This window comes from Mesoplodon mirus (assembly GCF_964341445.2).
Source record: "Mesoplodon mirus genome assembly, chromosome: 3".
Classification (NCBI taxonomy): domain Eukaryota; kingdom Metazoa; phylum Chordata; class Mammalia; order Artiodactyla; family Ziphiidae; genus Mesoplodon; species Mesoplodon mirus.
The window spans coordinates 151,130,495-151,202,583 of record NC_138978.1 but is presented as its reverse complement, the minus strand read 5'-3'; the positions used below and the strand labels follow the sequence as shown (position 1 = coordinate 151,202,583).

General features: G+C 44.7%; 2 protein-coding genes across 3 annotated transcripts in view; both read right to left on the bottom strand.

Moving 5' to 3' along the window:
- Positions 1-23,459: 23,459 nt before the first annotated feature.
- LEMD1 (LEM domain containing 1) lies at positions 23,460-50,077 on the bottom strand (the record flags this gene model as incomplete). Its single annotated transcript, XM_082615507.1, is given in 4 exon segments — positions 23,460-23,587; positions 49,066-49,188; positions 49,996-50,011; positions 50,015-50,077. Coding segments are annotated over 4 exon segments (330 nt in total).
- Positions 50,078-69,654: 19,577 nt separating this feature from the next.
- The window catches only part of BLACAT1 (BLACAT1 overlapping LEMD1 locus), a gene marked incomplete at its 3' end in the record, with an annotated part of 8,907 nt that continues 6,472 nt past the window's right edge, over positions 69,655-72,089 (bottom strand). The window contains exon 2 of one of the 2 annotated variants that reach the window (XM_082614742.1): positions 69,655-69,794. In XM_082614742.1, the coding sequence (XP_082470868.1) occupies positions 69,655-69,756 (102 nt within the window). In that variant the 5' untranslated portion in view covers positions 69,757-69,794. Of the gene's footprint in view, positions 69,795-70,477; positions 70,794-72,089 lie in introns of those variants that run through there. The other variant, XR_014293480.1, reaches the window with a different exon arrangement.

The window sequence follows — 72,089 nt, the reverse complement described above, 5'->3', positions numbered from 1 at the left end:
TTTTAAATCGTTGGAAAAAAATCCAAAGAAAAATATTTTGTGATATGTGAAAATTATGTGAAATTCACATTTCATCATCTATAAATAAGGTTATATTGGAACACAGCCATGCTCATTCACTCATTCGTTTATGTGTTGTCTGTGGCTGCTTTCCCACTACAATGGTGGAGTGGAATAGTTGCAACAGAGAGCGTATGGCCCGAAAAGTGTGAAATATTTCCTACCTGGCCCTTTACAGAAAAAGTTTGTGCCCCTTCCCACCACTTACGCTACTTTAAAGGGAAATAGAGGTATACCACCTTTTTCTTGACAGCCTGCTTCTCTGTTACCTTGACGTGTTAAGTTTGCATAGCAATATCTTATGACAATGGAAGGAAACTAACATTTGCTGGGCACCTACTGTATACCTGGCACATTTTCTCTGTTTATCACATAATCTTTACAGCAATCTTGAGAGGAACAAGCACTAATGGCTGCTTACATTATGAAGGCTTGGAGGCTCAGAGGAATTCGGAAACTCGGTTCTGTCTGAAAAATATCTTCTTCCAAAGCCAATATCTTCTCCAGGCCACCATGATGCTAAGATGACTTCCAGCAGCCCAGTGTGAGGACCCGCCCAAATGGCTGCTGATTTGGGCATCCCCACAAACAGTAGGCTTGAGACTCAGGCTCCAGCGACACAAACCCCACCTCAGGCTCCCTTAGCCTCAGGGCCTGGGTGTGGGCAGTGCGTGTGGGCAGTGTGGGCCACAGGCAGCAGGTCAACAAAACAATGTCAGCACCACCTCCCTCCACCTGCTTCCTCATCTCTTGCTATCTACTTTCATCACTTATTAGCTTTCCTTCGGGAAGATTCAATTTGCATTTAAATAGAAAATCTCCAGAATGGCTCAGATATAACAGTTAAGGTGCTAATTACAAATTCATTTCTCTTTAAATATTAAAGCATTTCAGTTCGTCTCAGGGGTGATGGAAGGCAGCAGGAATGCATGGTATTTGTAAGTAATGAACATTGAGCTGTTTATTGCAAAGCCCTTACAACTCCCCACCAGCAGAGGGCAGAGAGGAGGTGTTCTCAAGACCCATGGAGGGTGTGTGTGTCTCAGGAGCCTAAAATCAATGAAAAAGAAACATCCAGGGGCTTCCCTTGTGGTGCAGTGGTTAAGAATCTGCTTGCCAACGCAGGAGGGGCACGGGTTCGAGCCCTGGTACGCAAAGATCTCACATGCTGCGGAGCGACTAAGCCCGTGCACCACAACTACTGAGCCTGTGCTCTAAACCCTGCAAGCCACAACTACTGAGCCTGCATAACACAACTACTGAAGCCCTGCGTGCCCTAGAGCCCGTGCTCTGCAACAAGAGAAGCCACTGCAATGAGAAGCCTGCACACAGCAATGAAGAGTAGGCCCTGCTCACCGCAACTAGAGAAAGCCCCAGCGCAGCAACGAAGACCCAACACAGCCAAAAATAAATAAAATAAATTAATAGTTTTTAAAAAAGAACATTGATTTAAAAATAAATAAAATAAATGTCCAATAGCGATAATCCTTGAAAGAAACTAGAAGATGGCCAGCAGGATGGAAGCTGCTAGTACGGGGCAGAGGGACATCCTCAGGTTGCCAGTTCCCTGAATTGCTTATAAGGGTCTCAGGGCAGGGTCTGTGCCTCTCTTATATACCACTCTCTCCCATCACCAAGCCTAAAGCCTGGCATGCAGTGGAGACTCCAGGAATACTTGTTGAATTAATGAATGAATAAGTTAACCAATCAGTCAGTTATGGGAGAGATCATTCATTCAACTACTGTTATGAGTCAGGTGTTATGCTAGATGATTTTCATGTCTCCTTGTTAAATGATTTATTCCTCTGCATTTCCCCCAGAGCTGTGCAGATGATACACTAATTCTTCTTTATCTTGAAGAATAGTACTTTGTACTTTACATATTGATTTATACTTTCACATTCATATGCCATGGTTAATAATTATAACAAAATTGAGAAGTGTACCAAGTTTTATTATTCCCAGTTTACAGGTGAGAAAACAAACCCAGAGGAGGAGAAGACATGAGCCTCAGAGCACCCAATTCAACTGGAAGCTCAGCCAGGACCTGAACCTTGGTCTTGGGGTTCCCAGCCTGGATCTCTTTCAAGTGTCACACTCTCCCTCCTCCCGGGGCTGGGCTAGTTGCTCCGGTATTCACAGTGTCACACCCCAAACTTGGCCCTTGTCCTCAAGATGCTGGGGCCCAAAGTCCAGCTCAGCCTCTCGGCCAGCCTCGGTGCCTGGTCTCCAGCCAAAGTGCTCTAGAGCTGACACCCAATAGAACTCTCATTTCTTAGTGCCGCACCATGGCTTGGTGCTCTCTGCTACATTTATGCATCCCTGCTTGTTGAGATCCTATTCCCTCTTCAGTGCTCAAACTCAATGCCACCTCCTCCAGGAGCCTTGCATGATCCTGGCAGGCAAGAACGACCTTCTCATGTTTCCTAGAACTTTATCTGTAACTGTGTGAGCACTTACAACTGCTTCCCATGATAATAACCACCACTGCTATTCAGAGAACTATTCCAAATTCTTTACATATTTTATATAATTTAAATTTCAAATGAGTTTAATAATAATAGTTAACAAATACATGGTGATTATTAATGTCATGAATGGATCTAAGTTTTATATATATATGTGTGTATAATTTAGCCTATAAGGTAGGCACTATTATCCCCATTTTGCAGATGAGGAAACTGAGACTTAGAGAGGTTAAGTGACCTGCTCAAGGTCACAGAGCCAGAATAGGGTGTGAAATCAAGATTGTCTGACCCCAGAGTCCACATACCATTTGTGTAGAGGTTCTATCTGTCTCACCAGGTGGTAAGCAGTTTGAAGGTGGGAACCGCTGTTGTGTGTCATTCTTGCAATTCCTTTGAAGCCAAGCACAGCAATTTGTACATAGTTCATACTCAATAAGTTGAGCTTAATTCAGACCAGAACTAGAAGTTCTGGATGTTGGCTGTATGTTGGTCAGTCTGTGCCCAAGACAGTGATCTTGGAAGTTAATTAGGTTAGAACCAGCTGGGAAGGAAACTTTAACTGCAAAACCAGAGTGGCCGAGCTGAGGAAGAAAGGCACTTAGAGACCCTCACCCTTCCCAATCCCATGCCAGTCTGTCTCTAACACTGCTACCTGTCTCCCCAGCAGCAGACACTGAGAATGCCAAGGTGACACTCTGCATACATGGATTGAAATAAAACTTACCTGACCAGGGGAAAAGGACATCAAGTGATCATCTGCCAAAGGCAAAGGAGGAGAGGGGGCTGGAGAGGACCCGGTAGGGGTTGGCTCGAGGTTCCTCCTAGGAGCAGGCTGGGGGCAGGGACTACAGTGTCCCCAGGATCCCAAGGGCTTCCTCCAGGATTACGAGTCCCCTGCTGCTGCCTCTGGCTGATGAACTGGGATGCAGCCAGGCCCTATGCAGGGGGCCCCATCCTGAATGCACGGAAGCTTGGGGGTCTCTGAGCTCAGGAGGTGTGATCCCCCCACCAAGAGGAACTCAGCCTGCTTGCAGAGCCCTGGCGGCTTTGCCTGCCTCTGTCTCTACCGAGCCTCAGCTGTGAGGGCCTGCTCTGTAGGGAGAGAGGGTGAGGGGGTGGACATGTTCACACACACACACAATAACTGCCATGGAAACTAACCAACAAAAAGATTTAGGGAGCCGGACTCCGCTGCCAGATGGGAGAGAAAGGAGGGAAGAGAGAAAGGGGCCGTCCTTAGCCTCATTGCCAGGGCTTTTATGCAAAGAGCAAAGGTCTACCTCAGCCCTTATCCAACCATTGCCAGTTTCCCTGTTCTGGAGTGCTGGGACTGTGAGTAAAAGGCAGAGGCGTGGGTTGACCTTTCGGTATTAGAGTCCCACATAGCCACCCCACACCTTTGTCCTTCTGTGCATAGAGTGGGCATCAGCGTTCAGAGAGGGAGAGCAGCTCCCTCGAAAAGCTCGGCACTGCTAGCAGAGCTAGGCACATTCTACCAGTCCACGCCCAACATTTTAGAGCAATTTGGATCACTTTGCTTGAGGAGATGGCTCACAGAAATTTCTTAGATGAAAAGTGCAGGGTTTCAAGGGGTAACCAAACAAGGCTGCATTTTAAGACCCATCTCCTCTGTCCATGAGGTTAGAGCAGACTGTCCAGAGCTTAAAGAAAGCCAGTGGGGGGAATGGCAGAGATGTGGTACGTGTGGCTTCTCCATTCTATGACTCTGAGTTCTGTTTTGGGGGGATTGTCTCTCTGGAGTAAAAGAAAATCTAACTAGGGGAAATTTTTTTATTCTCTGAGGTAAGACCGTCAACTGAGCACCAGAAATCCCACTCCAGTTATTCAGCTGTGAGACTTTGGACAAGTTTCTTCATCTGTAAAATGGGACTAATGGGATTGTGGAGAGGATTAAGTGAGGTAATATGTGTGTAAAGTACATGGAACAGTGCCCAGCCCTTGGTGTTTACCATTCTTATTGCTGCTGTTATTAATCTTTCTGGTCCTCTGTTTCTGCAGCTATAAAAGTGAGCCACGGGGCTTCCCTGGTGGCACAGTGGTTGAGAGTCTGCCTGCTGATGCAGGGGACACGGGTTCGTGCCCCAGTCCGGGAAGATCCCACATGCTGCGGAGCGGCTGGGCCCGTGAGCCATGGCCGCTGAGCCTGCGCGTCCGGAGCCTGTGCTCCGCAACGGGAGAGGTCACAACAGTGAGAGGCCCGCGTACCAAAAAAAAAAAAAGAAAGAAAGAAAAAGTGAGCCAATAACATCAATCTATCTCACGGGGATTAAATGTGAGGGTTATGAGATTATACTTTATGGTGTGGTGGTTATCAGGGTGTATGCATTTGTCAAAACCCATCAAACTGTGGATTTTATTGTATGTAAATGACACTCTGATTTTTATATGTTTATATAAACAAGTATATCAGTAATAAGTGTCTAGAACATAGGAGATATTCTTATTCCCTGACCTCTCCCCACAAAGACAGGAAAGAGAGAGTGAGTGCTAGAAGTAAAAGAGGGGGATTACACAGGAAGGAGGTGTTCGTACACAGGCCACATTGATTTTGCAGGTAGTGGGTCACCTATGAAGACTCAGCTATTCTGGATATTTCCTGAGGCTTGAACGTCAATCTCTCGGTTACAGTGGCAACACCTGGGTAACCGACTTTCCTTTATTAACCCAGCTCCTAATTTCATAACCTGGTGTAAGAAAGTGAACTGCACTCCAGTTTGCTTTATACATCTGCTCCAGGGGCCATCCCACCACCACTGCCTCTGCCCTTTGTCTCCCAAACTCCCTCCTGAGCTGCACCTGAGCCCCTGAGCAGAGTGGCATGGTGACTATTGGCTGCAGGCTGTCACACCTAATGAAGCATTGGCCCGGGGAGACAGCTGTCCATTAAAGCAGCCCAAGAATGAACTGTCTGCCACATTAGAAGCCCCTGAGAGGGATTGCTGCAGCCCAATTAAAGAGGAATTGTGTGTGTATATGCATGTGTGAGCACACGGGCACATGTATAAAGGGACTGGAGGGGGTGGAAAGTAGAATATAATTAAGAATCAAGTAAAACTGATCCCTGGGGACAGATGATAGACCGCAAGCAAAGAGCTTGCCTGAACTACAGCTGCTCGGAGGATGCTGGAGATGGAAGCCGTGCTGCCAAACGGCCCCAGACCAAAGGGGAGCTTCCTTGTTTGTTTGTCCTATGGAGTGATGTGTATAAATAAGTACATCCCATAATCCATAATCTGAGAATAACTTTAAACTCAATCTGTGGCTATCCATTCTGAGCAAATGTTTGGGGATACTGGCTCTTCTTCCTTCCCTGTATTGTTTGGGGATACAAGACTGAGTGAGAGACAAATGCAAAGATGATGATACGGTGAAGATGTTTCAAATGTGAAATCCTTTCAGGACTACTTCCCTCATCTCTCCAAAGCTGCTCACATCTAGGGACAGGGAAGAGAAGGGGATGAGTTGGGATTGTGACAACTAAGATAGCCATTAACAAGATCATAGCCCTACATTGCCGTTCTGAATGTGAAATCCTAGTGACGAGAGGGTCTAATGTTCAGCCCGGAACCTTTCCAATGATGAAAATGAGCAACGGCTCTTTTGGCAGTGGTCTGATGAACTAAAGAAAGCGTGTTCCAGTTGAAATTAGCAGGCTGGGGTCCAGGTTAAAGAGCAAATGAAGGAAGGTAGCCCAGAACCAGCTGGGGTTCTGGGATACAGATAAGTCACAAAGCTGGGTTTATCTGCAGGTGTCAGGATTGATCAGCCCAGGGTCTATTTCCAAGGCTCTTCTCAACTTAGCCACCCTCCTCTTCCCAAAAAGAGGAGGCCCAAACTGGAATATAAAAAGGTGCTGGATCTGAAATCCTGCCTGATTTAAGCTCTGCTCACAAAGGAGGCCAGAGAGGACAGGGAAGGGTGGAAATCAAGTAAGTAAATGTCAGCTCTGCAGCTGGGAAGAAGCCATTAGCCAGGCAGAACCTCCAATAAGAAGCCATTGAATTAGAGCAGTAAAATAGGGGGCCTGACATCAGAGGGCACTGCAGGGAAGCACAGTCTAAGTGGGCAGGAAGGAGCGCCAGGCGGCTGTCGATAGAGGATTACTTGAGATTTGCAAATGGCAGGAGCAGATGCCTTCCAAATGACAGGCCCCCAGTCCAGACACCCTTCACAAAATACCCACACGATTCCTTTGTCCTTCCCCAAATCCTGTCTCAGGGAGCCCAGCCATCTCATGGGCTATTTTGAAAAATATTTCTCCCTTCTGCCTGAACCCAGAGACAAAATGGGCAGCTCTCAGCCACTCTGGGATTAGTCAGAACAGACAAAGAAGGGGAGTAAATCCCTTGGCAAATAGTGCCCGGGGGATTTCATTTTTCCTCTTTTCAGTGCAAACCTACTCAGACAGATGCTGGAATACATCTGTCTGCCTGTGTACGCAAGAAAAGAGAACTTTGTTCACATGGAGACGTTTTCCTTTAACGCTGTAATTATTTTATTTTGTAACCAGTGGTTTGCCAATTCTGTCTTTTTTTTTTCTTTTTCATAAACTCTCATGTCCTTGTCCAGAGAAGAAAAAGATGAACATTTCTCCCCTTTATCCTAAATTGGAAGATTTCAGTAAAGTCTCTTAAAAGCCCCATATGCCAGTGATGCCCAGATTCCAGGATTTAAAAGGGGAAATCTACTCTGAAAATGAAAATAGAAAGTAGCTCTGATTTAGGACAATCGAGTCTCATTTTTTTCATTTAACAAATAGCTATGGGGCACCTTTGAGTGCAAAGCATGAGGTGGCATACCAGGCCTGGTTTGTGGGCTCAGGAAGCTTCCAGGCTCCAGGGGGAATAAGGCACAGGACATACATGTCCAGAGTAGAAGGAAGCATGTAAGTGACACATGATCAGTGTGCTCTTTGCACTTTGGGAGTGGAGAGGAAGAAGAAAGCATAACTCTCTAAGGGTGCCAGAGAAGTCTTCTGGAGCAAGGAGGTGTTTGAGCCCGTCCTTCAAATGGGTGGCAGATTTTGGCAAAGTAGAGTGGAGGGCATTCAAGCAGAGACACAGTAGATCCACGTTTGCAGACTGGGGTGTGGTTGATAAACCACACATCGGGGATGGACAGATAAGATGCAGAAAGCCCAGTTAAATTTGAATATTTAGGATTACTTATTCTAGAAAATTTTGGTCATTTATCTGAAATTCTGATTTAACTGGGTATCCTGTATTTTTATTTGCTAAATCTGGTAACCCTATGACAGGAGCAAATGACCACTCTCATACGTTAAGTCCCTGCAATATTCCAGATGCTTAAATGTATTATTTGTAACCCGCTGCAACTACCTCTGTAAAGTGAGTATCAGCACTCCCATTTCAAAGGTGAGAAAACTAAGGCTTCTAGGGTTTAAGCAACTTGTGGCTCTAGTCAAGCAGTTAACACGTGGCAGTGACAGGATTTCACCCTAGGTCTGACTAGCTCCAAAGATGCCTTGGAGTACTGAAAGGTCAGGTGAAAGGAAGACTGGTAGAGCCAGAGACAGACCTTGCTTGAATGCCAGGCTAAGGAGTTAGGCTTCTCAGAAGGCAATGGAGAGTCCTTGAAGGTTTTTGAGCCAGGGGTGAAATGATCAGAGCAGTGTTTGGAATATTAACTTGGCAGCAGACTGTAAAACTGGTTTGGTCCAGCTGAAGTGTTTAGAGATGAGGAGCCCATGCAGCCTTCCTTTCCACAGGGATGTGTGGAGCCCCTAACAAGTGCCAGGCACTATGCTGGGCACTGAAGGCACGATGGTGAAAAGGAAAGGCACAGTCTCTGTCTTATAGCCTAATGAATTAACATGCAACTGATTTCAATAAAGGGTAATGTTTTTTTGTTTGTTTGTTTGTTTTGCGGTACGCGGGCCTCTCACTGTTGTGGCCTCTCCTGTTGCGGAGCACAGGCTCCGGACGCGCAGGCTCAGCGGCCATGGCTCACGGGCCCAGCCGCTCCGCGGCACGTGGGATCTTCCCGGACCAGGGCACGAACCTGCGTCCCCTGCATCGTCAGGCAGACTCTCAACCACGGCGCCACCAGGGAAGCCCGGGTAATGGGTTTTATAGGAGAGGAAATTGCTCTACTTAGAAGATTATCAGCACAGTCTTGGGAGTGATGAGGACCTAGGGTCATGGAAATGGGAACGTAGAGTGCTTTTTGTGAATAAGATTTTAAAATATACTCAGGACATGACCAAGTGATTTAATTCTTAATTATAAGCATAGTTGGCATGGGACAAATGCAGATCATTAAGATCCAGAGATAACTTTACCTTCCAACTACTCAGTTGCCTCATTCTTTCTACCCCCTCCTCAATGGGCTGTAGACATATTTTTGTCCATTCACACACAAAACAGTAAAGTGTAGTGGCTAAGAGTAAAAGCTTTGGACCTAAATATAAGAACTAAAACTATTCAATAAAAGATAAATTTAATAAAAGAAAAAAAACTCTTAGAAGAAAGCATAGGCACAAATCTTCTTGGCTATGGTTTCTTTCTTTTTTTTTTTCAACTTTGTTGAGATATAGTTGATATATAACATATGTAAGTTTAAGGTGTACAGGTGATTTAATACATGTATAAATTGCAAAATGATTACCACAATAAGGTTAGTTAAGACTTCCAACACCTCACATTAATTATCTTTCCTTTTGTGCGTGTGTGTGGTGATAACATTTAAAATCTACTCTTTTACCAACTATCAAGGGTATAATACAGTATTGTTAACTATGGTCAGACAATGGTTTCTTAGATATGACACCAAAAGCAGAATCAAAAGAAAAAAATCTTTTATATCAGAACTTCATTTCTTTTTTTCCCCCTAATAACATTCTATTGTATGGATGTGACACACATTTTTAAAAAAATTTAATTAATTAATTAATTATTTTATATTTGGCTGCATTGGGTCTTCATTGCTGTGCACGGGCTTTCTCTAGTTGCGGCGAGCGGGGGCTACTCTTCGTTGCAGTGCGCGGGCTTCTCATTGCGGTAGCTTCTCTCGTTGGGGAGCATGGGCTCTAGGCGCATGAGCTCAGTTGTTGTGGCTCGCAGGCTCTAGAGCGCAGGCTGGGTAGTTGTGGTGCACTGGCTTAGTTGCTCCGTGGCTTGTGGGATCTCCCCAGGCCAGGGATCGAACTGTGTCCCCTGAACTGGCAGGCGGATTCTTAACCAGTGCGCCACCAGGGAAGCGCCCAACACACATTTTTTATCCATTCATTAATTGATAAGAGTTTCTTTTTGGATTGATGAGAATGTTCTAAAATTGATTGTTGTGAGGATTACACAACTCTGGTAAAAGCCATTGAACTGTACGCTTTAAGTGGTTGGATTGTATGGTATGTTAATCGTATCTCAATAAAGCTTTTTTTTTTTTAAGTGAAGTCTTTAGCATCAGATGGATATGGGTTTGTATCCCAGTTCTCCACTTGATCTTGAATAAATCAACTTTCTGGGTCTCAATGGCTTTAGCTATAAAATCAGGGTCGTTATAATAATATAATATATATTTATTATTATATTATTATTTCACGGGGTTGCTGAAAGAATTAAGTGAGATAATGCATGTAAAATACTTAGCACAGTTCCAGGCATATAATAAGATTTTAATGTTACTTATGCCACTACGTTTAGTGGCAAATTTTGTGCGTGACCACAGACCATGCTTAATTCTAGCATCTTAATTTACACAAAAGTGTCCTCTGAAAACTTCATGGGACTGTGTACACATCTGAGGAAGTTACAACTGTGCAATTCCATACAGCGTTTCAAAATTAGGAAATATACCTCTCAATTGTTGAAACACAATCCTCAGAATTAAAAACAACAAACCCAGAAGACATCCTGAGTTAAACTAATTTTGGTTAAAGGTTTCACAGCAAAATTAGCAGGCCGTATTTATATTAACTTCACATCCTTTGAGAGGAACGCTATGAAGGTATCTTCGGTGGGTATGTGATTGACTAAAAGAGGGTATAACCAGGACCAGAAAAGCAAGGAAAAGTCCAACCACAATCTCTGTAGCCTCCACATAGGTTTATTTTTCTGTCATTTAAATGAACTGTGAAAATTAATTACCTGTCATGCCATGAAAGAATAACTGCCTGTGAACATATGGAAAGACGTTGTTAACTAGGTCGATCGGAAAACAATGTAAAAAAGTATATAGCAAAAAAGAAGTCATCTAGAATAGCAACTTTAACAATTTAAATTTCTTCTAATCTTCCTTCCCAACTTACATGGGGAAAGGCTTGCATGTGGAGAAAAGACAACCAAGAAAAGGTTCTCGATCTGGCTAAGGAAGCACTGCCTGTGTTAATAATAACTACTACTTTTTAAAAATATATATCCTCTTCTTGTCTCCTTTTATTTTCTTAAGTCAATTTTTATTTTATTTTGGAGTACAGTTGATTTACAGTGTTGTGTTAGTTTCAAGTGTACAGCAAAGTGACTCACATACATATACACATATACACACATATATATATCCATTCTTTTTCAGATTCTTTTCCCATATAGGTTATTACAGAATATTGAGTAGATTTCCCTGTGCTATACGGTAGGTCCTTGTTGATTATCTATTTTATATACAGTAGTGTGTATATGTTAATCCCAAACTTCTAATTTATGCTCCCCCCACCGTCTTTCCCCTTTGGTAACCATAAGTTTGTTTTCTATGTCTGTGAGTCTAGTAACTACTACTTTTTGAATACCTGTTATGTACAGGTATTCTCTTTGTATTATCTACCACACAAAATCCATTTTATAGATGAGAAAATGGAAGCCCAGAGTTAGTTTCCCAAGATCTAGAGGTAGTAGGTGGCAACACCAGAGCTCAAGCCCCATGAGTTGATATCATGTAGAAGTTTCTTTTACTACATCACTGGGGCCTTCACGAATCTTAAGGTCACACTCTTTCCTCTTCTCTGAGCTTAATCATTTGAAATCTTTTAACCTTCTCTGCAGTGGTCTTCACCCAAGGCAGTTCATTTCCAAACTTGGCTGCACTGATGCCTGTGTCCCTCCCCCAGAGATTCTGAGGTTGCTGGTCTGGGGGACGGCCTGGGCACCAGACAGCACTTAAAAGGTCCCCGGATGATTCTGATGGGCTGTCAGGTTGAGGACCACTGGATTTGGGGAATCTGTCTGGTAATGATTCTGAGAGGAGATGCTCCAATTTCCACTGAGCTATGGCCAGATGAGTTTTGCACAGAGGCTGCTGGGCCTTTAAGATAAGGAAGAAATATACCTCCTTACTTGGCCTAAAGGCAGCCCAGAAGGACTCTTGCTTTGTAGGCTCCTGTTAGACAGATAAGAAGACCAAACCCGGGCCCCCAGCCAGCAATCCCAGGGTCAGGCAGTGTTTAACCAGTTTAATTGTTGTGTGAACAAAATGTACCACTGCAGCACTTTGTAGAATTTGATCTCAGAGGGGCTGTCTCTCCTCCCATCCCTGCCTGATGGCCTGAGCAGTAAAGAGGGCTGATTAAGCATCTTAGCTCTCTCTCATCTGGCTCCTGTCTGACTCTCCAAGAGCAAGAAACAACTCTGCCCAGAAACAGGCCGGGAGTATCTGTGTCATTTAGGGCAACAGACAAGGAAGACATCAAAGGAGAATGACAGGAGGATGATTAGGAGCTACAGGGGACAAACACCATGTGGCTTTTCCCTTGGGTTTCTCTATTGTTTGCAAAGCCCATAGTATTAAGACACTGTGCCCATCATGGGGATTGTGGAAGAGAAAAGCAGAATTTTAACATTCAGAATTTTAGTCCTCCTATTAACATTAATTGGAAGATAAAATTCACCCTCTCCTTTCCCCTTACATTGTCCACTTATGTAATAAAACCTTTTTCAATCTCAAAATCTTTTACCTAGAAGTCTCAACTATCCAGAACAAAAATTTATGGCCTTGACTTTGTAGCAGAGGTTTAGGCCCTCACTTTGAGCCTCTTTACTTACATTTTAGTTTCAATCCTTATTAAGAGTGTATTCCAACTTGAATTTATTAGATCCCATTTATTGGTTCTGCTGGCACTAGACTAGGTGTTAGAGACTGATGATTAAGACATCGTCCTCGAGCTCCAAGAGGCCACAATCTAGTTGAAAGCTGCCCATCTACAACTTACCATGAGACGAGTCAGACAGGCCAATAAATTTAATAAAATAATAATAATAATAATAACCCAGTCAATTCTAATAAGTCTGGTTAGAGGGTTTCTCCAATCTATAGCAGATTAGTCAGAAAATTCAAATGCAGGAAAGAATTGTTCAAGATAGTTGACAGCCTGAAGGCAGAGGAAAAACAAACAAATCCAACAACTCAGAGAGCACAGCAGTCTGGGACCATGTAGTGTAGGGCAAGCTGTCTTATAGGCCTATTTAGGTGTCCCTATTTTACTAGAGAAGTAAAATATTAGTAATAATAACAGTATGATTTATTGCTAGGTGCTACACCATGTGCTTCAGTATAGATTATTTCATTAGTCCTCACAACAATGCTGAGATAGATATCACTTCCCATTCAGCAGATGAAGGAAGGCTCAGCAAGGCCAAGCAGCTTGCAAGGACCCTCAGCTGTTAGATGTGGGGTCAGAATTTGAACCCAGGTCTCTCTCTTTCCACTTCATCCCCAAAGTGATGCTCGTGGTTACAAAGTCAAAGACACATAAGATTTTGCAGAGAGAGCATCTCATTCAATGTCCTCATTTTACTGAGGAAACAAAAGGTGACGTCATTCCAAAATATGCAAAATTATACTTATATATATTTTACTGAGGCATAATTAATTTCAGGTGTACAACATAATGATCAATATTTGTGTGTATTGTGAAATGACCCCCATAATAAGTCTGTTCCTATATAGTTATAAAAAAAATTTTTTCCTGTGATGAGTGCTTTTAAAAACTACTCTCTTAACAACTTTCAAATATGCAATATAGTATTATTAACTATAGTCACATTGCCCATGACATTTATTTTATAACTGGAAGTTGTACCTTTTGACCCTCTTCACCCATTTTGCCCACCATGCACCCCCCCACACACACAGCTCTGGTAATGACCAATTGGTTCTCTATATTTAGGAACTTGGTTTTTTTGTGTTGTTTTTAAAAGTCTACATATAAGTGAGATAATACTGTATTTGTCTTTATCTGTCTGACTTATTTCACTTAGCATAATGCCTTCTAGGTCCATCCATGTTGTTGCAGATGGCAAGGTTTCATTATTTTTTACGGCTGAATAGTACTCCATTGTATATATACACCACATTTTCTTTACCCAGTCATCCACCAATGGAGATGTAGGTTGTTTCCATATCTTGGCTATTGTAAATAATGCTGCAATGAACATAGGGGTGCATGTATCTTTCCAAATTAGTGTTTTTGTTTCTTCAGATAAATACCTAGAGGTGGATTGCTGGATCATATGGTAGCTCTATTTTTAATTTTTTGAGGAATCTCCACACTGTTTTCCATAGTCGCTGCAATTATTTACATTCCCACCAATAGTGCACAAGGATTCCCTTTTCTCCACATACTTGCCAACACTTGTTATTGCTTGTCTTTTTGATAATAGCCATTTTAACAGGGGTGAAGTTATATTTCGTTGTGGTTTTGGTTTGCATTTCCCTGATGCTTAGTGATGTTGAGCATCTCTTCATGTGCTTCTTGGCCATCTGTATGTCTTCTTTGGAAAAATATCTATTCAGGCCCTCTGCCCATTTTTTAGTCATATTGGTTTTGTTTTGGTTTTTTTTTTTTGCGGTACGCAGGCCTCTCACTGCTGTGGCCTCTCCTGTTGCGGAGCACAGGCTCCGGACGCGCAGGCTCAGCAGCCATGGCTCACGGGCCCAGCTGCTCCGCAGCATGTGGGATCTTCCCGGACCGGGGCACAAACCCGTGTCCCCTGCATCGGCAGGCGGACTCTCAACCACTGCACCACCAGGGAAGCCCCTGGTTTTGTTTTTTTGCTGTTGGGTTCTATTAGTTCTTTATATATTTTGGATATTAACACCTTATCAGATATGCGATTCACAAATATTTTCTCCTGAAAAATTATATACTCAGATTCTTTGCTTAAAAAGGCAAAGAAAGGTATAACATTTCATGAAGATTCCTGTAAAATATCGTCTTCATAACCCTGTCACAGATTGGGCTTCCTAGAAGCAGAGTCTGAGGCCTGTGACTTATTGCAGAAGTGCTCTTCAGAAAACCTGCAAGGGTCTGAAACAGGATAAGGGGAAAGAGCCACATGGAACTCAAGCTCTTGTGGTCTCATCAAGCCCTGGCCTGATTCAAGGTGGATGGGTGGGAAGTGGAGCCTCTGGAACACAATTAGCATCACAGAGGTGTCTTCTCCCCACCTTGATGCCACAGGTCTGGTCTTTTGTTTTTCCAGATCAGTTGGTCTTTGGCTGTGGGCTACGCTGGGTGGGTCTGACTGGTCAGGAGAAGCAGCCCCCATCAGCTGAGGACAATGCTCAGGATGAGAGTGGTACCCATGAGCCTTTGGCAGCCAACCCACACAGCAGGGGTGGGTACACTGGGCAAGGGAAGGGGACCTGGGCAGAGCACCAAAGCAGCATCCATTCACACAGACTCCGGACAAGTTATAATCCACTGTTTATGACTCTGCTTCTCCCACTAGATCGTCATTATATCCCAGCTCCTAGTACAGGGCCTGGTACATAGTAAGCCCTTCATAAATGTCAACAAAAAGACACACCATTAGGAAGGAAATTGCCACCGTTCTCAAAGAGGCAAACTGAAGTTATCTGGAAAAAATTGCCAGCTGAATGAGGAATCACTTGGCATAAGGCCATGCTGGACCACAGGAATAGACAGGCAGAAAGACTCACTGAATACAGAGCCACAACCTTCCCATCACCAGCAGGATTTGCTGAGAATGCAGATCTGTTCATCTAAGCAATACTTCTGCTTCCCCACTTTGGGAGAGCATATCACATCAAAAAGAACCTTTTGATGGCTTTTCACAAGCGGGAGACATCTGTGCTGTCACTGAGAATTAATTGTAGAAAACCTCGCCTAAGGAAATGCCCAGATTTCTCCTTTTTTTTGCCACCAGTTTTGGTATAAGCAAGAAATAGACTGGCAGGTGATTAGCGATGTGTTCCTTACACCTCTTCAAATGGCCTACTTTTGCAAGCAATGTCCCACCTTTAAATAAAGCCGCTAGCAGACGCGGAAAACTGCCTATGTTCTTCTGCCAAGTTGCAATATCGGGCTTATAAGTGAAATACAGTACAGGCAACCTCTAGCATCTACATGACTGTTACTACTCTGATAACATAAAATCCCTTTACCCTGAGGTCTCACGTACTGTGATGTATTGATATTTTCCACAGTCGTCAAAAATCAAGAAATATGCATGATATCATCTGACTTCTGAATACGTTAATGAGAATGGACACCAGATATAGCGAGGAAGTTGATCAGTTTCAAAACAGAAATGAAGAGATGGAAGGCATCAAGTGTGATGGGAGAGTCAGGGACTATTTCACTAGGTCTCCATTAAGGAAAGTAAACAAAAAAATGATAGAGTTAGTGGAGTTTGGAGCTAGAATATGTACATAAGTGCCCCCCACATCTCTGATGGACCCTGTTAGGATCACCACAATGTTGACGCCAGTGTACCCACCTGTTACAGGTGGAGTATATGCTGCCTGTTCTGGCATATTCTGGTTGGGTTTCCATGGGCACACAGTGGAAAGTCAAGGGACTTATCCAGATACAGCTTGTCTTGGCCACAATGTGTTATTGAGGGGGAAGCGAGGAGTGGGATGCAAAGAAGAAAGGAAAGCAGATGATACAGATGGGCTATCCACACAGAGGGAGAAAATTAGAGGCCTGCAAGCAGAATCGAATTCGTCTGGCCCACAGTTTTGTGGGTTTAAAAAAATTTTTTAGATTAGTTGCCAATTTGAAGAATTCAGAGATTTCACCTAAATATCCAGAATTTTCACTCTTCTTGAAAAATCTACCCACATTCGTACATGGCCAGTCTTGGCTGGGCTGGGGAGTTGCTGCCCCCTCCAGAGTGATGTGCATCCTGCAAGTCACAGGGCTCACTCATTCATTTACACAATTTGCCTGGGCCTGTGGATGTTTGAGTTTGAGAACCCCTGCTATTGTGCACTAATGCTGTGAATAATTGCTTCGTTTCTTTCTTATTCTTTTAAATTGTGACAAAATATACATAACACAAAATGTACCACTTTAACCATTTTTAGCTGTGTGGCTCAGTGATCCTGAACACCCATACTGCTGTGCAACCATCACCACCATCCATCTCCAGAACTCCTTTTATCCTCCCAAACAGAATCTCTGTACCCATCAAACAACAACTCTCCAGTCCGCCTCCCTCCAGACACTGGCAACCATCATTCTGCTTTCAGTCTCTATGAATCTGATTAGTCTAGGTAACTCATAGCAGTGGAATCATACAGCTTTCGCCCTTTTGTGATTGGGTTATTTTACTTAGCACACTGTCTTTAAGGTTCATCAATGTAGTTTCTAACTTAGAATTCTCGTGCTCATTTTACAGGGGAGGAAACTGAGGCCCCAGGGAAGCCCTACATGTCCACAGGTAGCTGGGGGCAGAGGTGGGATTTGAACCTGGATCCCCTGAGTTCCTGCTCAGTCACCTTCCCCTGTGTTGTCCTCCTTAGACTAGGCTTCAACTCTCCAGTACCATCAGTTAGAAAGACGTGTTCTTCGTGGCAGCAGAGCCATCCTTACCCAGGCAGGTTGCAAACTTGCCCTTCTTTTTTGCTTGACATCAGTCTTGTGAAAAGCAAAAGAGCTGCCCTCTAATCAGAACAGTAGTGGACATTAGTAACCCATTTTCCACAAGAGGCCAAAAAACCCTAGTCGAAACAACAACAACAAGAACAAAAAAGGCAAACTCATCCTGTCCCCTCAACATATTTTTAGCTAATCCCTCAACTCCAAAGAGGATTTTAACAGTGGCTCTCTAGGAACTGGAGTCGTCACAGCATTCTCCTGTTGCCAGGAAATGAGGAGAGGCATCCTCATCCACATCGGCAGTATACCTAGAATAGCCCCTTTCTGGCTCTCCAGAGAGTGATTCATTAGGCAGGGTTGTGTTTAGGTTACACCCACACGCGAGAACATTCATGGGAGTCATCATTTTTCAGTGAACATGGTCCTGTAACGCCGGAGGGCCCGTGGAAGCAATGCTGGTTGGTGTGTAGCTACAACGCCTCTGCATGTTTTTTCCTGCTCTCCACTCACCTGCTTTGCCAGCAGGAAACGGACAGGAAGCTGTCTGTGCTCACGAGGAGGGAAGAAGCCTGGATGGCAGTTGTGCTTACTTTTTTGTACCTTCTTAACGGGTGCATTTCTTCTGGAGCAAGCTAGTTCAAAGTTAGCATGGCTTCACACAAGCTAATTGGCTTCCCTTTCATTTTCTGCCATCCAAGTTCCTTGGGGGAATCTTCCTCAGAATCAAATGCCAAGTTGGTTTGGCACTTTCTTATTTTAGTCTTGAGATTATTTCTTGATTCGGGAAAGAGTAAAGTTTAATTTTACTTCAAAGATCAGCCTCTTCACTTTCATCAACAAGACTTTTCTTGGCTGGGTGGGGTACGGGTGGGGTTTGAGGACTGAAGGAAAGGGGAAAAAAAAGCAAAAAAAGACAACCTCCCAAACATCAGTAATCCTTTTTCTTGCGTGTAAGAATCATTATCAATATTCTAGATGTGAATAATGTGGTCTAGCACTTCTTTATTTATGACTGTGGCAATGAATATAACTTGGTGCTTAAGCAATTATTTTTAAGAAGTGGCAGCACACTGTTTCTTTGAATGTTGAAAACCAGAAATAGAGCCTTTAAGAATTTCTTCCATCTGCCAGCCTGAATTTTGGCTGGGTAGAGATTTCGACAGCACACGTGATAGAATAGGCCTTGTTGCCCCATATGCAGAACACATGCCCACAAAATCCAATGCCCCGTGGGACGTGCAATTAGCTGAATCCTGTTTCGCCAGCCAGCACTTCCCTTAACTGCTTGGCAATCAGAGGGAGAACATCCTCTCTGGGTGGCAGGTCTTAACCCGAGGTAAATAGTGACATTTACCCGCATGAACACTACCCATGCCCAGAAAGGACAGACTGTTAAGGGATAAACACGCATAATGAGGTTGATGGGGACGCCTTTCAGCAGCCGTTTGCTCATTTTAGGAACTTCTCCTCTTAGGAATAAGTAGGAGGTGATATCTAGGTTATTGGTTTTGTGGTTTCAAATGTCTATTTGGGTGGGAAATGGCTTGAAAAGGAAGTGGGCTCATTCTGGATGGAGTTAAGACTTTGAGAAAAGATTCAGAGATGATTAAGATACAGTCCCCAACCCAAGGAACTCCAGAATTTGTAGGGAAGGCTGACTAGTAGTTAGAACTGGAAAAATAAAACACCCTGATGGCTGGGAGTTTGCCCTTGACAAGAGAATAAATCACTATACCAATTCCCTTCCTATTGCTGAGACTAGTGGGGGAGGGAGCCCTGCCTGGGAATTTGATTTGACCCAAAGTCAAGAAAATCTCGGGGCTTCCCTGGTGGTGCAGTTGTTAAGAATCCACCTGCCAATGCAGGGCACATGGGTTCGAGCCCTAGTCCGGGAAGATCCCACATGCCGCGGAGCAACTAAGCCTGTGCACCACAACTACTGAGCCTGCGCTCCAGAGCCTGTGCTCTAGAGCCTGTGAGCCACAACTACTGAGGCCATGTGACACAACTACTGAAGCCCGCGTGCCACAACTACTGAAGCCCGCGTGCCTAGAGCCCATGCTCCACAACAAGAGAGGCCACTGCAATGAGAAGGCTGTGCACTGCAATGAAGACTAGCCCCCGCTCGCCACAACTAGAGAAAACCTGCCTGCAGCAACGAAGACCCAACGCAGCCAAAAATAAAATAAATTAATTAATTTAAAAAAAAAAAGAAAATCTCAGTGTCATGGCTTCTGCTGCATCAGTGGGTAGCTGAAGGTGGAGTGGGGGTGGGTAGATGACTGTGTTAGGAAAGGCACCAGAGTAGGCCCAATTCTTTCCTCCCCACATTTCAGTTTCCTCATTATGTCAAAAATTTCAGAAAAGCCTGTTACACACCCAACTTCCCTGCATCAGCCCTCTGCTGAGGTCAGCTTGGTGGCAGCAGCTTCCGAGGGATGGAGGACAGTGGTCCTGGGAGGACAGTAGCCCCACTCCCCATACACACTTTCCCCGGATTACCAGGGAAAGGTGAGCCTTAAAGAAAGGGTCAAGAAATACTTGTGTCACATCATGAATATTCACAAGACAAGGCAGTGCAGTTTTAGAGTTCTCTACGCAGAGGGGTTTCAACAGCTCGCCTTCACGCCCCCCCACCCTTTATGCGCGGGGCAGTTGCAGCTACTCCTTCCTTCCCTCTCCGGGGGTCCCATAAATGTGCTTCATGTCTGCTCACCAACACCGGGGAGCATCTCCCGACTTCCCCTCTGCTGCCTTTGCTCCTGCAGCATTGCTACGTTTGCTGCCCTTGTCAAGGGCACACATGTTGAAGAGCATGTCAGAGTGTGCTCCCTCCCTCCCACGGATGCTGGGCTACCCACTCCTGTGGCTATCAGGGCCCACCACAGAGAACCGCCCTGCGCGCCCAACGTCCCTCAGGGGGCTGGGCCAACAGCTTCTTAGGTTTGGTACCTCTTTAGAAGCCCTCTCTCCGCAGCTCTCAGGGGAAGCTGTGAAAACTGATGTGGAAGACAATCAGGGAGGCGGGGACGGTTAGTTCTTAGGAGAGTTCCTCTTCTGCATTAGCCTCAGGATTAAAGTTAGGACTCCTTAATATGGCCCCCAAGACCTGCATGATTTGAACCCTGCCTTCCTTTCCAGCCCTATCCCTCACCACCACCTTCATTTTCCCTAGTGGTTCCAAGCTTGCCTGCTCTCTTTCACATACCAATCTCTGTAAACACTGTGCCCTTGGCCTGGAGACAGTCCCTTCACCTTTAGCCTCACCCATTTTCCTCTCCCTGCTGTTGATTTATTCTGCTGGATTCAGCTATGATACCACTTGCTCTAGGAAGCCACCCATGTCCACTCCCAACATGTGAGAAAGTTGCCCTCTTGTTGCTCCCAGGGCCCCCTGTCCTATCATCAAGGAGATCACTTAACACTGCAATGTCAGTTGGCATCTCCATCTCCCCTACCAGTTCTTTAAGAGCAGGGATTGTATCTTATATTGATTTTATTTGCCATTCTATTGAGGGTATACAGGAGACAAATTATTGGATGGATGAATAGTGAAACATTTACTGTTTACAAACAAACTTGTATGCCTGAGTGTCTTCCTTTAAGACACACTTCTGAAAGAGGGAAGCAGTCCCCAGTGTGCATAGACCCCTGATGGACCTACCCTACTGGTCCTCTGGCCTGACACTCCTAAGTGGACTCCAGGTCCTCAGGCTGGCTTAGGCTTGAGCTAGGATTCCTCCTACATAAGCGTCTGATGGGCAGGGACCACAGCAATGCTTCTCAAGCTTTTATACATATAGGAATCCTGGGATCCTGTTAAAATGTAGACTCCAGCTTGGTAGGTTGGGGTAGGGCCCGAAATGCTAATACTACTGGTTGGGGGACCCACACCTTGAGTGGTAAGGCACTAACTAGAAGTCTTGTGCAGTCCAGGATTCCAGGATTCTGATTTAAAAGAACTAATTGGCAAAAATTCAAAGTACTGAAGAACCCTGTCTAGGAGGTTTATTTATTTTTTATAATGCTTGATCTTATTAACAACTGAACATGTGGCTGTCACTACAGGTTGCTTTCTCCTATTCTTTTGCCCAATCCTCTTCTCCCTTGTCTGAAATAGAGGCTGCAAAAGCTCAAGTGCCCACTCTCCCAGCCTCTCTTACTATTCTGGATGAAATATGTAACACAGAGCTGGTGATGGGATGTGGTGAGCCCTTAAGTTCTGCCTTAAATGCTAATGCAATGGCCTGAGTTGCAGAACTAATTTCAGGAGTTCAAAGATAGCAGGCCAGGGAATTCCCTGGTGGCCCAATGGTTGGGATTCCGTGCTTTCATTGCCGAGGGCCTAGGTTCAATCCCTGGTCAGGGAACTAGGATCCCACAAGCCTCGCGGCATGGCCAAAAACAAAAAAACAGAACAAAGATAGCAGGCCAATGTCTTTGTGATTCTCTTTGCCTTCCTCTTATGCTTTTTAACTCATGGTCACAGAATAGCTGCTGATGCTCAATAAGATCAAGCATCTCTAAATATCACCAAATATCTAGTCAGTTTCAAATTTCCTTGAACATAATTTTTCTACAGTTCATTTATTTGAATCAGGCTCATATTATATTTAGTTATTTTTAACAATATTATATGCTTAAACCCCAAATTTCTTTTTATGAGATAAAAATAAATCCCTGTTTGTTTAAGCCAGTTTTCCCAGAGTTTTTACGTTCCCTGCAGCCAAACTGTAATATGGTATACAATTTGTTAAAATTAAAATTTCCTCACATTAGCAAATTAACATGCCCTGCTTATAGAAATCTTTAAAAACATGGAAAAATAGAAATAAGGAAAAGAAAATCAGAGTCCCATCACTGAAGTACTGTTAACATTTTGACATATTTTCTTCCAGTGTTGTCTGTATAGTTGTGATAATACAGTAGTAACAAATTTCTGTCCTTTTTTGCTTACCATTAAAAAAAAACATTTTAGGTGTGATGAAAATATTCTAAAATTGATTGTGGTGGTGGTTGTACAATCCTATGAATATTCTAAAAATCATTGAATTGTACACTTTAGGTGAATTGTATGGCGTGTAAATTACATCTCAATAAAGCTGCTATAAAATTTTTTATATAAGCATTTTCTGTCATGATAAACTAATATTTTTAATTCTTGCATAGTCATCTATCAAGAGGCTATACTTCAACTTATTAAAGCATTCCCCTATTGTTGGATATTTGGGTTGGTTCTACATTTTGGTTGCCAGGAAAATTGCTACAGTCAACTTCCTGGTACCTAAGACTTCTCTGTATCTAGAATTAGCTCCTCCCAGGAGCCAAAATATTATGCCAAAGTGTAACATTGCTTAAGCATTTATTGAGGGTTTACTACCAGTCAGGTGTGAACCACACTAAGTACTTTATATGCATATCATTTCTTCAAATTCTTCATCACCCTAAGAGGTCTATTTTATCCCTATTTTCAGAAGTTGAACTGAAGCTCAGAGAAGAAACGAATTCACCCAAGGTCACAAAGCCAATAAACAGAAGAGCTCAGGTGCCTACTCAGCTCTACCTGCTCCCAGGGGCCATGATCATTACACTCCCTCACCAGGCCTCAATTTTTTCAAACCTTGCTAAGTTTCAGTGACGAATATGTGATCTTGTTCTAAGTGGTTTTCCTTTCATTACTGGTGATGTTGGCTAGTTCTTTGTTTGCCAAACCAGATAATTCCTTTTTTGTTAATTACCTGTTGTGGCCTTTCCCATAAATGACTATACAATTTGACAGGTGAATAAAATGTGATCCATGGCTTATTGCCATAGTTAAAGAGAAAAACTCCAGGCACAGTTTCCTTTCTAGAGGTCTTCACAAACATGAAAGTACCTTTAATGGTAGCCAACCTGACTCGGGGAATTTCCTACTATCAAGCCCTTTGACACAAGTGCCTTGTTCTCTCCCTCATTGCTTCTACCTGTCTGAGCCTGGCTACAGATCCTTGAGAGCAACACAGTGCAAGGCTATGGGGCTGGGCCCATCCCTTTAAGAGCAGCCTCTCTTTTTTCCTGAAGCAAGAGGGCTTGGAGCAGTTCTCAGGCACGCGCTCATCACTCTGCTTCTAAAGCACTTAACAATACAGTGGCTTCATTTCCACAATTATGTAGACAAATATCACAATGATGAAGATGCCCAACACAGCAAGTTTCAAGCATACTGGAAACGTTTCTAGGTTCCTGCTCCCAGCTCTCCTGTTCACTATGCAGGAGGCGTTCTCTCTGATGTTATTCCGTGCTTTGAATCTGAGGCTTGATGCTCTCGCAGCACACCTGTGAAAACAGTAGTGGCTCTTAGGGTTGTGTACTACTGCTACTTGAGCACCCCTTAAAATCTGTGGGCCTTTGGGCCCAAGGGAGTAACCACGGTGGGGCTTTAGGGAAGAGCGCCCCTCATTTAAAACCTGTGCTAATTTCAACGGGTAATGTTAACAGGGTATCACCAGGATGTGAGATCTCTAAAATCCCACAGAGTATTTATTTATCACCTACTGTGTAAGGTCTTTCAATGCTGGTGCAAGGCCAGCTTAGGGACTTACAGATCCCCTGGTCCCCAGTGGGGATGGGTACAAGCTGATGGGGGGCATCAGTTCACTGGCCCTCTTCCTTCTCTCTCCACAGGTATAAGCACTGCCTTTCATGGTGGAGATGGGAACTATTTCTGAAATCTGCTTATTTTGCATTTAAAAGGGCAAGAGGGTACTTTCTGATCTGCTAGTCAAATCCTGGAAATCGGCCAAAGTTTATTCAGAAGTAAGGGAACTTTCCAGAAGGCTTTACTCTCTGACCCATAAAATGTCCTGTCTTGAGCTCTTATTTCAACTACTTGCTCTTTTTTTTTTTTTCTTCTCTTTTCCCTTTACCACAAATAGGAATAAATGTCTCTAAATGACTACAAATCAAGAAACTTGGGATCTGGTCTCAGCTCACTGTGATTTATGGCATCCTCCTCAGCCTCTCTGGCCTGTTTCCTTATCTCTAAACATGGGTGGTGAACTGGACAGTACGTAAGGCCCCTTCGGCTTCGAAATTGTGAGATATCACCAATCTTTCTTCTTTCTCAACACATTCTTTACAGACTCAAACCCTTCACAGAAATCTGAATAATGAATTTTTTTCCCAGAGTTACATAAGACAATAATATCTCCTCATATGTTAAGAAAAGCATTACCTGCTTCCCTCAGAATGCTTAGAATCCAGGCAGAAGCCTTCTAGGGCTTTTGGTTTACTGGTGGAAGCCTTGCATCTCTAATGAATCAAAAATATATATATATATATCAAGAAGAATTTATTGTTTCCGATGTTTTGTACAAAGAATCTTTTTTTTTCTAGAAAAAGTCACATACTCTGAGAACTGATAAGTTTTTGGTATATCAGGTTGTTTAGTACTTCATAACACAGACTTTAACTTTGCCTTCCTTTATTCAGTAATTAGTAAAAACATCCAAGTTCCGCAGAGTAATATTTTACTTCAGTGATTCACACACAATAGACATGCCAGTGACGAGGGTCACATGATGCCAGCAGCATTCTGTTCTTAAATATCAACTCTTTCTTTTGCTCTCTTATTTGTACTTTTTTATTGCTTGGAACTTTTTTTATGAGCCTGCGCCATTTTTATATAAAGAATAAAGTTATTTTAAAAAAACAAGTTGGCGATGAATGAGGACTAGATAATAATTTAGGAAAGTGAAAATGTTCTGTAAGAGGGGTAGAAGGAGAGACAGTCGTGGCTTTTTTCTTTTTTCCTTTTCCCCCAAATTTCTTTCATGATGGTATTTTTTTCAGTAAAGTGAAAAGGTATAGCTCTTTAGGCCTTTGTTTCCTCCCTGTGAAATAGAGTTGTAAAGATTAAATGATTTAATATATGTGAAGTGATGAAAACATCTCCTGGCACATAGTAAGCATTCAATAAACATTAGTCCTAATGATTGTGATAATGATAATTGTTATTAATTTCATGTTGCTGTTTCTCCTCATATGTCTGGTTTTCCTTGACAGTCCATTCATATTTAAGATTCAGACCTTATAATCCTCAAATGTCTGCAGTGTCCAGGGTGACCCCTAAGAATGTAAAGATGTGGTATCAGATGATGTTGCTGACCGCTGTTTATCAAGTTCCAGATCCCATTTCCCATGAATTCACTGAGACTCCTAGACCACCCTGCTCCCATCTGGTAGGCACTCTCATTGCTCCATTTTGAAGATAAGTTTGAGGCACAGAAAGGTTAGGTAACTTGTCTAAGGTCATACAGTATTATCAATGGAACTCTACACTAGACTCCTCTCTACCCTTCAGTTTCTAAAAATAATTTCCCTCCTACAAGAAGTCTTCTTTATTACTCTCTCCACTCAGATCACTCATCTGGTCTATACTTCTTTGGCGCTCATATACATGTTCTGTACCTGACTTTATTGACCTTAAATTTTATTTATTCATTCAACAAACATTTGTACTGTGCTGCTGAGTACCAGTCCCCATGCTGGCAGTGAGGATTTCTGAAGGGACCACCACACCATCCCTGTCCTAAACAGCTGACCATTGAGCATGGGGATTTTGTTAAGTATTCTGCACTGACTTCCTTCTCTCCAATCAGACCATCTGTTGGATCTCACAGAGCTGTTTTCTATTTCTCTTTTTCCCCCTGTTTTATTGAAGTAATTGACACACGTCACTGTATAAATTTAAAATGTACAACATGATGGTTTGATTTTCCATTTCTCTTTAATCAACCCATAATACCTACCACTGGGTGTAGATATTTGCCCCCCTCCCAGGGGCTCAGGACCCCTAAACACAACAGGAGCCTCTGACACCTGCCATGCTGCCAGAGGCCTCATGATACTGCCAGAGGCTGAGGGCAAAGGAGTCAGGCACCAAGAACTCCCAGATATACGGGAGCAAGATGGGACTTGCCTCAGACAGGGAAAGGACTGACCGACACCAGCATAGAACAAGAACCAGAAGGAAAATCAAAAGGAGACATTTTTTTTTAATGTAATTAAAAAAAATATTTTTATTTATTTATTTTTGGCTGCGTTGGGCCTCAGTGGCGGCACGTGAGATCTTTCGTTGCAGTGCGAGGGGTTCTCTCTAGTTGTGGTGTGCGGGCTCCAGAGGGCCTGGGCTCAGTAGTTGCAGCACACGGGCTTAGTTGCCTGTCAGCATGTGGGATCTCAGTTCCCTGACCAGGGATTGAACCTGTGTCCCCTGCATTGGAAGGCAGATTCTTAACCCGCGTTCCCTGCATTGAAAGGCGGATTCTTAACCCCTGGACCACCAGGGAAGTCCCAAAAGGAGATGTTCTGACAGCAATATTGAGAAAGACTGACTAGGATGTGATGGAGGGTACCTGGGCATTCACGTGAGTCACAGAGTTACCAGGAGAAAGGAGAGCCCTGGTCTTCGCAAGTGTGTCGTCAGGACACCCCAAAAGAGCATGTAACTCTAATGAGTCTGGACAATCACCTCCAGGGTGTGTTGTATCAGCAGGTGTGATGGTCTCGGCGCAAGGTGGGGTAGAGAGGGCATGGCCTGCTCTACGACCATTTACTACGGGTCACGCCTTCCCAGCCTAGGCCACCAATGAGGAGTCGGCTACTGCCTCCACCCCTTCCCCTCTACTCCCTGCCCCACCCTCTTAAAGATGTTCTCAACAGTGGTTTAGTGGTACCCGGGCAGGGTCTCTGCAGGTGGTGGGAGCTGTGCCAGGCACAAGAGCGCCACATCTGAGGGAGCACTGTTCCCAGCATGGACATCTCTGCACATACACTATATCAATTTCCTGGAAGAAGGAAGCAACGACTCTTGAGGTAGAGAGACTTTGAAAATTCCCACGTGCGTGGGCTGTGGGGGTCTGCTCACCAAGAGACACCCCAAATGATTTCCAAGGGTGTCGGAAAAAGCCTTTATAAGCACATTCTTTTCTTTTTAATTACAGAAAGTTTCAAACATATACAAAAGTAGACAGTAGTAAAATGAACCTCCACGTACCTGTCACATGCAACTTCTTTTTAATTCTCTTAAATTTAAAAATAGATATGTTAAGTAAAGCATTAGGGTAGAAGTCTGTTGCAAAATCAAATTATAGGATTTCACAGCTCTTAGGCAATCAGATACTCCCTCCCTCTCTTTCCTCCTGCCATAAAGAGGTATAGGTCTTTGATTTCCTTTTCTTCTATAATTTATTGCTCTTACTAACATTCCTAGAGTTCTACTACCGTATGTAAAAGGTAGATATTTTGATTTTCAAACAAAGAGTAATTATGGCCTATCAACATGACTCTGCAGACATCAATAATAATAATAATAATTATAGGGGCTTCCCTGGTGGCACAGTGGTTAAGAATCCGCCTGCCAATGCAGGGGACACGGGTTTGAGCCCTGGTCTGGGAAGATCCCACATGCCGCGGAGCAACTAAACCCATGCGTCACAACTACTGAGCCTGCGCTCTAGAGCCCGTGAGCCACAACTACTGAAGCCCGTGTGCCACAAGAACTGAAGCCCGCACGCCTAGAGCCTGTGCTCCACAACAAGAGAAGCCACTGCAGTGAGAAGCCTGCGCCACACAACAAAGAGTAGGCCCCGCTCACTGCAACTAGAGAAAGCCCGCGTGCAGCAGCGAAGACCCAATGCAGCCAAAAATTAAATAAATGAATAAATAAATAAATTTATATAAAAAATAATAATTATAATGACTATATAACAGGGAAAAGGTTATCGATTAATGTTAAACACAGTAAACAGTATAAAATTGTATGTACACAGTGATGGCAACTGTGTAAATACATACTGCATATGCACATAAACAAAACCTAGAGAGAAAAAAATTAAATCAGAAAAAATTAAATCAGTTTTTGCGTCAGGTGGCATATTTGTAGCTGATTTATTTTTCATCTTTAAACAATTCCTTTAATGTTGTTGTAATACGATTTTCACTATAAACACCATTTACAATGGCACTAAAAAATATTGGTTTTCATTAAAGCAGTGGCTTAGTGAGAGTAAATGGCACCCATGGGGAAATGGAATATTTCTGCTCCTTTCTCCCCATGCTCAGAGTTAGATTCTGCAAACACAGCTGTTTTTTTTTGTTTTTGTTTTTGTTTTTGCGGTACGCGGGCCTCTCACTGTTGTGGTCTCTCCCGTTGCGGAGCACAGGCTCCGGACGCGCAGGCTCAGCGGCCATGGCTCACGGGCCCAGCCGCTCCTAGGCATGTGGGATCCTCCCGGATCCAGGCACGAACCCGCATCCCCTGCATCGGCAGGCAGACTCTCAACCACTGCGTCACCAGGGAAGCCCCAAACACAGCTGTTTTTGCAAAGCATTCACAGCAGAGAGCAAGGGAATGCGTGGTCTCCTCTGCTGCTCCACCCTCTTCAGGACATCCCTGGCATTCAAGTCAGAAAAGTATACCCATCCACCTATTACTGATCAGCTGTAGTTATAAATGTGGTAGTTCTGGGTATACCAGTACAATAAACCATGAGTGTCTCACTACAATACTAGCTAACACTTAAATAGCATTTCCTGGGTGTCAGGCCCCACTCTAAGCATTTTACATAAATAAACTCACTTAATCCTACCACCCTATGAGGAAGATGTTTTTATAATGACCATCTTACAGATGAGAAAACTGAGGCATGGAGAGTTTAAGTAGTGTGCCCATGGTCACACAGCTGGTGAGATGGTGGAGCCAGGAGTCAACCCAGGCTATGCAGTCTCGGAGTCCTTCCCCCTCATACCATGCTGTACTGCAGGATGATGGTGTTGCTTTACTAGAAGGGAGTTAGAAATACCATGCCTGAATGTTTAACATCTTGGGCATTGAACGTGCCTCAATTCGGTTGATCTTTCTAACAACTCTAAGAGCTAATCATCACCATTTTATAGATGAGGAAAGAGAGACTTGAGGAGCTAAATTATTTGCCCCAGACTACACAATTAGTGAAAGGAATAGCTGTAATTTAAATCCAGATATTCTGGCTTCAACGTCTATGCTTTTGGGGTTTTGTTTTGGAATCTTTCTATTGGGGATATTTATCATTACAAATATATCAAAACATATTTGTAAAAACTGTTTTTGTTCATTGATAAATTATCTAATCATCAATTAATTTCTTGTAGAAGTAGCACTTGCAGCCAGATCTCTTCTTAAGTATTTGGGAAATTGGCTTTTTATTAAGATTTCTCCAGGTAGACTATTCTGTGCTAATTCTGGCCTACTTATGTATATCATACTGAATCTGAGAGTGGATTGTGTATGAACTATTATGTCATACTGTATTATGGTTAACTACAAAACACTGGGCTGATATCCAGAGCCAGAAAGAATAATAATCATTTTGTATTCTCATTAAATCATTACTCATCCGAAAATATATTCGGTTTTTGAAAAATAATCTACCTTGACTAAAGCCATTCATGTTTTCCCATAAAGAAATACAAGTTTGTTTGCATATCCACGAGAAGTATATTTTACACTGTAGACCCAAACCTAGCCAGAAATGTCCTAGGCTGATAGCTACAATTACAGGCAATCAAAGGGGTGCTGCAGGGGTTCCCCACCCATTCTTTCTCTTATTCTTCCAGGACTTCTTACTGTTGGATTCTGGGCAGTCAGGAGCAGTGAAGCTCCAGGGGGTGGGAATGAAATTCTCTCCTAACTAAAATGTGTTACATTTTCCAATTACTTTATTTCACTACCAGACATTTTTACCAATGACTTGGCAAACTGGCAGTTGCAACCCTGATTACAGGCAGAAAACACCTTTTGATTTAGAACAGTTTAAAATTGAGTTAGCCCAAATCCCTTTATTGACTAAAATGATTAAGTTAATAAAAGATTTTAAAATAATTTCAGACCCTTACTTCACTGTTTTTACCTCAACCTTGATTTAATAAAGCTCTCATCTAAAACATTGTGTTTTTGAATTAATATAAAGCCTTTTAAAATAATCTGCATCACATTAACAAAAGAAAGGTTAAAAACCTTGTGATCATTCTCATTTCTGATTTTGAAAAAAATTCTCTAGCAAACCAGGAATAGAATGGGAACTTCCTTAACTTGATAAAAGGTGTCTTTAACACCTATACCAAATATCATACTCATATCATACTCAAAGGGAAAATATTAAAAGCATTTTCTTTAGAATAAGAACCAAGGAAAGAATTCCTACTATTATCCCTCTGATTTAATATTGTAATAAAGAGATCTTAGCCAGCACAGTAAAACAAAAAGAAATTAAAGATAATCAAACTGGACTAAAAAGAATCTACAGAAAAATTATTGTAATTGCAAAGAGTTCATTTTTAGAAGATCAATATACAAAATCAACTGCATTTCTATTTATTAGCAACAAACCATTTAAAACATAATTTTAAAAGGATACTATTCCCAATAGCAACAAAAATTAAAAGCCTACCTAACAAAGCTACCTAATAAAGCTAACAAAAGATGAACCTGACCTTCACTGAGAAAATAATAAAATCTTGCTGAAGGACATTAAAGAAAATTTCAATAAACATAAAGAACATGAACAGGGGCTTCCCTGGTGGCGCAGTGGTTGAGAGTCTGCCTGCCTTTGCAGGGGACACAGGTTCGTGCCCCAGTCCGGGAAGATTCCACATGCCGCGGAGCGGCTGGGCCTGTGAGCCATGGCCGCTGAGCCTGTGCGCCCGAACAGAATGAAAATCCAGCTCTTTCCAAATTAATTTATAAAGTCAATAAAATGTCAATCAAAATTCCAATCTGAATTTTTTTGTGGAACTTGATAAACATTCTAAAATTTATATGGAAGAACAAAGGGACAAGTAAAATAAAGACACCATTTAAAAACAATGGCAAGGTGGGGGAAGGGTTGCTATGGGAATTAAGACATTCTGCTCTCAGCACAGGCTAGATGAATTAATCAGAGTAGAGACCCCATTGTATTAATCATAGTTTTTATTTTCTGTATTTTATGCTTTGACATTTTGGGGCCTTATTAATCCTTGAGAGACTGCCTCTCAAAGGGCTAGCTAATTCCTAAAAATAGTAAAGCAAGCCTTTCATATGCAAACCAAACAATCCAAAACACATACCCAAACACCTTCCTACCTAACTCTCACACTCCAAGCCATTATTTCTCCTAGTTGGCCAGATATTGGACAACTAGGGACCACACTTATAGCCCAGAGCCCACTAAAATTATTCAAACTAGCTAATCCTAAAATGTTTACCTTGCTTGACCCACTCCTTCCTGCAAACATCACACTAAAGGCATGAGCCCATGCTTTCTTTCACTCCTGCTTCCTGCCTGACCCTGATACTTCCCCATGTGGCCCTGCATGGCATGATGTGCCTGCTCCTCTTGGGAACTGTAGGTAATAAACTCTTCTTTCAAAGGCAGTTGTCTCCATGTCTATCACCTTACCATACTTGATTAAAACAAATCCTAGGTACATTTTAAAACACCCATGTATGTATAGAAATTTGATATATGTCAAGAGTTAACACTGCAGATAAGAAGAGAAAGGACAGACTGCTCAAAAATGGTTTTGGGAACAAGATGAGATAGATGTGCTTCTCCCAGTTCCTTCTGCTAAGTACAGCCAAAAACCTGGATGTTATATACAAAGCAAACATAAAAAGACTCTGAAAGATGGAGAGAAGCAGATGGGCTAGGGACGTTGGGACCTGAGGAATGACATGTGTTGAGTGCTCTGAGTTTTCTTTTTACCTCACAAATCCTGGACTGGGTGCTGGAGAAGCCGTAACCTGGAAACATCAATGGGTTCAGACAAAAAAAGCCCCCCAAAAGCCAAAGGGCAAAGAAAGGGAAAAGGAGCAGCCTAGCAAGACAGAAACCTTTTTGACAGTAACTGCTCTACTTCAGCCAAATGGCACACTCCACCCCCAACATAAAGGCACATGGGAAGCTTGGATTTCCACTTCCATGTGTCAGAAGCCCCCTCCCCAGCTGGGTGGTGTCAGTGGAGGCCATGTGGGAGCCCCTGCAGCAGCCCAGCAATAATAAGGCACACATACACACACCAGGGCATCAGTGGAGGCCCAGTGGGGGAACTGGACTTCTACCCCCACATGAGAGCAAAGAGTTGGCACCCCTCTTCCCCACCAGTGTGGAGTATGAGGAGGTCAGCTAAAGCAAAAGGTTTAAATAAGATCTGGAGTCTCATAACTCAAGTGAGAAAAAACAATAACAGATGCCAACACCAAGATGACAAAAATATTAAAATCATCTGACCAGGATTTTAGAGCAACCCTCATAAAATGTTTCAAGGAACAATATGAGACATGTTTGAAACAAATGAAAAATATTAATTCTCTGCAGATAGTACAATATATACAGAAAAACCAAATGTAAATTTTAAAATTGAAAAAAATTCAACGACCAAAATAAAAAATTTATTTAGATGGGCTTGACAGCAGAATGTAGAAAACAGAGGAAAGAATCAATGTACTTGGAGACAGACGTATATAAATCATCCAAACCAAACAAGAGAGAGAAAATAATAGACTAAAAACAAAACAAAAACAGACTCTCAGAGTCTTCAGGGACTAGAAGATCTAACACGTATGTAATCAGAGTCCCTAAAGCAGACGAAGATGGTCAGGCTAAAAAAGGTATCTGGAGAAATAATGGCTGACAATGTTCCAAATTTGGTAAAAAGCAGTAATCTACAGATTCAAGAAGCTGAATGAATTCCAAACAGGATAAACCTAAAGAAATCTATGCCAAGACTTGTCATAGACAAACTTCTGAAAACTTTTGTGATCTCAAAGGACATCATCAAGAAAGGCAACATACAGAATGGGAAAAAAAATATTGGCAAATCATATATCTGATAACAGTCTAGTATTCAGAATATATAAAGAACTCTTACAACTCAACAACAAAAAGACAAACTAACTTGTTAAAATATAGCCATATGGCTTGAATAGACGTTTCTGCGAAGAAGATATACAAAAGGGGAGTAAGCACATGAAAAGATGTTCAACATCATTAATCATTAAGGAAATGCAAATCAAAACCACAATGAGATACTACTTTACACCCACCAGGTTGGCTTTTAAAAAAAAAGTTGGGAAGTCTAAGTTCTGCTCGGAGTCTGACGTGGCCGACTTCAGGGAGCTCCGCGACCCGTCCGTACCGAACCACTCCCCTCGAAAATATGAATGGACAAAGAAGATATGTACATATATACAAAGGAATATTACTCCGCCTTAAAAAGAATGAAATAATGCCATTTGCAGCAACGTGGATGGACGTGGAGATTCTTTTCCACTTTGGATAATGGTTAAGAAAGGAATTTTTTAAAAGATCACTTCTACTAATTCTGTGGGCATAACAGTTTTGTCATGCTAGATAATAGAAACCTCTAAGTAAAGCACTTCCTTGGCCCTTTACAACAAACCAGTTAAATTGGCAGTGTAATTCCTAATTTAGAAGAGAAAGAAGAAGGAAGACCTAGTAAAAATAACTTGTATGAATGCACATAGTTAAATAATAGTGAAGGTGGTAGGGGTCAAAATTTCTACCCAGGGATTCTGACTCCTGTTATGGGTTGAATTGGGTCTTCCCCCAAAGTTATGTTGAAGTCTTACTCCCAGGACTTCAGGCTGTGACTCTCTCAAGAAATAGGGTGGTTGAAGAGGTAATTGGTTAAGACGAAGTCCTACTATAGTAGGATGAGCCTTCTTCAACCCAGCATGACTGGCGTCCTCATAAAAAGAGGGTAGAGACACACAAGGACAAAGTGTCTCTGTGACAAGATATTGGAATGATGCATCCTCAAGCAGGGAACTTCAGGGATGGCAGGAAACACCAGAAGCCAGAAGAAGCAAAGATGGAGTCACCTTCTACAGGTTTCAGAGGAAGCAGGGGGCTGTCGACACCTTGATTTCAGAGTTTTGGCCTCCAGAACTGTGTGGTTTTCCAAAGGACATGATATTTAATCCAAAACCTTAAGAAAGAATAAGGATGTTCCAGGTGAAGTAAGTTTAAAGTCAGATTACTGTTTTATTTCTGTTGTTGGAGATGAAGTTGGTAGTGATGGTGGTGTTTGAATAGCAGTAAGCTCAGTATGGTTTCCTTAAATTATGGAGTGTATTCTAGGGATACATGTGAGAATAAGTAAACAAGGATCTCAGCCATATGGCTGAGGCTGGAGAGAACCTAGGCAAAGCCAAACATCCAGGCAGAGGAGGAGCGGGAACCAAGCAAAACTAAGGCCCCTGAGGTTGGACAAGGGAGGTCATTTAACATTCAAAGCAGATCTAGGAATCTTGGAAGCAAAACTTCTGAGGTTTCACTTTAGTTTTCTACCATTAATTCAAATCTGCCTCTGTGTCCACTTACTTTTCTGTTATTAATTTGCTAATTTCTCCCCATATTTTCTAGCACAAACTCCAAGAAGGGAATCAGATTGGCTCACCTCATAATCATCATTTACATTTGGGCAGTATTTTTCCCACCAAGCCATGTCATAGGCTACTGGTCATCCTGTTCCGTCTTTCCAAGTCTGTCCCTCAGGAAGAGATAACAGGTGGGACAATCTTAGGAGAGGCTGTATAGGGACATTTGTAATAACAGTTGTGAAGGGCTTTCCAAAGGACATTTGTAATAACAGTTGTGAAGGGCTTTCCATGTCTATCTAAGGAATTCTAATTTTATTATTTGGATTGCAATTAAAAGATGCTTTTACACAGGGAAAAAAAAAGTTGGAGTGGAATAAGAAATGTTGGCAAGGATATGAGAAATTAGAATCCTCATATATAGGTAGTAGGAATGTAAAATGCTGCAGCCACTGTGGAAAACAACTAGCCATTACTAAAAAAGTTAAACATAGAATTACCATAAGACCTAGCAATTCCACTCTTAGGTATATATCCAAAAGAACTGAAAACACGTACTCAAATATTTGTATGTGAATGTTCAAGGTAGCACTATTCCCAATATCCAAGAGGTGGAAAGAATCCACGTGTCCATCAATGAATGAATGAATAGCAAATTGTGGTATATCCATACAATGAACTCTTAGTCATAAAAAGCTACAGATACATGCTGCAACATGGATGAACCTTGAAAATCTTAAGCTAAGTGAAAGAAGTCAGTCATAAAACATCACATACTGAATGATTCTATTCAAATTAAAAATCCAAAAGTAAATTCATTGAAATAGAAAATAGATTAGTAGTTGCCAGAAGGGAATTGGGGAATAACTGCTTAATGGGTAATGAGTTTTATTTTGGGGTGATGAAAATGTTTTGAAACTAGATAGAGGTAGTAGTTTCACAGCATTATGAATGTCCTAAATGCCACTAAAGTGTTCATTTTAAAATAGTAAATTTTATGTTAAGTGAATTTAATTTCAATTAAAAATTTTTCTGATTCCTGTCATTGTACTGTGAATGTTCTTATGTCTTTTGTCTAAGGAAATACATACTAAAGTTTTGGGGAGGGAGTAAAAGGTCATGATGTCTACAGTTTAGTCTGGGAAAAAATAATAGATAAAATTATGAAACAAATGTGGTAAAAAGTTAAGACTTGGTAAACCTAGGTTAAGCCCACACAGGAACTTTTTGTTGGAAACATTCTGTAAGTTTGAAATCATTTTTTTAAATTACATTAAAAAAAAAAAAAAAAGACACCAAAGGGGAGTTCCCTGGTGGTCTAGTGGTTAGGATTCTGGGCTCTCAATGCAAAAAAAAAAAAAAAAAAGCCACCAAGAAAAGAGTGAAAAGATAAGCCCACTGGTGGGGGATGTTAGTAATGGGAGAGGCTATGCATATGTGGGGGGCAGGGGTTATATGGGAAATCTCTGTACCTTCCTCTCCATTTTGCTATGAACCTAAGACTACTGCAAAAAAATCTTTTTCTCAAAAAAAAAAAAAAATCCCAAGCTACTAGAAGATATGTTCTACACTTAATGACTAACAAAGGATTAGTATCCAAAATATATAGAGCTCTTATAATTTAACAAGAAAAGGGTAAACAATAGAAAAATGGGCAAGAGAAATGAACAGGCATTTCACAGATGAGAAAACACAAATGACCAACAAACACGTGAAAAGATGCTCAACTTATTAATAATAAGAAAAATACAAATTATAATCATAATGAACTACCATCTTCCAACCACTACATTGACAAAAATGAAATCTGGCAATACTAAAGTCTGAAGAAGATTTAGAACAATGGAGCTCTTAATATGTTGCTGGTAGGAACATAAAATGCTGCAGCTTCTTTGCAGAGCAATTTAGCATGTTGTGTTAAGTTGAAGAGAGATATATCCTTTGATTCTACTAATAGTGGAGCAGTTCCACTCCTAGATCATTCATTCAGTCAGAAAAAGATTTCTTGTACATTTACACAATGGATCATTTGATGATTTACACAATCATCATTGCTTGTATTAGAAAAACTTGGAAATGATCCAGATGTCCAATAAATAAAGAATGGAGAGATATATTTTCATAATAAGTATATAACAGTAAAAATGAATGAACTAGAGCTACAAATATGGGATGAAGCTCACAACATAATACTGAATGATAAAGGAAAGTGACAGAAGAATACTTACATTACATTATAATTTAAATAAAATCCATAATCATGAGAAACTAATGTCTGTGGATACTGCAAAGAAAAGGAAAAGAATGAAAACTAGAAAATTGAGGTCAGTGGTTACCTTGGGGGAAAGGAAAGAAGGGAATATGATCAGGGAGGGATACATTGGGGTCTTCAACTGAATTAGCAATGATTTTTTTTTAAATCTCTGGAGGGGGACTCTAACTACTCATTATGTGATTCTTTATAAATTTTTAGATGCATAAGATATGTTATAATAAAATGTCAAAAAAAGTTCTCCAGGTTTGAGATTTTTTTTTGTCCACTTGGGCAAATTCCAGGTACCCATATGCATATGTGTCAGCCCATTTTAGCTCTCATGATTTCTGTAGCATGGTTTAATGTGTGAATGGAAGGGTCACCAACAAGTGCCTAGCAAGGATTTTCTTTGCAAAGCAATCATCAGAAAGAAAGCCTTTGCTTCCATGGGTGAACAGATGTTCTAGAGTCCTTCTGCGATATAAAAAAAAGGGACACTGGGGGGAGCTGTTTCACTACTCAGGTGCGTGGTTGTTTTTCCGCCCCTTTGGCAGCTTGATATACTGGAAAGGGCAATAGAATGGAAACTGGGAGACTGGAATTCTATTCCAATTTTTCTTCTAACTCTCTGTGCTTTGGGCAAGTCATATGCCCTCTCTGCTTGTTTCCTCATCTATAAAATGAACCATATAGCCTCCTCCAAGAAGCCTTTCGGATAGTAAATTCCATAATCAATAATTATCTATAGTAAATCATGCCTGGACTCATGAATTGCGATGAATAGTGCCTGGTGCTCACAAAGCCCCAACAAGTCCCAAGAGATTAAAATAACTCAGGGATCCTCATGTGAGAGGTACAACAGGAAAATCCTGTCCCTAAAATGGATACATATATCTATACTCATAATGCTAATTATAAATTAGCTAAAGTCAGTATGGTTATATTCTTAGATGAAAGGGAAAGGAAAGCTGCGTTTCCTAAACAAATTCATATTTTTCCTACAGAAAAAGACCACCACTGCTCATAATTTGGTTTTATGAAAATAAATAAGTTTACCTTTAGTATCATCTTAGACTCATTGTAATCAGAGTTTGGTTTCACTATCTCTTCCTGCTGCTCCTGTATTTTAAAACTGGGTTCTACTACACAGAAAGGATCAGCATGTAATCAATAATATAAAAGTATATTGATCATTAGGCATATTTAAGCATATCTACCAGGAGGTCAGTATTTTTACAAGAAGAGTTTTAAATTACATTCCTTGTAAGGATGGCATTTAGCTCCCATTACCACATGTCATAGATAAGAACAAAGGGCTTATTAAGTAGTTATGGAATATGTAATTTACTCTTCACTTTGATCCAACTGTAATATATAACTACTACTGGGAATAAGGATGTTTTTCAATTAATTAAGAAACTATTGTAGAGATATTTAACCTGATCAGGTCTCCTAAAATCTTTACATGCAACTCAAACCACACATTTAATGGTAGTCTTAATGGTAGTATATTCCCTTGGTACATTGGGCCTTCCGATTGCAGCACTTGAGGTAGGCCCTGCACATGATAATTATAGGCCTACAAGGTATATTATCAGCAACAGTAGCAACTGAGACACAGAGAGTAAAAATCCTATTAAACTCCTGGCACAAAGACAATGAAACAGACCTCAGAACTGGAAACGAAAAAGAGACATGAAGCTTTCTTTCTCTTCCTTTTCCTTCCCTGGAATGTCAGTGTGTCCTGCACTGGAAATGTGGCAGAGGGGACATGGACTCAGAGTGTCAGCATGCCTGGAGGACAATGAAATGGGGTAGGGAGCTATGGATATGGAGGGTACTTTGGGGTGCCTGGTGGTTGAAGAACAAGAGCAGTAGGGGAGGGGACCGCATGGAGGCTTTAGTGTGCCCTGTGTCCAAGGAGGACAGTAAGGGGAGGGCCACATAGAGGTGCTGGCACGTCCAGGGGTCAAGGAAGTGATGATGGGGACCATGCAGAGGAGGAGCGGGCTACTATGATTGTGAGATTGGTTACACTGAGAAAAGTAGAAAATTGAGCAAAGATGTAAACATATTGAGGATAATGGAAGGCAGGTTTCTCACTGTCAGAGAAGTGACTTACAAAAACACAGAAAGGGGAAAGGTTAGAAAGAACACTGCAACACTGGATTGTAACTGGAGGTCAATATGGACACATGGTTTAAAACTACATAGAGAGAGAGATATAAAAATAGTGATAGAGGGGCTTCCCTGGTGGCGCAGTGGTTGGGAGTCCGCCTGCTGGTTCAGGGGACGCGGGTTCGTGCCCCGGTCCAGGAGGATCCCACATGCCGTGGAGCGGCTGGGCCCGTGAGCCATGGCCACTGAGCCTGCGTGTCTGGAGCCTGTGCTCCGCGACGGGAGAGGCCACAACAGTGAGAGGCTCCGCGTACCGCAAAAAAAAAAAAAAAAAAAAAAAAAAAAAAATAGTGATAGATGCATATGTGTATGTGTACATATACACAAACATTTATTTTCTAGCTCTGTCCACTGAGAAGGCCTAGAAGCAACCACTCTCCAGCAACCAGGAGCTCACTGAAGGCCTAGATCTTGGTTTCTGAATTGATATCCTGCAGTAAAAGGAAGTTCCTGGGGCAGAAAAAGCACAAGATGGGTCTGAAACATCTTGTTGGGCCAGAAATTAAGGAAATGCTCAAGGAATGATGAGGACACATCAAAAGGACACAGTATCCATCTTTTTTTTTTTTTTTTTTTTTTTTGCCGCATGGCATGTGGCATCTTAGTTCCCTGACCAGGAATTGAACCCACGCCCCCTGCAGTGGAAGCATGGAGTCTTCACCACTGGACTGCCAGGGCTCCCACTAGCCAAATCTGGGACAAATTGAGCATTAGGATAAATAATCATATCAACGGATACAACCACTGAAATGAAGAGTCAATGAACTCATACTAGTATGAATGAATGAATGAACGGACATATGAACAAACCAACCAACCAATCAACCAACAAATAAATAAATAAATGAGGGTGAAGGGAAAGTCTTCCTCACAGTAGAATACCAACTAATAAATTTAGAAGAAATAATAGAAATAAAAACTTCCAATGGGCCATCTTGATGATGGAAGTTGAATTAGGCAGTCACTTATGGGTACTGGGCTAATGGATAAGGTGTGATGAGGTGTCATTTCAGAATATCTCCCCACAAAATACTGTTCAGTTCCAAAGGGGAAAATGATGGCTTTATGGAGGAATCTGAGAGACACCAACTTTTCCAGGTGATTAAGGCTGGCATTACCAGCGGTGGAACAGAATGAGAAGAGCACAGCATCATTTCTGAGGAATTCCTGTCTGGATGCATGGCCTCTATGAAGAGTCAAAAGAAAAATCAGAAAAATCACCTGCAGAATGAAAGGTCTATGCTCTTTAAAACAGTCGAGGGCATTTGACAGGGAAAGACTGAGGCACTGTTGTCCCAGACTGAAGGAGGCTGAAAAGGCCTGACAACTAAAGGCAACACATGTTCCTGGATTGGCCTTGGACCAGAAAGCAAAAGATATTATTGGAACAGTTGATGAAATCTGAATGGGGTCTGAACATTGGATGTTAGCATTGAATCAATGTAAATTTCATTATTTGGAGTGTTATACGGTGGTTATGTGGGAAAGTATCCTTTGGGGGTAGCAGAATACATGCTGGAAGGCTGAGGGGCTTCATGTCTACAGTTTTCTCTCAGTGGTTCAGAAAGACATAATGGTAGGGTACCTGCATGCATGCACACACACACAAACACACACACACTAAGGACCTACTGTATAACACAGGGAACTATACTCAATATTTTGTAATAAGCTATAAGGGAAAAGAAGCTGTAAAAGAATATATATATATGTATAACTGAATCACTGTGCTGTACACCTGAAACTAACACATTATAAATCAACTATAGTTCAATAAAAAAAAAAGTGTGGTAAAAGATAACAATTAGATTATCTGGGATATGGGAATTCTATGTACTATTCTGGCAACTTTCCCTAAGTTTGAACTTATCTCAAAATAAATTATTCAAAAAAATGTTTAGGGGCTTCCCTGGTGGCGCAGTGGTTGAGAGTCCGCCTGCCGGTGCAGGGGACACGGGTTCGTGCCCGGGTCTGGGAGGATCCCGCATGCCGCGGAGCGACTGGGCCCGTGAGCCAAAATTGCTGAGCCTGCGCGTCTGGAGCCTGTGCTCCGCAACGAGAGAGGCCGCGATGGTGAGAGGCCCGCGCACCGCGATGAAGAGTGGCCCCCGCTCTCCACAGCTGGAGAAAGCCCTCGCACAGAAACGAAGACCCAACACAGCCAAAAATAAATAAATAAAGCAAACTGTCAACAAGTAAAAATAAACACTATTATATTAAAAAAAAATGTTTAAAGGGGCATGGGATGGATTTAAACCTAAGATTGAGAAGAAGGAATCCTATATACTGGGAGGGCACATATGAGTTTTTTTAAAAGCTTGGTCTGCCTCATTCAACACACAGCGCTCACAGAGAACAATCTTCAGTTATATCTGTACATTTAACTATATAAATATATCTGTAGGCACCTGTAAATCACATTCTATGGCACTTGGGAGTTCAATACTAAAGATTCAATTTCCATTATATTATTTTTCACTAAGTATATTGCTTTGTATTGCAGATAGTTAAAGATCATGCTTTTTATATAATAGTAATATTAATGATAGAACAATACTTATTGCACTTATATAACTCGTATTATATGTCATCACTACTCTATTTTACATATGTCTACTGAGTGCTCACAACACTCTACGAAGTTGAGACTATTATTAGCCGTATTTATAGATGACGAAACTAAGACACAGAGAGGGCAAGTGTCTTGTCAAAGTTAGTGGCAGAACTGGGATTTGAACCCAGGCAGTCAGGCTCTAGAGTCCATATTTTTGATACACATATTCTTTGTTTACAGAGCTCCATTTAAATTTCTTCAGGACAGAAACTACAGCTCCTTTTGCTCCTATTTTCTTCCTGAAGAAGGTCTAGCATAACGCCCTGTACACAATAAATAGTTGTTAACTCACAGGCTGAGATCCAGGGGTGGAAGCTCTGCTACAACCATTCCCTGGATGGTCATCAATTTGTGATGACCTAAGCATTGTCTCTCAAGAGAATACATCAAGGTATGTCCAGGAGATGCCACAGACTAGGAAGTCAGAAAGTGAGATCTTCAGCATCAGTGTAGGGTAAAGTTTCCTTTCAGTTTGGCCAACAGGGACTGAGTAACTCCCTCTCCCCCCATATTCCTGGCATTGAATTAAACATAGAGGATTCAGACATAGGTTTTTACCCTCAAAAGTTTACAGCCTAGAGCAAAAGCTCCTGAGCAGAGGGTGGAAGTAGGGGTTGATTGAAAAGGCAGATTCTTAGAACCAGACCCACAGAATCCATTTTGAGAAACTCCTAGTGGAATGTAGTATAGGACAGGTGGCAAGATGAGAAGAAGGCATTCCAGGATGGGAGAACAGAATGAACGGAGATTCTGGCAGGAAACAGCATGCTCTGTCTGGGAGAGAATAAGGAAACACCCAGATGGGACCAGGAGCGCACAACTCCCTGGGTCAGCTGCCCTCAGGGTGTTGCTTGCATCATCCAGAGTCCCTTCTGGTTAGTCTCCCCTTTCATTCTCAAAAGCATCCTGTTTGGGATGATAAATTATATGGTCACCCTACTTAAACCCCACTTTATGCAATCTCGATGTTGTAGATTATTTTGCCCCCCTACTACCCCCAAACCCTATTTTTTTCCTCTTTGGGGGAAGGGGACTTAGAACCTGAGTTATACACATTGGCTTAACTCTCTCCTCCATCAGTGGAAACATAAGCTGTGTCTAGAGTCTATCTGATGAAAAAAAAAAACAATTAAAAAAAATAATGACCTGGCTTTCTGGTGGTCTTAATCATCAAATCAAATGGCCCATATATATGACTTGATAAAACACACAGAGTATGAAAAAGTGTCCAGAAATCGACATAATCCAAATCTCAAAGTGGTTTGTAGTCCACTAGAAACCTACTAAAATGAGAGGAAAATGTGTGTTCATTGGTGTTTCAAAGAAATGCATATACTACCTTTGCAGGTACTTAGAGGACTGTTAGGTACAGACCACTGCTTTTAAGTAATTAAAGTCTACGGTGTTCGACAAGTGTCTCAATAAACACATGTTCTACCACCTTTTACATGGAAATTTAAGTGCTTATTTACATTTACTTTCAGATTTAAAGTTGAACAGCTGTCTTGGGGCCCTTCCGAGAATCAAAATGGCTTATACAAATCCTTCAGATCAAAACATTTTATGCCATTACAAACTTTCTATTAAATTCTATTGCCAATTCAAAATATTGATGTGGTTTTATTTCGGGTTTATGTAAAGCAAAGACTGAAGGGCACTGGTCCCACCTGATGCATTTTTAAATGCTCAGGCTGCTGTTTCTCCTGTAAATGTCTTTGCAGGAACTATACAAAAGGGTTTTCTGTGGAAACGAGGTTTAATGAATGGAAAGGATTCCTTTAATGAGCCATTTAGAAGATTTTAAAAATCCTTTTAGAAAATTTATAAGATATCTGAATTCCTTCATCTAATTTGAATTATGTTTAAATGGGAAGTTAAAGCTACAGCGTACTGCAGGAGTGTTTACTTGGGGGCTCCTTTTCATTTGGTATTTAAACTCAGCAAGTAGTTTAAATACTGGATCACATTTGTAAACTTAACCTGTTTGTCACTAGAGTGTTTGATGAGGTGAGCTTTGGGACCCTACTATGTGCAAGAGCCCGTGACAGCCAATGAAGGGAATGAAAGGCAACTGTAAAGGGAGGCACAGGATTGGCCTTTGAGACATTCCTTAAATGATCACAGTATTTTAACAGGAAGAAAAATGGGGAGGGGGTGGGAAAATGAAAGGAATTCCAGGAATAAAGGACAGTTGAGGCAAAGGCACATGGGAAGAAAGTGTGAGAGGTGCAGAAACAAGTAATTATGGTTTGGATCTGACGATGAGGGAGATAAAGTTACAGGAGACATTGGTGTCTCCTCATGGTGCATAGTAAGTTTGCCTCTTGTTGTAAAGTCTCCAGGCAAATTAATAATGTGATTCAATCTCTGCTGATAGATTTGAACCTGAATTGGGAAAAGTTGGAGGAAGAGGCCAGTTAGGAGGATTTTGCAATTGTTCAAAAAAAAGATTTTTTTAAGTAGTTGAATGCAAGCTAAGATAGCAGCAGTGGGAAGAGAAGGAGGGATAATTTTTTAAAAACTCATAATTCTAATCCATGGGACTTGGCGATTGTTTATACCTAAGGAGCTGAGGGGCGTGGAATCCCAAGACAACTCAGAGGCTTTGAGCCTGGACAGTGGGAAGGCAGTAAACCACCAGGATAAACAGAGGCCACAAATGCAGGTTGGGGTGAGTGAAAATGAGCTTGATCCTGGATACCCTGAATGTGAAGTGCTGGAATATAACCACAGGGGGAAGTATAAATACATATATCTAATCTTTGAAATGTTCATGATGACAAACATTTGTTGGGTGAATGCAGGAAGGAGGGAAAGCAGGAGGGGAAGAGAAGGAGAAGGAAGGAGCTCTCCAGGACAGAAAACAACTGGATATGCAGGCCTACGCCTAGGAGGGGTGTCCTGTGTGGAGTCATGGCATAGAGGCGGGAAGTGAGGAGACAGCAAGGGAAACGATGCAGAGCGGAAGGGAAGAGGGCTGAAGACAGACCTCAGGCACAAGCTTCTTTAGGGGCCAAAAGACGAAGACTCAGCACAGAACAGGAAGAGGGTAGAAGCAAGAACCTAGAGAGCACAGAGCTGCCAAAATCAAAGAAAGCAGGTGTCTCTAAATAAGGAGGGACAGTGGTCAGAAGACTGAGAAAGAGTCCCTAGAGTTGATGACCTGGAGTTTATTATGTGAGCTAATGATGTGCCAGGTCCAAGGCTAAGAGCGTTACCGGCCTTTCCCTTCCCAGCCACCCTGTAAGCGGGCGCTGCTATTAAGCGCTGCACTAGGGGAGGCTTAGATCTGTTAAGGTCGCACAACTAGCAAGTGGAAGGGCAGGGTCTCTAAGCCAGCTGGGCTTACCCAAACCTGTTACTCTCACACACCTGGCCTTGTGCTTCAATGACCGCAGTGTCCGGGAGAGAGAGAGAGAGGGAAGGGAACAGGAACGCACAGTTATTCCATGCTCACTGTGGGTCTATGTGAGACCACGGGTGGCAAAAGGAGAGAGAGGGGACAACAGCTAGAGGGGAGAGAGGGTGGCTATCTCAGGGTGAGGAGATGGCGCAGGAGGACACTGTGACTCTGGGTCCTTTCTAGAACGTGGAAATAGTTTCAGAAAACAGAAACCTTCATTAAAATGAGCTGTTTTAAACTAGGATTTTACCATTGTAACAGAATGTAGTGACTCTCTATTTCCCTTCTTAATACACATGAAAAGTGCTATTTTCTATATTTAATATACGTGTAAAAGTATTCATGCATTAGAATTGTACATACTTTTTTGGGTCCCTTGTTTTTTCCTGATGAGAATATATTTCCTTTCAAAACGATAGTGACATTAAACTCTGGATCATGTGAAACAAAAGGAAAATAGGTCATGAGAAAATATGAGCTAGCAAAGGGAATACACACCAATGGTAGGACTGAATTCTCTCAATTGTAGGGCAAAAGATTTTTGTGAGGGGAAGAAAATTCACTTTGCCCTTCTGAGGGAAAAGAGCATTTCTACAGTGGCCTTTGTGGAACACACAGGCCTTCCCCTGGGAGCACAGGGAGGGCTTCTACCAGGAAGGCTGTCACACTTGTACGCCTCTGAGAGAAATACATTGCAGAGTCTGGGCTGGCTGCTCATCTGGGCGCGTTTTTAGTCTAGTCATTGCCCCTTCAAAGCAGCTGTAAGCCTCATGCATCCCTGATTGTCAGGATAGGGCAGGAGGATTTCTTCTGTATCCCAAGGAGCATCCAGGGGAGGGAAGGCCAAACCTGTGCAAAAAGGCTTTAAAATCAGTGGAACCGCCAGGAGCAGAAAAGGTTGTTAATCAACCCTCGGCTTCAGTCTGTGAAGAAGCATTTTGATAAACTTGGAGCAGTTGTGTGCTGTTGGACATTCAGCAGAGGTTTTAATGCAGGGGATTTTATTAATTTATTTATTTTTATTTTTTGCTGCATTGAGTCTTCTTTGCTGCACACAGGCTTTCTACAGTTGCGGTGAGCAGGGGCCACCGTTCCTTGCGGTGCACAGCCCTCTCATTGCGGTGGCTTCTCTTGTTGCGGAGCACGGGCTCTAGGCGCGTGGGCTTCAGTAATTGTGGCACGCGTGCTCAATAGTTGTGGCATGTGGGCTAGAGCGCAGGCTCAGCAGTTGTGGCACATGGGCCTAGCTGCTCCGCAGCATGTGGGATCCTCCCGGACACGGGGTCAAACCCATGTCTCCTGCATTGGCAGGCAGATTCCCAACCACTGCGCCACCAGAGAAGCCCTAATGCAGTGGATTTTAAATGAGTTCTCCAAGTCACAGATATTTGGGAAGTTTGAAAAGAGGTGAGATCATTAACGCTATGTCCACCTAGTGACAAAACAATGAGTGAAAATGAGAAAAGTCGAATCCACCCATTGTTTGGATGACCTAATGCTCAGCCTCAGGTCTGGAACTGCCCTGCCCCTCCACCACAACCCCACCCCAGGCCTGGATGTCTCTGTGAAATGCCCAAGGTTGAATTCCACAAGCTCCCATGAGTTCCATGACAACCCCTCCATTCTAATGGCACTAGTGTCTTATTGAGGGTCCTCAACGAGCAGATTCAAACATCCAATTCAGACCTGACCTTGAGAAGCAGGTTTTCTGTTTGTACTAACCACCGGCCATTGACGTTGCAGAATAGCATTACAAGAGTAGGACTGAACCAGAGCTTCCCCCTCTGACCTGATTGCCCGCAGTTGGCTAGCATCAGGTAGACAGTCTAAAGCAATGGCAAAGCTTGCAAAGCCAAGGACCAGCTTTCTCCTAGCCCTCGCATAAATGCACCTCTGTGGAGGGCTACATGCTGGGAACCAGGATGGCTTGAGACCACAACAGCTTGCTTGTGCAGATCTGACCTGCAGTCCTGGGCAGTCGTGAGCAGTGAGTGTACAAGCCTTCCTCTCTGGAATCTTCTAGTCTGACACTGCTTTTCATCAGAGGGCTGGTCTAGTCCCCTCAGCTCATATCTTTGGCAGGGAACAGAGGCAGCCCCAGGTCTGGGTCAAGACTTTGAACGCATCCCACATCCAGAAAGGGTCTGGGGTCGCCACTTGCCTTGAGATACCCCCATGCTAACTGTTCTGCTCAGGGGCCAGTGGGGTCTGTCCCCAAACTCTGCTGCCATTTCCAAATGAGGCCATGCCAGAATCTCGGGGAAAGCTCTCAGTGCCTGCGCCACCACCAATACCAGGCATTTACAGGGGATTTTTCAGAGGGCCCTAGGTACTTACATTGTTTGTTGAGCTCTTAACTTGAACTATATGAAACTGCCATTTTTTTTGTAGATCAGACATGGACAAAAATGTCATATGTTCATCCTCATAATAGAAATTATGAGAAAAGTGTAGAGTATGTGGTAGAAAGAGCACAATTATGACAGCCAGACCCGGGTTCAAATCTCAGTTCTGTCACTTTTCTGTCGCAGTATATTCAATATATGCGAATTCCTGCTATGTGCCTAGTACTGTTCTAGGACCTGGACACGTAGTGGTAATGAAGACAGACGGACCTTACTCTTCATGGCACATTCTAATGGAAGCTTATCTTTGGGGGCTACTTCCTAGCTATATGATGTTGGGCCAGTCACCTGGCCTGTCTGAACTTCACCTAAGTATTGTGAAGGTTAAATGAGATAATGCCTGTTAGGCCAGAAATGCACTGATGGCCTTCAATAAGTGATAGTTTCTGTTATTTTACTGTGGCTCACATAGGACTCCTAATAAATATTTATTGGATGAAAGAGCCTCGGAATGCATTGTGGGAATCTTCAAGCCCACCCCTAAGAGCCCAAACTGGACACCCCTGCAGGAGAACGGTGCAGCTGGGGCAAGTGCCACTGAAAGGGAAACCCACGGATCCCAGAGTTCACCACTCCCGCCCTCCCTGGGACCTGGAAGAGACCAGCTGTGGTCAGCCCCCATTAAATCAGGAAGGCAGTAGGCACAGGAGGAGTTTGGGGAGGTGCAACCGAGTTCATATTTCATTTTGGTTTTTAAATTTTTTAAAAAATTTATTTATATTTTATTTTTGGCTGCGTTGGGTCTTTGTTGCTGCGTGCGGGCTTTCTCTAGTTGCGGCGAGCGGGGGCTGCTCTTCGTTGCGGCGCGCGGGCTACTCAGTGCGGTGGCTTCTCTTGTTGCGGAGCATGGGCTTTAGGCATGCAGGCTTCAGTAGTTGTGGTACGTGGGCTCAGTAGTTGTGGCTCGCAGGCTCTAGAGCGCAGGCTCATTAGTTGTGGTGCACAGGCTTAGTTGCTCCACGACATGTGGGATCTTCCTGGACCAGGGCTCAAACCCATGTCCCCTGCATTGGCAGGCAGACTCTTAACCACTGCACCACCAGGGAAGTCCCTAGTTCATATTTCTTAATGGATGTGCAATCGTTTAATCTGAAGAAAATAATTGTCGAATTTATTGATTGAGGCAAAGCAGAGGTTGAGACCTCAAAAGAGACCTGGAAATAACCTGTAGGAACTTCCAGTTTTAGAAATCAAACACAGAGTTGGCTCTGTTTAGTAAGAGAACGTGAAGAATGACCAGTCCTTCCCCTGACAGTCTACCCCACTGAGGCACTGGCATGAATGTAGACATGGAGTTAACAGATTCCTTTTGCAGCCCAAGGGCCTATTTTCCAGGCTCTGTGTGCAAAGAGCCCGTAGGGATATTTCACAGGTCACCCTGCCTGCCATTTAAAGCTGCATAAATCATGCCGGACAAGGTATGAGTAAGCACACAGTTGCTATGTACGGTACAGCTTCTGACGGTACCTTCACTGTCATCATAGTCCTGAGCTCTGTCCAGTTCTCTGGGTCCGTTCATCTCGGATGATGAACCAGGAGTTGAGACCAACAATTTCAGTAACTTCTTTTCATACACTTTTCTGGTGGAAGCTGAGGAGGAATGTGGAGAGCAGTTAAGCTGCTCTGTTTGTGTATGTGATCTCACTGGATTCAAAATATTTCACAGGGGCTTCCCTGGTGGCGCAGTGGTTGAGAGTCCGCCTGCCGATGCAGGGGACACGGGTTCGTGCCCCGGTCTGGGAAGATCCCACATGCCGCGGAGCGGCTGGGCCCGTGAGCCATGGCCGTTGAGCCTGCGCGTCCGGAGCCTGTGCCCCACAACGGGAGAGGCCACAGCAGTGAGAGGCCCGTGTACCGCAAAAAAAGAAAAAAAAAAAAGAAAAAGAAAAAAATTTCACAGTTCAGGTCCTTATTCTTGTATCTTACATTATTGGCTAATTATGGCTTTTACAATAAGGTAGACCCCACAACTACTTAACTCACTCCTTTCCTTCCACCATCACTTAAGGTGGGGTCTCTGTGGATTGGCCATGGAGTCAGGCATTGGGTACATTGGGGAACAAGACTGATGAAGTTGTACATCCTATCTATGGGAAATATGGACAATAAGTACATAAACAGTTGACACAGTGCACATAGTAGAAATGCAAACAGAGCCCAGGGTGATATAATCACGAGTAACTGGTGTTTCACTATTGTAAAAAAAACAATCCTTTCTCTTTGGCACCAAATTTACTAATCCGTGAGTAAGAGCTGGGTTTTAAATTTTTTTTTCCTATTTCTATTTTAATGGTTTTTATTGCATAGGTTCCTTCTTCCACTGTAAATAATTTTCAATCTTTGGAGGTAGCTTATAGGTAATCATTGAGCAGTCTCTAATACTTGCTGCATACGTACGTAGTATTGGGCCAGGTTAAAATCCAAACATGTGAAGTTCGTTCTGTAATTCATCGTCACTCAGACACTTCACATCCACCATGGTGATAAAAGTTTGGTCTCTTTTCTGACAGTGGAATCCTTGAAATAGCAAAACATTAAGTTCCTTAAGACAGACTTACAAATGAGAACTAAAACTTTACCAGTCCACAGAAGTGTTTACGACCCCAGCTCCCCAGTCTTGAAGGCACACAAGCAATAAAGCAAAAATCACCATTTTCTGCTGTTTTTCTGTCATAAATCTCTTCTGGATTTAGTGGCCTCAGTGAAAATCTTTGGATGGGTGTCACTTTTCCCAGTGTCTTTGGGGTTCAATTATTTCTAACTTTTCTACTCAACTAATGGAAGAAAAATCTTCTGCACAAAGTGAACAAATATTTCCATTACTGCTTAGGAACTCTAAGTTAAGACCCAAGCTCTGAGAAGAAGTTAATTAAACATGAAAGAGCTGAGAGAGATTTTTCAGTGAGTTAAATAAAAGTTATTTATCCCTGCCCTCCTTTTGATGAGAGCACAGAGAGTACAGAGCATTCAGTTATTGCAAACAGTAGTCTTTTCACACTTGTAATTTAACTCTGAACATAATGAGATGGTAGTTTTTAATTAACCGCCAGCAGACTTTGTAATTGCTGAATTGGCATTTGAAAAAAGTCAGCTATTCATTCTCTGGCACACAAATTGATTTATATAGATTTAGGCAAGTCTTGATATGGCTTTCCAAATCTGCACAGCCTCAAGTTCAATCAGTTTTATTCCGTTGATCCCTTTATCCCCTAAAAGTGACCCCTCCACCTACTTAACAAGATCCTAAAAAGACAGATGCATTTGTCAAACCTTTTAACAAACCTTTTAATTCAGGAGTTTATTTATCGTACCTCGTTTTTTTCTGTTTCCAGTCTTTTTAATATTGCAGTGAAAATGACTGCAAGACATTTACTCAGCATAGGAGGATCTGGACCAATTTCAAGTGATGACTTTGCCTTTATTGGTGGTCAGTCAATGTCCGATTAGGAAGAACATTGTATACAAGCTGGAAAAAGCTGCGAATTGTCGTGTATAACAGGGTTGTTCAAGAACACCTAGCTTACCAGTTCTCCACCTTAAAGCTATACTTTGACCAGAGTCACATTCTGGCACATAGTAGGTTCTTAGTAAATGTAAGTTTCCTTCTTTCCTATGTGTTTGGGAAGCTGAATTGACACTTTCAGGCCACTAGTAAACAACCTAACGTTATGAAGGAAAAGGACAATGCACCTCAGACTTTTTTTTAACTGGAAGCTAGCTTAGGCAGATCCTATGACACTTGTTCCCAAGAACAGCTGTCTGTTGTTTCACCACCTTCCCAAAAATAACCTCCAAAAGAGCCCTCATCAGTTTCAAGTGACACTAGACGATTGCTTAAAGGGAACACACATATGGAAGAAAAATATTCAAATGGAATCCAACTGAATGATTAATCCCTTACCCATTTACATGGTTGTCTAAAGTCTATGCAGTTGGGTTGGTTACTTAAACTGTGTGAGTTTCACCCAAGGGTTTCCACTAGCAGCCAATCCCTTTTTGCCTGTTAGGTATTATGGTAATCATAATACTGACAGTGTGACATCAGAAGCCCCACGGCAACAGACTGATGTAAAAGTCAGATGATTAATTTAACCTGAGTTCAAACAGAAGGAGGCACTGGTCGACTTCACAGACAGACTGCCATGGTAAAATGTCAAGAGACACAGAGAAGTTATCATTATGCACGGGGGGTAAGAAGGAGCTGCTACCAAACCAAATGGTGCCAAGAAACTGGGAAGATAAAGGAGAAATCAAACAGACTCAAGTGACTAGGCCGTTATCAAAAGACTTACAGTAGTAGTTGGGTAATTTGGCCTTATTACTCTAGAGGACAAGAGAAAGTGGCAGAAACCCATATTAACTTGTTAAGGAACTGCTCATGTAGGAATAAGAATCAGTATAGACTATAGATAAATAATAATATGTTGCAGAATTCTGATGGCTTTGGCCTTTTCAAAGCATTCTCAGATCATCTCATTTCATCCTCTGCACACTCCTGTAAGACCTCCAGCACAGATATTATTATCCATATTGCAGAGGCTAGTTTTTGTTATTGTTGCTTTATTTTGTTTAAGGAAAATCCCTCAGACAATTAGCTTGGGTATTTCAAAAAAGACTGCTCAGACTTTAAAAACAATTATGCAAGACAATATAACTTTGTGAAAACCCAATGCTTTCATTAAATACCAGAGATAGGAGGAAATCACTGGAAGGGGTTAAGGGGACAGTGGAGCCAGTCTGGCTAGAGTCGAATCCCAGCTCTGTCTCTTACCGGCTGGGTGACATTGGGTGGGGTGAGTTACTAACCTCACTGTGTCTCCTTTACTTCATCTGTAATGGGGATGAAAACTGTACCTATCTCACAGGGATGTTATGTGGATTCACTGAGTTATAATACACATGAAGTGCTTGGCACATAGTAAGTACTATATAGATGTTTTCCATTGTTCTAATTTTTCATGAGCCCTACCCTCAGAAAAATTCTACATCCAGTCTCTTTCTTAGGAGGCTCCATCCCATTTGCACTTGCCCATGGGAGTCTATCATTTCAACACTTTCCAGATACTGGGAAAGGACTGACCATCTTTGCATGCATAGTCAGGGAGGCTCATTGGGTGATCCCAGGCTGTGGTTCCAAGGTCTATGGCTCTAGAGTTTCTGAATAGAGCATCAGTTTCCAAAAAAACATGCAGTGCAAACATTTGCCAACATCTGAACACTGGATTTACCAAACAAAGACTTTGAAAATTGACACATTTGTTTCAATCAAAGCAAACAAATGATAGGCTTGGGTTATTAGGATGCACAAGCGTTTTATCCACATTTCCCAGAATTGCTTTCAACAAAAAAGCAGCCAGCAGGTGGGACCGCTTCCATTTAAACAGACTATTGGGATGAAACCGGCATTTCTAAAATATTTTCTTGGTCAGGCCTGTGGGGTTTAAAACCAAGCTAGGCTGACAAAGGATTCAATCAGATGATCTGATTGGGTTGAGCCCCCTATTATTTGCAAACCATTCTATCTGAAGTTATTCTCTTGAGGATCCCACCAGCATATCCATGATTCTATTCTCAGTGTTATTCTGTTTAAGAATTCCTGTACTCTGCAGTATCCTGAAATATTTGGTTTTGATGTTTATAGCACCCGTTTCCCTTGGTTTTATCTGTGAATTCCTGGTCATTAGCTTGTTTTTCGTTTTATCCTCTCCAGGGCTGCAAAGATGTTTTATTCCATTTCTCCAGGGAAACAAGTTTTAATTGCCAATCGACTAGGTATTCAACATGATAAGGTATCTAAACCCTGAGAGCTTCCTCCTTTCATTAAAATGTAGATCCAATTTCTTTTCCCTTAATGCCACATGCTGTTATTAAACTGAAATAACGGAAATAGTAAAAGCCAGATGTCACTTCAGTCTCAGGTTTGACATGGGGCACAATTTCCTCTCCTCAAGTTTAATCTGCTGTTATTTACTAACCCCATCCTTTGGAAGGAGGAACAATTTAAATGTAAATGCAATTTACATAGGGGAGCAGATAGTAGATTTGCAGTTTCAATTGCCAATAACCATTTGCAAAGGGGGAAGTCAACTAAAGCAAATATCAGGAGCTGTCAGGCTGAAGTCTGCATCACTTGCCAATCTCCTGCAACTTCCCTCCAGAATCCACTGGCCTCTGAACCTCAGCTAGGCAGGTACAAGGAAATGGAGAACTGAGGCATTTCCCCAGATATTTCAAGCTGTACTTACTATCGACTGGAGGAGAAAGAAGGAAGTTTGAGTTTCAGTGAGCTAATCCAGTTGGCATCATTGTTGAAACCATTAACTGACCAATTTATTTCAACAAATATTTATTGATCATCTCCTATGGGACAGACTTTATGCTTGGCCTAAATTAGGGGAGAAAGAAGAGAACACAAAGATACAAAAGCTACAGTCCGGGCTTCCCTGGTGGCGCAGTGGTTGAGAATCTGCCTGCTAATGCAGGGGACACGGGTTCGAGCCCTGGTCTGGGAAGATCCCACATGCCGCGGAGCAACTGGGCCCGTGAGCCACAACTACTGAGCCTGTGCGTCTGGAGCCTGTGCTCCGCAACAAGAGAGGCCGCGATGGTGAGAGGCCCGCGCACCGCGATGAAGGGAGTGGCCCCCGCTTGCCACAACTAGAGAAAGCCCTTGCACAGAAACAAAGACCCACCACAGCCAAAAATAAATAAATAAACAAATGTGGGGTTAAAAAAAAAAAAAAAAAAACAGCTTCTTCTCTAAAAAGTTATGTCTTCTAATTGGAGCATTATTAAAAAAAAAAAAAAAAAAGCTACAGTCCTTCTTTTAAGGAGCTCATTTCCTTAGAGAGAAAAGAAAGCAAATAACTACAAGAAAATAAGATACGCTGTTAACAGAGTGCTCCAGGAGCCCAGAATTGGAAGGTTCTAAGGGTTGAAAGTTTCATTTGGGCTTAGACTTCTAGAATGAACAGTAGTTTGCCCTGTAACAAGGGGGCTGGGGACAGTCGTTCTAGGATGTGGTGAGCAAGAGGGAAATCAACCAGGTGGACAGGTCTGGCCACTCTATGAAGAGTTCTGTGGGCCAGGCTAAGGACTTAATCACCTCTAGGCACATTTGGAAGTTTGTAAGTGGCACATGGCATGACCAAATTTATGTTTGACACTAGGCAGAGGACGATGTATTTATGCATTTCATACAATTTCAGTTTGATTCTGAGTGGAGAATGAGTTGGTAGGGCAGAGTCTGGAGGCGACTTGGGGGAGTTATTGCAACAGTCCAGAAAAGAGTTGACACAGACCTGGACCAGGCCAGTCTGTGGGAGGACAAGAGAGGAAGACACATGATTCGTGAATGATTTAGGAGCTGGAACAGCCCAGACAGGATGTCTGATTGGAGGTTTCCTCTTTGTCTCACTTGCACAGGCACCACCTCAGTCTAAATCTTTTGTCTCAGCCATAAGCCTGCTTCACAGGGAACTATCTGGAGTTTAGTCTACACAGCACTGACACTTAAAAAATTATTCTGTGCTCCTTTAGTCGGCCCTTGATTCTCCACACTACTTTAAGGCAGCAGCGATGCAGATAATCCATAGCTCTCTTCTATTTGGCTTTGGAATTAATTACACTTTTAAGAGCAAATTTGCCTTCCTAATTAATCTTTCTTAGGCTAATATTAAAATTAACTAATATTCGCAGAGCCCGTGACAGTCAGGCAGGGGAAGAGGGGAGCAGGGGAGGGGAGGGCAGTGTGGCTCAGCTCAGTCTCAGGCTGAGCAGCAGGAGAAAGCCACGCCACACTAAGATCCCACGTGGACCATCCACGGAGGCCACAAGCTGGGCCTGGCTCATTGAGAGGTGGCTGTGTAACTAGAGAGTCAGATCCCCTGGGAGTTCAGTTACTGAGCACCTACTACACACCCGGCACCCTGCTAAGACTGAAGATGAGCAGTTGGATAAAGCAGAGTGTCTGCTTTCAAGGAGCCGCCTGTTTAATGGGGACAACAGAGGAGTGAACGGATCGTTTAATCAAATGCAGTGAGGGCTCTGGCAGAAGCATCTTCTCAAGAGAATAAGGCATGAACAAGGTTAATGGGAAAAAAACAACGAAATTTGTGTGAAACAAAGAGAAGAAAGTCGCTTAATTGCCATTTTATAAACACAACAGCAAATATCCTTTCAATAAGATTGAGTGCATACAGTTTCTTCTTTCAGCACCCAAATTAGTAAATGCTGCTTATGTGAAGTACAATAAGACATGATCTTCCCTAGTGGTTTTCAAGCTATGATACTCCAGCCCCAAGATTTCCTCTAACCTGCCATGGAGGGGTGGGGGGCACAGGACAGCCCCACTCTAGGGCAGCCAGAACTACTCCACCCCTGCAAGCTTTACATGTTGGGCTCCTATGAGGATTGCCTTTAAAGGCAGAATTTCACTGCTATTCAAAGTTAGGAAGCTACTCATCTACCCTGTTCTCTGTGCTGCTTCTTAAAACCAAAATGGATCTATCTTCTAGTCCTGTTATGAAGACAAACCAACCCTTAGATGCTGACAAATTATTATCTTGAGGGTTCCCTTTCTGGTATCCTATAGGTCCTGTACAGGGAGATTTATTGTGCATAACCCAAGTGAAAGAAACTTTGGATAATCTGTGGACAATAGAAAGACATCTAAAATGTGGTTTTTGTTCTCAAAGGGATTACATTCTAAATGGAGAAACAAACAAAAAACACGTAAGATAAAAGGTAAGAAGTCAAAGGTCATAATCAGATACCAACACAGTACCCATAAACGCTGTAGAAGTTCAGAAGCAGAGAAAAAAAGTCACCCCTGGTTAGGGGTGGGAGGTGTTCAGGGAGAGCTTCCTGGAGGAGGTGGAACTCGGAGTGGGACATACCGAACAAGTGAAGTCTGGATACGCAGAAGTAGAAGGATGGGCATTACAGGCAAGGACAGACACATCATGAACAAAGGCCTGGAGTAGTGATGGGGATGAGAGCAGTCTAGCTTCAGCAAAGGATTCGCTTTACATAAGTGGATGGACACGCTTGGACCAGATGAGGCCTAGGATTTCCTAGGAGGGTATAGGGCCTCAGGTCCCTTATGCCTCCAGCATCCTCCCATGGTGGGGCCCTCGGATGCCAACGATGGGTTGCCCCTAGAGGCCTCTGACAGGGTGCTCAGTGATGACAGCAGGGCCATGAGGAAGACTAATCTGACAGTGCAGGGCAAGATGCACTGCAGGGGAAGAGAGGCCAGTAGGGAGGGAGATGCAGGGGTCCTTCACCCTAGTCTCCCCATGGAATGATAATAAACAGTAGTAGAGGGAATTCAGGGAGGCTGTGGATTGCCAGAGTCTCAACCAGGAGCTCAGGACCCTCCAGAGGACCTCAGAGGCAAATGCAGAGTGGTTCAGAGCAGACTCTGGGGCCAGACTGCCTCTGTCTCTACCCTGGACCTGCCACTTACTATAAGCTCTGTTACCCTGGGCCTTGGCTTTCACATTTGTGAAATGCAAATATAATAATAGTATATTCTTCATAGAATGACTGAGGACTGAGTTAATGCACCTCAAGCGCTTAATACACTATTTTCAGTAGTGCCCATAGTAAGGGCTCAAAAGTGCGGGCTGTGAGTAAAACCTCATTATTCTGCTGGGGCACCGGTGTCCTATCCCAGGGTTCTTGGTGGGGAGGGGACACAGGTGTGATAGGGCATCTCTCAACCTCATTTAGTATCATAGCCTACCTTTCCCTGTGAACTAGGGGAAGCTGAAAGTATATAGCTTGTCCTCCTATAAAAACCAGTCAGGGATCTGCTTTTCCTCTAAGGACATTTGAGGGAGAGAGAATGCACAGGAGGGAATGGGCTCACACCGTAGGAAGAGAAAAACCCACAAAAGAATAGCCAAATTTAATAAAAGATGACAAACCAAGATGGAAAGGGCATGGTGGGACATCCATTCCTGCCCTTAAAACCCAGGAGAAGTGAATTCCCATAGCTTAAAGGAGAGTCTGTGCCAGCAAGGGTTTGAAGACAGGCACAGAAAGATAATCAAGGTAGGAGCAAAAGAAGAAAGAACAAGCAGGAGCATAAAATGGAGCCAAGAATGAGGCTAAGAGAGATGGAAACCCCAGTGGCCTAAATGTACATTTACTGTCCTTGAAGGAGGAGCTTCAAGCTGACCCAGCTTTCCAGCAGCCACACGCACACAAATCTACAATTCTATACTCATAAAATGAAAACAAAACTACTGTTCCGGAGAATTCTAACTGTTCCTGGTGCTAAGAAGTGTGGATGGGGACTTCCTTGGCGGTCCAGTGGTTAAGACTCCGTGCTTCCACTGCAGGGGGCGTGGGTTCTATCCTTGGTCGGAGAACAAGGATCCCACATGCCGTGGGGCATGGCCAAAAAGAAAAAAAAGAAGTGTGGATGTTTCACGGGGATCCTCTCAGTGTGCAAAGCAATGGGGTGACAGGCAAAGGGTGAGGCTGGAAGACTCAGGGGCTGGTGAGTGAAGGGCATGAGAAGGAGCTCCAAGGCTTTATCCTGAGGACAGTGGAAGCCACTGAAGGTTTTATGATGGTTTTTTGCTTCCACAGTTTTCAAATTCAATTTATTTTAAATGGTTTCCAGCAGAAATAAATTACAAGCAAGTAGAGTGAAAGTATAATGAAATCCACACATACCCTTCACTCTGCTTCAACAGTTGCCAACATTTTGCCTGTCACCGAAGGGCTTTGAGCCAGGGAGTGGCATGAGGACATCTGTTTGAGGAAGATGCCTCTAGATGCGATGGAGACAATGACAGGAGTGGTGCAGGGACAGGGTACCATTAGGTTGTGGCAACGCATTCATTCATTTGCTCATTCATTCCTTCAACGAATACTTCCTGAGTCCCACCACGTGCCTGGCACAGTTCTTGGTGCTGTGGATTTAAGGGTAAACAAAGCAGAAGGGGTTCCTGCCCTGCTAGAGCTTATGCCTCTGAAGGGGAAAGTACACAAACAAGCAAATGAAGTGAACAAGAGAATTTCAGAGTGTGATAATGAGACTGACATGGAACAGAGAAGGACTTGGGAGGGAGGGGTCTAATTTTTAGAATGGGTGGTCAGGGAGGGTCATCTGTACCTGGAACAGCAAGAAAGTCAGGGTGGCATGAGCAGCATCAGTGAGAGGGTGGTAGAGGTGAGACTGGAGGGCAAGGTGAGAAGGGATGACAGCTTGGACTAACGTGGTAGCCGTGGAGGTGGAAGTAAGTAGATTTGAGGGAGATTTAGGATGGAGAGCCAACAGGATGTGGTGATGGATCGAATGTGGGGTGGAGAGTGGGGGGTGTCAAGATGACTCTCTGGCTTGAATTGAAGGATGATTTCTGGCTCGAATATCTAGGTGGTCAAGGGTGCTGTTCACTGAGTCAGGGAAGAGGAGTAATGGGAAGAGCCTAGACCCCCAAGCGGCCCCCTCACAGCCTTTCAAAATGAGGGCCTGGCAAAGTGAAGCCACTTCTACCACCAGCCCCAGTCAAGAAACCAACTAGCTGTGTAACTTTTGGATGAGACAGTTCCTCAGGCAATTCTGAATGATCATCACCGCCACTCCTAACCCTCCAAAGCAGGACCAACCCACCTTCACCTCCAACACACAGACAAGTACAGAAGGACGCTTGTGAGTCCAGCTTAACTTGCTTGGCCAGTAAAGGAGACAAAGGAGATGCCACAGTGATGATATAACCGCAGGGGAAGGGGGAGCACTGAGCCCACCCAGTGAAATACGGTATCCGTGGTGATGTTTTTATCATGATAGCAGGGGTCCTCTGAAGCCATGTCAGTATCTCATGCCATTTTGAGGCTTGGCTCATTTCAATGTCCCCTGTCTCAGGAGGACATTAGGGCTGAGGTTTAAAGGCAGCAGGATTTTGCTGGGAGGCAATATACAGGTCTGCCTAGAGGGAAGTCTGGAATTAGAACAGCGTTACACCCTCACCCTGTGACTTTGCATGGTGCATGGATTTACTAGAAGGGACATAAAAAGTGGCCTGTGAAGACAGCTGGGTGGGGGAGGGGAAGACCCTAAAATGCAATCTGGACAGGAGACCACAGGGGCTAGGGCAGGTGTCTGTTTCTGGAAATGACTCCTCCACTCTCTTTTGCCTGATTTTCAGCTATTATCTATCCTTGCCGCACCTTGCCCTAGAAGGGCATTTTTCCCAGCTGTCTCTTGGGGGAGGGGGCCGGCAGGGACGGGCATTCGGGGTCATTGTCTGGGAACGAATCCTGGACAGCAGGAGGCCGCTGCTCTCACTCCTCATCCCGTCATCTGTCACCCAGCGAGGGCAGCCGGCCGCCAGGCTGCGGATTGCCTAATGAAGACAGAGAGGTGGCTCCGGCTGTGTGCAGGTGCCGCTTCCCCATTAACAGAGGTGACATTCCGAAACAGTACTCATTATAGAGCAGACATTGGACAGGGCTGGGACACATACTGATGGCAGCAGAGACAGCCAGCGTCTGTCTCAAATCCCACTGCCCCTGAGAGAGCGAGTGAGAGCCAGAAAGAAGCGTCACAAGCGTCAAACCCACAGGCCCTTCACTTTGCAGAGAAAAATGAATTCCTGCCTTCCCTGACATTTAAGGCTAAGTCATTCTCTCCACTGCTTGCAGACCCAGGGGGCCTTAGCTTCAGGCCCACCCAAACGTTGACCAGCTCCTGATGAATGCCCCAGCCCCTTCCTTCCTGGGAAGGGCTCTGGTATGGATGGCTGTGTGTGTGTGTGGATGGGGGAACTGGTCCTCAAAATGAGACCTAGATCTGGAGCCCGTGAGGTCTTGCTTTAGAGTTAGAATGGGCCCAAGGTGTAGCTAGGAGAGCTGATGGTAGGCTAGGGAGAAGAACTTCCAGGCTGAGGTTATCAGGGACTGGGGAGGGTGGACAAGCAAAGCCGTGGAATCTCCTTCCCACTGAACCGTAAGAACAGGACAGATCTCCATCTTGGCTACGATAGGATGCGCGGTTTCCCTTGGGACTGGGGGAGCCTTCCCATCAGCTCCGGAGAGGCAGGAATGGCAGATTTGGGTTTCCGCGCCTACCAAAGCTCGGTGCAAAGTGGCGAAAGGAAGAGGCTGCACCCACGCACGCACCGCCTTATGTACAAGCATCGCCAGGGAGCCCCAGCACCCCCGAGCCGCTCTGCGCGCGCGCACTAGGCCCGCCGTGCCCGCCGCCCCCGCTCCCCAGCAGGGCGCCCCCGCCCCCGCCCTGCTTGATTTTAAACCCGCAGCAGACGGAACTCGACTTAAAATAACTATTTTGACAGTTCAGATGTAAATATGTGAGCGATGCGTGGGGCTGTTTTTCCTTCACACTTCCCCTCACCCCTCGCTCCCTACGGCAGCCCCAACTCTGCTGACGCGGAAGTGATGGGAGAGCGCCGCCTGCAGGATGCTCCCCAAATGTGGCCAGGGAAGTGACTCGTCCTAGACCGCTCAGCCCTGGGGGGACGGGGAGAATCAGAAGTTAGAGGAACCCCTGCTGACTTTCACCACACCACACTACTGTGCTAGATAGAGTCAGTACGATATGTGAGATATGCAAAATCTCCTGCCACTTTTAATTCTTTCAACTAACCCCCTCAGTAACTCATTGGACTCCTGCTTTGTGCCAGGCACTGAGCTAAGTAAGCATTTTAGCCCATGCTGTCTTATTTGATTCTCAAAAAAATGGGGCGAGCATTATTATCTGTATTTTACATATGGAAAACAGAGGTTTGGGGAGATTGAGTTCTCTAGGCTGCCATAGCTAGCGAAGAGAATTGAGATCAGAACCCATGTCCTGTGCTCTTCCTCACCATAGCCAGTTGAGAGGAAGGAAGGTGGAGGCAGAGATCCATCCATTCTATAAGGAGGGAAACCAGAGTTTAGACAGATGAAGTCACATGTCTTTCCGGCCACTAACAAGCATCTTAGCTGGGGCAGATCCAGGACAAAAACACAGCATCTTTAGGACAGCCAGCCCATGCCTCTCTCCTCAGTCTGGACCCAGGCAGTGTGCTGGGACATGATGGGACATCCTTTGGAAAGAGGGTAGGAGAAAAGGTACTTGGAGAAAGAAAAGAGGAGGAAGGGAAAAGGAGGGAGGAGGTCTAGAGAGTGAAGGAGCTTAAGTAGTCATAGACTGCATAGCCTGGCCAGGCAGAGCTGTGAAGTAGGGGAAGTTCATTGTCAGAGCTCCCAGCTACCCCTTTCTTTGCCCCCTTTTGCCCACCAGGTGCCCTCTCCCCCCACCAACCCATGCTGCCCCGGGGCCAGATGCCCACTGATACTCCCATGCTTTTCTCCCATCCTAATGAAACCTGCTCCGGGAGGGAATCCAATGTATTCTTTGATGCTGTGGGGCAAATGCCTGATAACTGCCCAGTGTTCACCATCCTCCTGGATGACAAGCCCCAGGGAATCAAATCCTGAAGTAAAAGAAAGGAAGCACTACGGAAATGTCAGACTCCTGGAGAGGAAAGGAATTTGGGAGCAATAGTGCCCACCTGTGACAGGAGAGGCTACGTATAGCACCTGTTCGCAAGGTGACTGCTGGCTTTGCATGTGCATACAGCTATGGGCAAATGTCGTAGGCGTTAGCAAAGTGGAGAGAGGGTTCCTGGGATCTGTGCTTCGAACACGCCTTCTGCTCCATCCTTCAAGCCTCAGCTCAAATTCCACCTCGCTGTGAAACCTTCCCTGATCCCTCCCCACTCTCCAAACACTTTGCTTGTACTCTACATCTTGCATGTCTCATCCTTCAACCCTTTGCACGTTGCTGTTTATTAAATCGTGAGTTCCTCAAGGGGCAGGGCAATGTCTGATTTCCCTGTGTTTCTCCTACAGCTCTTCCCAGAGGGCTTTGCACAGTCAGGACTCAATATTGATTGGACGGATTGAATTGACAGGAGTGCACAGCACACATTTCCCCACACAAGGGGTAAGGACTGGGATACTGACAGCAGAAGGGCCAGGAGCAGGCACCCCAGCTGACTTCTGGAAACTGAAAGGTGTGGGGCACTTATTTGTCCCAGACCATCAGCGACCACTATTGAGTGCTTATGTACTAGCACTGTGGTGGCTGCTCCGGGAGAAGGGGCAGCCCCTCCCAGGAGCAGTCAATCCACCCTCTAAACTATGGAGCAGCATGTGACTTCAGCCACATCCTGCCCCAGCTACTCCATGCCTTACAGGATGCTGGCTTTGGGATTAAACCTGATGGCTCTAGCTCTCTGGCCCCCTCAGAGCCTCTTGCTTCAGTGATAATTTGGAATTGCTGGCCCTCCAGTCAAAGTGGAGTTATGATATAATAATTCTTTTAAAAGGTAGTTTTATTGATATATAATTCACATACTGTATGATATAATCATTCTTGTTCCTAACATTATGCCGTCTTACAGCATCTGTCTCTCCCTTAAGTCTGAAAATTCCCATTTGTTACATCACTAGTCTTGAGAAGTACAACTAAAGGTCTTTAGTTTCCTGTAAAAAATAAATGCATCTTTATATCTGTGTGATCATATTGTAGTCCTAAACCACCTTCCCTGTTCTCCACCTCATCTCCTCCAGCTTTTTTTTTTTTTCAGGCTTTAATAGTTATTTATTTCTCTGAAGGAAATCGAACTCCTCCAGCTTTATCCCACCATTTCTCTGAGGTGCTAGGAGGCAGGAGGCTGGCCTTCCCCCAGCTTCTAGATAGCACAAGTGAGGCTCACAGCCCCAGGGGCTCAGTGTATCTCCTGAAGCCACCTCCTAGGCCCCATCACCTCACTTTATGTTCACGCTCTTCTTCCTCCCAGTCTCCCTTCTCCACAACAGAGTTGGTGGAAATAAATGTTTAGCTTCTGCTGCTGCCGTGTATCACAGTGCAAAAATAAACACTAGGGTAGATGCCCCATCTACTCTGACAACATAATTCATTTACTGCAGAGGGATATAATAAAGTCTGTTTATTACAGCAATTAACAGAGCAGCATTTGCCGGCATGCTTTTCAGAGGCAACCAGAAAAGCGCTTACTCCAGGTGCATAGATTTCGGAAACCATGCATCTTGAGCCAAAATGAAACCAGTTAGAGGCTTGGTGAATGGGTCCCAGCCCCCCTAGAAAAATTAGCCATCCAGGAGTCAGTTCACCTCAGTGCAGGAGCCCAACACAATATGATCGTACTTTACTGGGTTAAGACCTGGACCTGTCTCCAGGGTCATGGTCTTAAGGACATGCATGAAATGCTCCCTCTGAACCAAACCACCCCAGCTGTTGGGCTCAAATCTCACTGACCATCAAAGCATATAGATGGGGAAGGTTAGCACCATTGGCTCTCAGGGGTACCTTGCCACTGAGGTGGGTGGTGCATAGGGAGAGGACCAGAGGCTGGGCCAGGGAGAGAGGCTAAGAAGTCCTTTCATCAAACCCTGCCTTCAAGAGCATCATCAAAGTTTAAGACCTCAAGCCTCTGGAAAGAAACGGCTGTTGGGGGGTGGGGGGAGGGAAGGAGAGAAACTCATGAGTCTGCTCTCCGGCCTGGAGAATATATGCTCACTGGCTTTGGGCATAAAAACTGGACAAAGGCATGAAGGAAGCCCAGTTGCCCCAGTTCTTTGGTGGAGGGGCAAAGGAAAGGGAGGTACCGGTTTGGGTTCCCTAGTGATGTTAAGTATATCTGATTACTAATAAACCAAACTTAGCTCTCCAGCCCCCTTCAAGGGGCCAGGGGTTGGCTTGTACCAACAGGAAATTCTTCAGAACCAGCTCTGGTTTTCCCAAAAAGGGCAGCAGCCCCAGTGTCATAGCTTTGTGGGAAAAACTCATTGCAAGCGCAGCGTTTCCTTTTTTCTCTGGAGCGGACTATCAGGAAGACGATGGGGAGTTTGGATCTCCTTAAAAACATAAAACTGAGCACCTAAGCCACTAGAAAACCAAAGGCTCAAAAGCACAGAGGCAAACCGCTGTCAGACAGTTCCCCTGGTTGAGGGGTGACCCAGTGGGTTCCTGTTTCCTCCATTACTCTTTTCCCCCCTCAGGCCTCTGGGAGAAGGTACTGCATTGAAGGATGAGGGCAGAAGCCAGCCTGGCCTCTCTGGAACACAGAAAGTCAGACCTTTGAGCATCATGAACAATGGGATAAAAATAGCAGTGTTGCCATGGCAATGAAGGCTGGGAGAGTCCTGAGGATCTCTGGGTCCTGCCATCTTCCCCTTCAGCCTTCCTCCCGCCTCTCGATGGAGCACAGGAATAAGCTGAGGGAGAAGGGAAGACTGCCCAAGGGGAGGGAGACAGACCAGTAACCCACTAGGAAACCCTTAAACTCCAAAGCCTGAGGCTTCTGCCAGAGCCTGGGCTCCCAAGTCTTGGGGCTCCTGGGTTTTAGAATTTCTCCCTCAGTATAACAAGTTCATCCAGGGATGTCCAGGGTACCCCCCACACTTCACCCTCCTGGTGGATGGTCCTGACATCCTGGGCTCCCCTGTGAACAGCCAAGGTCACTGTTTAGTCTTCATGGTCTGTGGTTCTGATCCCAGATAGGACTGGCCACAAAAGCCCAGCACAGGGCCACTGACTTGGGAGTATGGCCTGAGGGATAGAGGATTAACTCCCATGTTCCTCCATTATTCACGACTTGGCCTTAGGGAGCTGTTTGTATTGGGAACAGGGTTATGGCGGGGACAGCTATCTCTTGCTCTTGCTTTTGTGTCCGAGGGATGGAGCATTCACCCTTTGGGAACAGCTTCTGGTTCTTGGTTCTCGTGGTGTCAGCCCCATCCCCTGCTGGACACAGCAGCCACCTTCAGGGTGAACACCACGCTTTCTGGGCCAGCATGCAAGGAGCCCACCAAACACAGCAGCCTGAGATTTTCTTCTCTGGTGCAATCGCATCTTCATGGTTGTGGAAGACACTTGTGTCTGTCTCCAAAAGTTGAAGCCACACCTGGGCACATCTGATCCAATGTACCCTTGCAATGTATGCCTTCCTGTGAGGTAGGGAGGAAATGGGTCTTGTCGCCACCTTTTATAGAGGCTGGGAGAGAGGAAGCAAGTTGCCAAGGTCAGGAGTCAGCCATGGCGGAGCTCTGGGAGACTGGGGGCTGCAGCTCTCTATCCAAAGACGGTCATCAGCCCATCCCACCGCCGGCACATCTCAGACCACCGGGCAAAATGCACATTCAGTCTGTAGACAGCAGATTGCAGCCTGAGGCACTTCCCCTTGCAGAAGGCAAGGTAATAAGGTGGGGTGGGTCAGTCAGCTTGGAGATGGGCTCACCAGCAGCTGTGCAAAAGGGTTACATAAACTGGGGCAGGGAGCAGGTCCTTGAGTTCTATCTGCAAAGTGTGCGTGTGTGTGTGTATAAGAGAGACCGTGCACAAAAGTGGCATTTGGCATGGCCCCAACAGGGCCTGGAATTGGAGTCCTGGCTACAAGAAGGAGAGACAGAACTTCAGGGCATCCTGGTTCCCTGAGCAGGGAGTGCTGGGTAGGATTCTAGCAGGAGAAGCTCTGGGTGCCTTGGCTTTCCTTCTTACTCCTCCCACCCTTTCTTGGATCTACCATATCACTCCCATCCACCCTCCCCGCACATTTGCTGCACGCACAAAGCACACCAGCTGGGGCACAGGAAACCTGCAACCCCTCTGGCTCCATAGCCTTGAGCCCCACTGAGGTTCAACTTCCCAGACCCACAGAGCCCTGGACTCTGGAGGGGACTTAGAGGACATTAGTGCAGTCCCTTCTTTATAGTTGAGGAAACTGAATCCCAGAAATAGGATATAATTAGCCTAAGGTTAGGCCATCATCAGTGACAAAGCAGGGCTAGAACCCAGGAGAGCTGGTTCCCGGCTCAATGCTCTTTTCATCCCACTGTGCTACTTTGTGCATATTTCGGTTAGTTAAATTATTGCTGTTTTTTTTTTTTTTCCAAAAATAACAATCTCCCTATATATTCCCATTGACCCATATGCTACATGCAAAAAGCCCTTCTCTGGGAATGGAGAAGGAAATGACATTCTAATAAAAAAAGACCTGAGGCAAGAAGTTCCTCGGGACCCCTCCGGCCAGGGTCCCGGACAACACTCAAGTCATAAGAGCCTCAAGCACCCTTCACATCTCTTTACCCCACCACACAACAGCCCACATAACTAGAGGGGAAATGAGCCAGCGGAGTTCTCCCTTTTATAGATGGGAAAACTAAGCCGTCTCACCTGTCTGCGAGGAGGACTCGGTGCCACGCAGCAAGACCGGGAGGCCCGACCCCTCCTCAGAACCGTCTACTCATGTTGCCACCTGCCTCACCCCTGGAGCTCCTGGTCCCCACCTCAAGGCAGGGTCTGGGAGAGAACATTGGAGTGGAGGGAATTAGAAACAGGGAGGACAAAACAGTCCAACCTGACCTCTGGGAAGGAGTGAGACTCAGGGCAGGAAACAAGGCAGCCAGACCCCACCCCCAGCCCCTAAAAGGAACGGGAGGAAGAAGAGCCTGGGCTACAAGTCAAGTGCTTGGGGCACATGGTCTGTGGATGCGGGGGCTGCTTCTGCCTTTTTGGGTTAAACTTCTCCCCTGGGCTCCCCTTCGAGATGCTGAGAGGGGCCAAGTCCCCATTTCCCTGAGAAGGAAACTGAGGGAGAATAGACTGTGGGGTGAGCTGGCTAGAAGCTGCTGTCGCCTCCTACTCAGCTGCAGTGTTGGCCCCAACCTTAGCCCTGCATGAAAAAGGGGCCACAGCTTGGAGGCCAAGGGCAGCTGTCTGCAGATACAGCTGGGCCTTGACCTTGGGACCTCTCCATGTTCCCATAGCAGGGGCTCAAGATATCCAGTATCCCTCCGGAGCCAATGGAGTTCCCCTGGGGGAAGCAGCTCTCTGAACTGGCTCACTGCCAAACCCCTGCAGCTGAAATCCCTGCCAAGCCTGAGAGCACAGGGGAAAGCTCTCGTTCGCCACCCCTCGCGCATGTTTTCCACTCTCCTGACCTTTCCTCCAGGTGAGCCCATGTGGTCAGGACAGAACACCCAACACCTCCGTCTCCAGGGATACAATTTCATCCTCCACCACAGGAGTGACTTCGCTGGGGCTGCAGCCTTGCAGGCAACTGCTAGAGACGTACCTGGCCTCCAGGTGGGCTCTCCCACCTATCAAGGAACGCTTGAAAGCGTTTCTGCCCATCTCTTTGCCTCACCGAGGCCTCTGCTGTCCAAGAGGCTGAAGAACCAGGGGGGGTTTCTTCTGTCTCTTGTGACCCCACTGGCCTTTATTGCTCCTTCCTCGAGGGAAGGACTTCTGTTTATAATTCTTTGGATATAAAAGGAAATAACAGATTGCAGAAGGCTGGGGCTGGGCAGTAAGGGCAAAGGAGGGGGTTGGAGGATGGGAGGAGAGAAATCTTAAGCTGTGCTCTAGCTTTGCAAAGAGGACCTGGATCCCACCAAATCCGCCCAAAGCCCAGGAAATGCCCCTGAGTGTGGGGCTTGAGGGAGACAGGCAAAGGCTGCCAGGATAGAATGTGCCCTTGCTTCTGGAGGAAACAGTGGAGGAGGTGTCCTGTCCTCCCTAACTACCCAGAGAGGTCCACATTCCAAGGAGAGGGGTACACAGCCTCTCCTGTCCTGGGGCCTGACCTCCTCTACCCAGGTCACTTGTTATGTTTCAGAAAGGTTATTCTGTCCCTGGATGCCAGAGGGGATGTGACTTTGTTCCTGGGCTGAATTGTTCCTGGGATGAAGTAGAGGGCAGACTTGCTAAAGCTACAGAATCTGCCTAAAGTGTCTCTGCCTCTGGCATTGCTGCGCGACCCTCTAGCACCTGAGAGGTCCAGGCACAGGGACAGTTTCATCTGAAGGCCGAGTTTCATCAACACGGGAGGCAAGGAAGGAAGGAAATGTTTTTTTGTTTGCTTCCTACCTCCTGGAAGTAGGCTGCGAGTGGGGACAGATTCTGACCCTGAAGGTTGCTGGAGGTAAGGAGATTAGGGGACAAGTCAAGGAAAGTCTTAGAGGGCCCCCTCCTCCCAGAGTGTCCCCTAAAGGCACCACATGCCAGCATTTCCACCTCTATGGCTTCTGAGAAGAGAAGGAAGGGGCAAGGAGGTGGGAGAACAAAGGGAGGGCTCAGATTAGTTCAGGAAAGGGATCCCCCGGTCTGGCCCCGGAAGGCAGTCCCTGAGGAGGGGAGTCAGGGCCTGGGAAAGAGGCCGCCCACATCTGAGCTGCTGCCGAGGAGACATAGTGGAGATGAGTGGGCAGAGAGGCCAGGCTGGAGGGAAGGCTGCTTTCTGGGGTGTGGGAGAGAGCAGTGCAGAGGGAGACACAGAGCCTGCTGTGAGCTGGGGCAAGGCGAGGACAGGCGTCTGCCCGGCCTCTCACTGTCCCTGCACAGCCACGCTACTCACAGCCAGGTGGCCTCCCTCAGGCCTGGCCCAAAGGGACGCTGGGAGGGGACAGACGGTAAAGGACTCATCTCCCGGCCGCATTCCTGTGGACTCGGCTCTGGGCTCTGTGGAGGCTCCCGCCTCAGGTCCTGGCATCCCAGGAGAGACTCCATCCTGGGCTTGGAGCGGGTCTGTCTCACACGTCTACCTGCCTGAGGCCTCTCCCACGGTCAAGGCTGCTGGGAGTTTCTCCGGCAGAGCAGCCAGTTTCCCATTTAGCAACAGCTCCCCTGGCCCAAGGCAGCGTGTCCCTCATGGGAGTGGTTACCCTGAGCAGAGTCCCAGAACCCTCCGGACCTCAGGACAGGAAGAAGCTCCGTTCCTGGGGCCTCCCTGGGGCTTCTCAGTCTCTGGAAGGCACACGGCAGGTCCTGGGCTTCCCCTGGTGTGACTGGGGCCTCTCTCCAGGGAGGTCTCAGGATTGGAAACCCAGGGGCAGGAGGAGGCCAGGGCACACAGGAGGCTGATGCTCGCAGGTTAGACGGGGTCAGGTGGTCGGGTCGCCTGAGAAGAGCCCTGGCCAGATGGAAACTTCCTGCTCCAAGCCTCAGACAGAAGCAGGCGCCTCAGGCCTAGGACCTGCTGGAGGCTGAAGAAGGGGCCCTGGTTCCGCTCACACCGCCGTTTCCCGCTCTCTGTGAACTTCCTCCTTCTTCCTCTTCATCTTGCAGAAACCGTGGAGGCCACAGAAGCAAGCGAAAGTGAACTGGGGCATGCCCTGGGCCAGGCTGGGGGCTGCTCACCAGAGAAGATCTGCAGGGAAAGGCAGAGGAGGAAGAGGGGGCAGGAGAAAGGCAGGAGAGAGAAGCAAGCTGGGGTTAACATCCTGGAGCCCTCCTGAGGCTGCCCAGGCCCCGCTAGACCTCTCACACCGCTGGCGGACCGGGCGCGCCACCAAACAAAGGCCTCTTTGAAATCTCAGTGTTTCCCGGTCTCGGTGGAGTTGATGTCATTCCTAAAATTGGAGCCTGGGTGAGTCCAGGGTAGAGAAGAGAAGGCCCCGGCTGTGGCCACCTTTGTCCCCCTCCCGCCCCCCTGCCTCCCCTCGTCACCACACACCTATGCTTGGGAACAGGAAGCAAGCCAGCTCAAAATAAGCTCTGTCTTGTGCCACCTTGCACAGGTTAGAGGTGGGGGGTTCCCACTGGATCCTTTAGATCACACAGTCCGATAATCCAAGTGTGGGGCTTTGGGGACCTTGAAGGAAGTCCCTCATCCAGCACAGCCTCTACCCTGACACCTGGGTCTGAGTCTCAGATTCCTCCCTTCCCTAACAGCCCCAATTTGTCTGAAATCCTTAGGGAAATCTATAGGGAACATAAGGCACTTCCTTTGACCACTCCGGGCAACACAAATCCCCAGCCTCCTCAGTAGAGAACAGACAGCACAGAGTTCTTTTAGCCAACAGGCTATTTTATTGAGCACCTAGGCTGGGCAGAGGGGTTGGGGGGTAAGAATATAAGGGTAAGGGTATGCTTTCTTCCCTGGCACAAAAGTCAGTCTGAGGTAGGGGCTGAGGCTAGATTTACCCCAGCTGGGCATGTTGTCCCCCACCTCTGGCTGACACGACCCTCATCACAGGAAGCAGGGGCCCCTCTGGTATCTGCGGCATGGGAGGGGGCTTCAGAAGACCAGCTCTCAGTCTGTGAAAGTGTCCCTTTCTCCAAACACTCACTGAGGTCTCCTTGGCCTCAGCCATCCGCAGATGCCTCCAGCTCACTTCTCTGCCCTTCCTCTGCCCCTGGGCCTGCCCTGGAGGGAGCAGAAATACATTCAAGTCAGCTCCAGCAGGGCAGCTGGGACAAAAGAAAGCACACTGCATTGAGGTCACGCCTGCATCCTGGGCCTGGTTTGATCACTCGTCTCTCTGGGAAGAACACCAGGGACAGCCCAGATGCTGAGAGGAAGGGATTTGGAATAAGGAAGCATGAGCCATGTCCCTGGCCCAGCCCCTCCTACAAAGAGACCCCCCCTCCCAGCCCCTCTATGCAAATAGAGATTGCATAGTGTCCAATGCCCCAGATGCTAGGCACACCTGCAAAGTGCTTCCATTGTCTTTGAGGAACTTGGCAGGGCCCGGCTGGTGGCTCTCTGGATAGTTCCACAGGCCTGGCCAACCTGGTTCCTTTGGACAAACTTCCTTCATGTTTCTCCAGGCAGAGCAGAGGGCCCAGCTGGTAGGCCCTCACCAAGCACAGTGCCCACAGTGGAGTGGGTCCTGTCAGGATTCTCCCCTCCCTCCCCCTCTCAGTGTCCTGGTAATCCAGCTAATGACTGTAATTAATAGGTGCAATGCATTTCCAATGGCCAGCTGGGTGGGCAGGAAGCCCAGCTTGAGTCAGCATGGGTAGGTAGACTGGTTATTTAAATACCCGCTTTCTAGCACCATCCACACACCCACTCTCCTGGAGTATATATAGAGAGCAGAGAGCAATCTCCAGGATATATATAGACAGAGCCAAGACACAACTACTATATTTCTAGATCTATCCACTGAAGCTATCTCTGGATCCCTCCCGTGACAAACCTAGAGGAAGACGGGGATCTTAATGGGGGCTTAGGTGGCCTGGGTTCTATTCTTGGCTCTGACGCCGGCATGCTGTGTCACCCTAGGCAAGTGACTGTGCCTCTCTGGGCCTTCATTTCCTCATTTCAGGGTTCCAGGAGATTAATCAAGGTTTAACACTTAGACCCCAAAGCTAAGGGGCTGAAAGGGCACTAGGAATCCTAGCCTGATTAGGAAGAAGGGAGGGCGGGCCGTGGGTTTCCTTGTGATCAGTAATTGTTAACGCATACGCTTTCTTTGCTGCAGGAGGTGGGGTATATCAAGGGTACTATCGACAAAGCATTCCCACAAGTACAGGAAAAGTATTTGGGGAGGAATCAGTAGGCACAACACGTTTGATCCGGGGAAGGAATTCACAATTAAAGCAAGTCCAGCAGGTAGCTGTGACCATCCCTCCCCCATCACCACCCTCACAGTCTCTGGTCCCAGGGTTCAGAGATCCTCTTCCGTCCCCACCCTACTTCCCATCCAATGCCTGCTTT